The following is a 72,089-nucleotide window of genomic DNA, read 5'->3' as shown; positions in this document are numbered from 1 at the left end:
ACTTTATGAGGTAACCTCCTCCGCGATACCGATCTCCTGCAGAACCTCCGTATGTTGCCACGTCTGTAGTTCCGTCAACTCCTCCATCGTCAGTTCCTCGGAATGTGCGGCAAAAAGCTCTTTGATGACTCGTATTTCAAATTTTGGCTCATAACTCAAGGCAAAAAATCGACCTAGTGATGGCTCGTATCTCAAAAAACTCGTACATTGGGGCATTCGTATCTCAAGGTACCACTGTAGTTTTATTCTGGTTTTATCATTTGATTAATTCTTGGATTTTAAATCACAGACAGACAATGGTTTTATGCATTATTTTTTTAATTTACTTATGGAAGAAGCACCTGCACTTTATTGTGCAGTTTGCAATAAAAGCACTGAAGCACTTTTCACCTCCCTCTTGCTGGCTCATCCTCAGTTACGACTGTGGACCTTTCTGGGTTGAAGCTTCCAGGGACAATGGAGGCAACCCAGAATGTCACAATGCTTTGAAAACATTAAAAATAAAATGGATTCTTAATGCTTAAGACAGATTTAAAACACTCACATGACATTTTGGATGCTTTAGGCAAATAGAATAGACAAGGTTGTTGGGCTGAAACTCCTCATCATTCAAATGAAATTGTTGACCCTTTTAACCACTAGTCACCATCCGCTTCACAACTTTTATTTTCCTCTAGTGAAGTAAGAGCTGCAAATGTGCTAAAGTGAAGTGACGGTGAGGTAAGGGCAGTGCCAGTGCTATGTTACTTTGCGTCCTAGGCCAGGCTTATTAGTCCGCCAACCAATTGTTTTGTAGCAGTCCCGTGTGGCTGGGTTTTCCCCCTCTTAGGTGAATGTCTAATTCACCTTAATGGTGGCACAGGTACTTGGTAAGGGACACAAGAACATAAGGCTGCTGGAAATGTAGCTTCATTTTTTCTTTCAGAAACAGCATGAATGCAATATTGACTATCTATGGATCCTTCTGTTTTTACACCCTAAGTTCCTTATAGGTCTTCTGCCCACAGTATCATCTGTAGCCAAAGAAGTCATGCCAACTCATACCAACATGCAAGTCAGTTCCTGGAATGGCCAACCTGAGAATGTCTCCAATTATGTATGGAAAGTAGACAAGACACAAGTGTTTGGTGTGTGGTGGGAAACTACAGTGCCTGGAGAATATTCAGCTTGGCACAGGGAGAAGAACATTAAAATACCAGAGGACCAGGACTGCAGAGCAGTGACCCACAGCGCTGGCCATCTTCACCATTGCGCTACCCACTGTGTTCATTTTAAAAAGTGACTTGTACTGCCAGATGAGAAGTAACACTCACTTATTTTTACCCCTGTACAACTGTAAAAAAATAAAAATTTTAGACATCATTGAATTTGCCTAAAAACTTGTGTTTTACATTTGTACTACAGTAATAAGTGGAACAGGCCATTAAGCTTACTGTCTTTTTTTTTTTTGCATTTTTATTTTTTCTTTGTGCTTCTTCTCTAACCAGATGTCTGTCTGTCTTTATTTGGTTGTTAAAGTGAGTAAAGAGCGCCGTACGCCACGCACCTCTGCTGTTTCCCGACTGGGGACCACCTTGTTGGTCACGGTAATTTGGACCTCATTTTTCGGTAGCTTGAGATTTAGATTCTTCTTCTTCTAACACCATCTGGTGTGCCTGCACACTTCTTTTGCCATTCTAGCATATGTTTTGTGTCCATGAGTGGATTGATTTGTGTTTATCTCAAGGTTTACAAACTAAATCCAATAGCCAATTTTTAGCTACTGTTTATACTGGGCATAAATAAAAGAAGCAGAATAAACACTGAGCTGTGAAGTGAACAGAAGCTGTCGGCGCCCGAGTCTGGGAGGAGGAACCTTCTGGTTTGAAAGCTAAGGTTGGTGTTTGTGCTGTGAACCTTACAACACTGGCTCATTTTGACAGGGCACACACTTAGAATTTTCCCAGTAGATGCTGCAGGTCTTCAGGTGTCATTTTCTTGTATATTTCAAGCAATGAGTCGATCTATCCATCAGTTTGCTCATTTTATTTGTCCTTTTATCCAGTTCAGGGCCACAGGATGCCAGGGTATCTAGCAGTGGGTGCAAGGCAGGGCCTGTCTTTGCACAGAATGACAGTACATCGCTGGACACATTCGCACACACAATCATGCCAGGTCAGTTTAGACTTGGGCACCTGACTTTGAGAAGTTGAGGAGGACTAAGACACACTAACACAGAGAGCATGTGCAGATCTAGACAGATACTAAGTTGGCATGAAAATCAAAACCCTGGCTTTGGGATTGTGACATCAGGTCAGGTCTGGTCTGGTTGGGGGGCATGCACTGGTACAATGCATTGCCGCACCCACCACATGACGAAACAGCTCGGAATCCTGGTTGACAACCCCCCAGACAAACACATGGTCCAGTCCCACCCTCCGGAAATGACCCTGGTCCAGCCACTCGGGATCTCAACAATGAGGACCCTCTGGGCTGGATCACCCTCGGGGAATCATAACACATGGCCGTAGTGCCATAACTGACACTCCCTCACAATGCAGGTAATGTGCCTCATTCTGGACTATGTGACCAACCGCTTATTTGACACAAAGTCAAATCAGCAGTACCCAAGGAGTCTCCGAAGAGACACAGTACCAAAGGAGTCCAGTCTCCGTCTCAGGTCACTGGATAGCGTCCATGTCTCGCAACCATACAGCAAGATAGGAAGCACCAGGACTCTAAAGTCTTGGACCTTCGTCCTTTTGCAGAGATATCAGGAGTGCCACACACCCCTTTCCAGCGACCTCATGACCCCCCATACACTCCCACTGACTTTATAGGCCACAACCTCAAGAGAGCAAAATTTGTTAAATAGCTCCTTTTACGGAGACTATCATCACCAAGTCCATTGCAAACAACTTAAGAGTACAAAGCAAAAAAATAAAATAAGACTATAGTCAGAATATGAAGTATTAGTATAGCATGTTCAGCTGATATCTTTTGTGAGGGACCAACTGTCGTTCCTGCTGGGATGGATCCTGCTCCCTTGCCTAGCCAATGGGAACGGAAGGTCAGCGGTGGTGCGGCGATGTTCTCCTTCCATGCCAGGACACGGACACAGAAAATTTACTATGGCAGCAGGACTGGTGCACCAGCAACCATGGAGGAACACACTGGTTGGGCATTTGCATCTGGAAGGTCGGGATAGTGGGTGATTGCCAGCTATGGGCAGAGTGTTGTCTTGTACACTGGATACACTGGCAAACCCCAGTATGGGTACACTTGGGGCATCATGGGAATTGTGGTTCCATGGACCTGCTCTGTCAGATTCTGTGGGGGCCTACAGAGGGAGCTGTCAGACACTGACAGCACAAGGACTGGAAGTACTCCTGGGTCTGGAGTTGGGAGAGCAGACGGACAGCATTCGCATGAGTGAAGTGGAATAAAGGACTGAAGAAAGTGTCGTGCTGTACTGTCGACTGTTGGAACCCATTAGGGAGAAACTTGCACAACTTGGGTTTTTAAATCAAAGAACCAGATTTGTAGGCAGGGATGTGTCTGTGGTTGTTGAGTCAGGGATGTGAGATACTGGTACGCCCCCTAGTGGCCACACTTTATGCATGGTGACTCACAAGACTAAAACACAGTACAAATGTTTATCATTTTTTTTAATAGTAGGAGCACAGAGACACTTTAAGTGTCTTCCTCAGGGTCAAACCGTGAGACTGAGGTAGGAACTGAAGGCCACTGCACCACACGGCCTACCAAAGTGTTTAGCTGAATGTTCCCAGGAGGTCGTTGACACTGTGGGCCCCGGCATTGGTAAGGCAAACATAAAAGAGCCTGTTATACAAGATAAAGATGCAGATATTTCAGGTTTAAACTTAAAAAGTGAAAAGGTGAGATTACTGGCAGGATTTGGATATCATGTCAAAAGGGGCCTCGCAGAGAGTCCAGGGGAGAAAAGCTAAATGAATGCTCATAGAAAACTAGAATGGGACTGAAACATGAAACCTGAAATTGTCAGACTACATGGTAACAGAAACGTTAAAGGCTGTTCCTCTTCAACCTTCGAGTATACTGAACACGCCTCGGCCTCCACCCTCATCTACAGAAATGTCAGTGGAAGAGCTTCCCTGATATACACATACAGAAGTGAAGCAGCGCAGTCCTGCCATACATCAGTGCCAGCTTACAGAGGCGGGGCACAACCTTGATTGGCATTTGCATGGGTGGGGAATCTCGGAGATGTTCAATTGGCTTAGGCCTGGAGCCAGGCGCTGACTTCAGAAGGAGGGAGAGCCGCTCACCTAGTAAATGACAGGACAGGTGTGTTATCAGCTTATCAAAAAAAAGACATGGGAGAGGCCGACAAGGCAGCAGCCCACCGTTTATTTATTATAGTGATCCTCACATTATTACATGGCTCAGACTTCTAAGCGCAAAGCTGTAATTCAGAAATCAAAATCCTGCCTACATGTACAGTGCCTGTCGGAAATTTCAGAGATATGTGGGATACAAAATGGCCGAGTGTGCAGACATAGAAGAGGAAAACATAAATGCCAGCCTGAAGTGAATCCTAAAGAAAAGCAAATCCCTGTAGGCTCACAGTGCCGTGCGTAAAAGGAGTGCCAGGGTAAGGGTGCACACCAGAACTGAATAGATGGTCCTGCACTGGCGACTTCACCCCATTTTCTGGAAGCCAATAAATGCGCTGCCTGATGGAGCCGATACTATATGAAGGTTAACAGGAACAGCGAGTTCAGCCACAGCATCGACCCTTTTTCTTTTTTCCACTCTGTTGCACTGCATTAAACACGGGACATCAGACAGACGATCTTTTCCTTCTGTTTGTAATGTCCAAAACCCCTGTGTTCCTTATTGTCATTGCTGATTTACATGCTTTAAACTTCTGGATGTTCACTCATTAGTTGTCAGCACTCATGCACACAGAGTCCGGCCTATGACTAAAGACAAAATCAGACCTGTGAGTCGGAGTAAGTCACGGACTAGTTAGAGAGAGTCACTGGGCATGTCACATTACACGACCGGCCTTCAGTGGAGCGCGTGACGATTGTCTCTGACTTGCTAAGATTCTGTAAAGAAGGCTATGGCTGAAGTCACGTAATGTGACATGGCCTTTAGCAGTGTGTTCAATTCCAGATTAAAAAGCTGAAAGTGTTAATATAGTAAGTGGAGATTAAGAGGTGACATGAGTGACATTTTTTAAATTACCAAAGGAATTAGTTCAAGGGATCGAGACTGTTACTTTAAAGTGAGTTCATCAAGAACACAGGGACACAGTTAAAACTTGTTAAGAGTAAATTTCACACAAACATTTGGAAGTTTTTCTTCACACCGAGAGCCATAGACACTTGGAATAAGCCACCAAGTAGTGTGGTAGAGAGGTGGGCTTTAGCGACTTTCAAAACTCGACTTGATGTTATTTTAGAGGAATTAGGTTTACTAGGTGGAGTGGTCTGCTCTTGTCGAAATGCTCTTAATTGATGTCCCACTTACATCCTCAATAGGCATTTTGGCACAATGTGGGATTACAACTCTGGTTAAAAAGTGAGTTCAAACTTGAGGCACTTGGGCTTATTAGAGTACAGTCGAGAACAAGCACAGCTACTCTGTTCCTGGGGAGCTTCAGTGCTCGCTTTGACTAACAATAAAGCATTAATGTGTCTGAATTATTTTTAGTTCAGGAAAATCATTTCTGAATGGACAGAAATATGCTTTTCAGTCCCCCATGGTGCTGCTGCTCAGAGTCCGTCTATCATCAGGCATAATCATTTGTGAAGCAGGTAACGTGACATAAATCAGCAAACATCATCACAGAGCTCGAGGGTCTGGTTACTTTTGACCGTGTCTGTCCTGTGTTACTGTTTTCTGCCCACCACCAGTCTGATGAGAGGTGGTCTATCTACCAGCTGAAACTCTGAAAGATGTTTGCATTACAAAAAAAATCCTTTAAGATGTCCTTTTTCAGAATGTCACAGTGTCTGGCGGTATTGGCGTAAATGGGATACACACTAACTCTTTAGCAGTTTACACATTGGCCATTAAAGGAAATGGGACAGAATCTGTGTGGACAGCAGAAGAACTCCACAGGGATTGAGACCCGACTGGAAGCTGATCCCACGTTGCTGGAGCTGTGAAGCCGAAGTGCTGGCCACTCTGCCACTTCTGCTTCTTGGAGTAAATCAGTGAGGTGCAGCGGCTAAGACGTTTGACTTTAAATAACAAGTTAGATGGTTCAGTTCCCATCTCTGACTTTCTGTTAACCCTGAGCAAGTCTCTTAATGTTGTGGCGGACGGCTGGGGCTCATGCCCAGTCGGGACGCCTTGAGGATGGAAGAACCAGGAGAGGAGCAGTACCTCCGCTGGAACACGAGAAGGCAGCCGTCCTGGTGGGTGTTGGGGCCACGGGAACACAGCTCAACCTTGTGGGGGACCCATGGCCACCGCCAGGGGGCACCTGTATGGTTCAGAAGCCATGGACTACATCACTTCCACCACACCAGGAAGTGCTGCAGGAAGGTCATCAGGGAGCACATCAGTGCATTATAAAAGGGGCCGCCTCACTCCATTCAGGGCGGGTGGAAGATGACGGAGCTTGCAAGTGGAGGAGTAGAGGTGGCAGAAGATTTGGGAGAAGACAGAAGAAGAGAAGTAAAAAAGGATTGAGCCTTGTGGGTAATTCGTGCACTGTGTGCTGTGTAGAAGAAAAATAATTAAAAGAGTGTGCATTTGAACATTGTGTGTCCTTGGGGTCTGTCTGTCTGTGGCCGGGCTTCTTTTACAATGCACAATGTTTGTATGCAACTGTCGTGGATCCATATACTGTAAATTATCTGAGATAAAAACATAAACTACGCGCAGTGTGCAATACTCAGACTGTGACATGAAGGAGTCGGGGGTAACTCTGTTGCATTCTAAGCTCTAATCTCGGCCTCTTCACCATCCATATGGATTTTGCATGTTCTCTCCATCTCCACATGTTCGGTAAATGCCCTGTGATGGGCTGGCGCCCTCAGGTGGGTTGGTTACCATCTTCTGCTCACTGTTGCTGGGAGAGGCTCCTGCCTCCCTGCCCATTAATGTAATAGTCAGTTTACTCGATTGCTAAATTTAAATTGGATTGGTGTGCATGAGCTCCCCACTGCCATGATTGGTTCTGCCCTGTAATTGAGTTAAATGGGTTCAAACGTTGGATGGATGAATGGAAAATAAGTGGGCCGGTGACATCGAGCATGGCTGGTTGTAAGGCTCATTCATAATAGCAGGAGTTAAAGAACAGCAGTCCTTGCTACGCACCTCTCCTGGCTTGAAGCCCAACAATTGTGAACGAGTCGAGGGGAAAATACAGTGGTGGATTCTCAATGCACTTTAAGGAAAAAGAATCAGACTAAAGATCACGTAAGCGTCCTGTAATCCTTTCAGTCTGACTGACGGCTCGATTGCCAGTCGATGTAACTATCACATTTACGGCTGGGTGTGCTGAGCCCATAAGGAGGACACGGCAAGTCCCCTGTCCGACTCAAAGTGTGCGCACTCCCTCCAAACAGGCATTTTACAAAATAACATCTTGCCTTTTTAATTTTTTTTTAAAAACTTTCAGTTCTAATTTTCATTTTTTTTTTTTGTTTTGTTTTGTTATCGGCTGCCCCTCAATAAAACCTCCATTGAAGGGTCTTGTTTTAGCCGTGCGGCTTTTTCAGCGTTTCACTCAACTGTCTAACACAACTTCTTCCGATTTATTAAATTAACAATTTAAATGGATGGTAGGCAGATCCTTTCTGAAGCCGAACTTTGCATGCTTATTAGAATGTGAGGGTTTTTTTTTTTTTTATTTCTTTGTGAGCCGTTGCTGCATGCTCATTGAAAATATTGATATTCAGATCATTATCTACATTCTACGGGGGTTATTGTATAATTCTGATAAGTCGTATAGCAGACCCATGAAGCATGTAAATGTTTGTAGACAGAGCTTTTGATCTGAGCTGTGGCTGCAGAATTGAGTTAGCTGGGAAAATCCTTCTGTAATCTGATGTAAAACACTGTACACAATAAGCATGTCAGTTGTTTTCACCGGAATCATTTGGTTTTTATGTCTCGGTGATCATTTTTAATGTTCCTTGGAGCATTGCCACATTCTGTATTTTGAGGAATGAAGAAAAAAAGGCACATCAGCTGTTGCGAGTGCCAGGTACCCGTCATTTGACTTAAATATCAGTGGCATTTTGTTACTGTCTGATAAGAAGCTAACAAACATAACCTTGGCAGATGTTTTTGAAAGCGTCTAGAAGTGGCAGCTAATGCAGTCTACATAATAAAGGACATCAGATCATTTGTTAGTTTTTCTCTTTGAAGAGCAGAGAATTTTTTTTATGTATGTCAGAAAGAAAATCGAAATGCAGAGCAGTTTCTGTAATTCAAGAGGCGGCTCCTGGATTGTAAACACTGGTTAATATTTAAACGTGTGATTACTTTGTTTTGAATGTTGCAAGAAAGGCTTACAAAAGGGGCCTCTCAGCCAAAGCATTTCAGATCTTTTTTATTAAGGTTTATGGAGAACTGGAACCTACCAAGACAGTGGGGGGGGAAAGCAGGACCAAACCCGGGGCCAGGTGACAGTCTGTCATGGACATTGCATGTGCTTACAGAGGGCCAGACGCCTCATCTGTAATGGAGTAAGTGCTAAACGCTGCACCACCATGCTGCCCTTTTTTGTTTATGTTTGATTTAGCATGATCTTTTAACATGAATTACATATGAAAATATCCACTTAGTGTCATACACGGATGGGCCTGCCCTCAGTGAAGAGCGCTTTACAAAAATAAATTAAATTGAAGATTAAACTCCAAACTAGAATCTCCAAGTATCCATTGTTGAACACACTTTACCGAGTTTAGAGCCACAGGGCAACAATGGCAGTAGGAACGAATATCTTACTGATTGTCATGATCCTAATACTTGCATTGTTAGACTCAAAACTTCTTCAATACGGTGACATTGCACACAATGGCCTGGTCATTCTGGCCCCACTAATCATCCCCTGTCTCTAATTGACTAGCTATCTCTCACCCCTTAACCACCTAATAGCTAATGTGTGGTGAGCGGACTGCCACAAAATGGCTGCCGTTGCCTCATCCAGGTGGAATGCTGCACATTGGTGGTGGTTGAAGTGGCTCCCCACTCCCTATGTGAAGCGCTTTGAGTAGTGAGAAAAACACTATATAAATGTAATGTCTTCTTCTATGGTGGTGTTACATTGCTAGGTAGCTATGAAAGGCACTGTGTGATAGATAGATAGATAGATAGATAGATAGATAGATAGATAGATAGATAGATAGATAGATAGATAGATAGATAGATAGATAGATAGATAGATAGATAGATAGATAGATAGATAGATAGATAGATAGATAGATAGATACTGAAAGGAACTATAAAATAGATAGACGTAAGGCACTACATGATAGATAGATAGATAGATAGATAGATAGATAGATAGATAGATAGATAGATAGATAGATAGATAGATAGATAGATAGATAGATAGATAGATAGATAGATAGATAGATAGATAGATAGATAGATAGATAGATAATGAAAGAAACTATATAATAGATAGACGTAAGGCACTACATGATAGATACAGAGATAGATAGTGTGGCACGCAGCTGGGGGTGGTACCCAGCCGGGCCCCCCTAGGAGGACTGGAGGAGGGCTTGCACCTCCTCCAGAACATGAGGGGGTGACCACTCTGGTTTCTTTAGGGACTGGGGAGTGCCGGTGGAAGACTACTGGGAAGCACCTGGAGCACATCCGGGTTATTATAAAAGGGGCTGCCTCCCTCCGTTCGTGGGCTAGAGTCGGGAGTGGAGAAGGATGGAACTCAGGAGGAGAGGCAAGGAGGCGGCCTGAAGAAAAAAGGCATTGTGAAAGGGCCTGGACTTTTGGGGTGATTGGTGCTGCGGCACTGGGTTGTGTGTTTCGTCATACTTGTATATAGTTGTAAATAAACGTGTGTTGGGTGACGAAACATGTCTGCCTGTCTGTGTCCGGGCCACGTTCCACAATAGATAGATAGATAGATAGATAGATAGATAGATAGATAGATAGATAGATAGATAGATAGATAGATAGATAGATAGATAGATAGATAGATAGATAGATAGATAGATAGATAGGAAACCACTTTAGAATAGACAGAGATTAATATGAATGGCTATGTATGGCACTGTATGATAGATTGGAAATCCCTCTATAATAGATAGAAGCGAAAGGAACTATATAACTGAAATATATGTAAGACACTATATGATAGGCAGACATGAAAATCAGTGCATAATAGATAGATAGTGTAAAAGAATCAAAGGGTTATGGGCTCTGTTTAATGCCCAGGTGAAATTGTGCACTAAAGAAAATTTGATGTGTGTAGTCAATAAGGCAGATTCCCCCCAACTGATATGAAAAAAGATGCTTTTAAGACGGAGCTCTGTCCTCTTCAAAAGCAAGTGCTTAAATGAATGGTGACTTCCAGGAAGGCAGTGCTTTAAGTACCATGGGACCTTGAAGAGGCGGGGCTTGTGGCATTTGAAGCAGAAGTGATGTCATTCGTCTTCCATTGTTTCCCCCTCCACTCTCAAGGGATCAGAAATCATTTTAGAGGCTGTGCTTCCCCCTCTATCTCCCCCCATTGTTTCCCCCAACTAGTACCCATGATACACTCCCCAGGCTCTCATATATGATAATTGATATGAAAGGCCCTATAAAATAGAAAAATATGTAAGGTTGTACATGATAGATAGATAGATAGATAGATAGATAGATAGATAGATAGATAGATAGATAGATAGATAGATAGATAGATAGATAGATAGTGCCATGCCTGCGCACATAGAGGGCACCTTCAAGGCTCTCAAATCATAAGTAATATCATTTTATTGCACCCTCGCTTGCTTTTTATTTTGTCTTTTTTCTGTCCTTATTCAAAAGGGGTTAACAGCTGGTACCCCAGTTCTCTCACACCTTTCTGTCTGTTTCATTCAACAGATACATAGAAGGAGAGATAGATGTGAAAATTACAATGAAATACATAGAAGTGAAAGAGACCTCAAAATAGAAAAATATGTAAGGCACTATATTATAATGAAATAGACAGTTTATTAAGGGTGCCATTTATGGTAAGTTTTTCTCATAAATGTTAGCAGTTATGTATGTAAAAACAACCACTGTGCCTTGGCTTAAATTTGAATTTTTTCACACAAATGGAAAATTGGAATATTGCTTCCTTTGTGCTTTAAGAATTTTTTGCACTTTCAGGCCTGTATCCGCTGTATTTCCGTTGCTGCTCACTCTCTCGTTGTCTCATAACAATGTTAATCCCCCATTTGCTTCATCTAGACGTTGCCTCATTACCAGTCAAAGTACCTGATGGCTAATGAATAAAGCCTTTGTTGTTCATCTTCTTGGAGGGAAACTTCCCTGCTTTTCTGTCTTAACTCTGAACTTGATTGATGCTCCGCAGTAGAAGGTTTACATGTTTTGTGTTGATGTGAGAGTTGACAGCGTTTTCTAAAGCTAGCTGCACAACAGTGATATTTTACTCAAACAGTAGAAACTGAAATAATAAACTAAAGGAAGAGGCACAGAGCAGGGAGGATTTTGTCTCAACAGAACCGAAGGAAAGAGCCAACTAAGAGCAGACGAGATTGAGTCCCCAGTGAAAGGCAGGATGGGATGTACCTGCAAGCCTTGAACACAAACCCACCTAATTTCAGATTTGTTTGTTGTAATCAATTTATAAAGAAAGCATTTCTGACCCTTATACTGTGGGTGTAACATCAGTACATAGCCCTTAGTATTGACAGATCAAAATGCTGGCAGAAAGTCAGACAAACTAAACTTTCCATAATGTAGTAATAAATCCTTGCTGCTTTCCTTTGTCTTAATGAAGCCTCCTGAATGGTGCCCAGTGATGGCTGCTGCTTGTGCTGACCTCTCTTTCTTTCAGTTCTGACATCTTTTGTTCCACTTTCCACCACCCAGCCCACCTCAAAACACAATGAGTCTCAGCACTTGGTGACCTCTGGTTGGGGTCTCTTCCACGTTTTTATATTCTGTCCTAAAAGGCTCCTGTCTGCCATGTGCACTGCCTCCTGGTGGCCTCAGTTTGCTCTGCACCCCTGCTTTACTGCTTCAGTAAAAAAGGCAGAGGTGACATCTAACATCAAAGTTTGGGGTGTCTAGGGTAGGGTGGTCTGTGCTGGCCATTCTCACCATGAGAAGAGGTCTTTCTGGAGGGTGTTGACTGTGAGGTAACTGTATGTCCTATTAGTACAGTCTGTTGCAGCCATGACCCTTTCTAACTTATACAGTTTGAAAAGGGATGTTTTGCAGCTGCAGAAGGAGCTGATCTGAGGTCCAACATGTAGCACCGCCTGGTGATGAATCTGCTAATATGCATAGAGGTACTGTATCTGGAAAATAAGGTAAACCCCTCAGTAAAACAGGGATATAAAATATTGTTAGCAAGTGCTGGTCCAAAATTGACATCAGTAAATGAGTAACGTGCTACCATGCATTACCTTTAAGGTCCCGCAATAGTAAGCTCATTAAGCTGGTAGCCGTGACTCAAAGAAGTGGTCTCAGTGACATTGAGAGGAGTGAATGTCAGGCTACATAAGCTTCAGTGACAGAGATTATCTCACCATTGCATTGCTGTGGACTCCCACCACGGGCCATCTCAGTTCACAGATTTGCACTGTGCTAACTGCTGGTGGAGAGCTGAGAACTTGCAACATCTGAATTGCAATGGCCTTTAGATATAGTCACTCATCACCCTGAGCTAACGGCAGATTCCTTTTAGTTCACAATGTGAGGAGTCTGCTTCTGAACCAGATGTTGTGGGTTCACGGCTGACCACTGGCAATTCACAGTGGTGCTATTTTGCAAATTGAGATTTTCCGTGGGGTGAGTCCACAGTAATACACCTGGTGTAGTCTGTAGCTACTGCTTTGTGGAGGGGTGGAGTGTAGTGGAGACACAGAAAAGGTGGGGGCTGGCAAAGAGAAAGTTCAGCAGTCTTCATCAGGAAGCAGTCCGCTCACAGTGTTCAAAAGCATAACAGTGCAGCCGATGCAAGGAGTTCTCGTCTTAGCGCACGCTGCAAGGAGATCACTTCAGAGGCAGATGTTGTGGGTTTGCGACTGACCATTGGCAGTTCACCGCTATGTAATCCTTCAAACTAAGATGCTTCGTAATTCACCATGGGTTTCATGATAAATAGATGCTTAGTGGAAATCATTGGCTAGGGAGCTGTGGGTTAAAGAACAAACATGGTGGCCCTGCTGTCCATGCATTAATTCAAGAAAAAAACGCTGGATCATTGGACTTCAGATGACAGTGTAAGCTGAGAGTAAGTCATTTAAAGGAGTTTTCACACCTACTGTAGTTCCTTTGGTGTGTTTTTTGGTGCAATTTCCCCAAATCTTTTTTTAGCTGGATGTGAACATGCCAATCACACTTGAGTGTGGAACAAAACAGCCAGACAGAGACCCTTTAGAAAGGAAGGTCTCAGTGCAGTACCAAGTGAACCCTGGAGTGCTTCGTATGAGGTATGAATGTAAATCAACACAGGACTGATTTGACTATTGGAAATACTGTTCATTATGGGAGAAATTGTGTGTGCTGTGGTGGTCACATTAAATGTCTGCTGTCGGTAATTACAGAAATTAATTTACAACATAATGAGTCGAGAGTTAACATGGAGCATTGAAAACAATGAAAAGATAAAAATAAATATGCATATAAGTATAATCGAATAAAAATAACTCGCACAATTACCAGTCAATCAGAGCAAGCCTAGCACCTCATCAGGCACCTGATACAACAACAACAACAACATTTATTTATATAGCACATTTTCATACAAAAAGTAGCTCAAAGTGCTTTACATAATGAAGAAAAGAAAAATAAAAGACAAAGTAAGAAATTAAAATAAGACAACATTAGTTAACATAGAAAAGGAGTAAGGTCCGATGGCCAGGGTGGACAGAAAAAACAAAAAAAAAACTCCAGAAAGCTGGAGAAAAAAATAAAATCTGTAGGGGTTCCAGGCCACGAGACCACCCAGTCCCCTCTGGGCATTCTACCTAACATAAATGAAATAGTCCTCTTTGTAGTTAGGGTTCTCACGGAGTCACTTGATGCTGATGGTCATACAGACTTCTGGCTTTTAATCCATCCATCATTGTTGGAACATCATGGTGCTTTCGGTAGATGGTGGTGGCGGAAGCCACCACCAACAGGACACCAGAAAAGGAAACAGAAGAGAGAGTAGGGGTTAGTACAGATTTTGAATGAATAGTTATTATAATGAATTGGATATACAGAGTATCAGGATTAAATTACAGTGAAGTTATGAGAAGGCCATGTTAAAATAATGTGTTTTCAGCAGTTTTTTAAAGTGCTCCACTGTATTAGCCTGGCGAATTCCTACTGGCAGGCTATTCCAGATTTTAGGTGCATAACAGCAGAAGGCCGCCTCACCACTTCTTTTAAGTTTTAAGTTTACAGTACATACTGTTCACGCACACGATCATACAAGGGAAATGAAAGATTACAAAAGAGCTGTAAATATACTTGTGATTGGGTCGATCAAAACACAAACAGAGGTGGTGTGTAATGAACAGCAGTGCCCTGTGAAACCAACGGTCAAACCGTTTAATCTTTCATTACGAAAATGACGTGCACAGGTGAGGCGTCCTCTCAATGCGATCGCTTTTTTGGGCGTGATGCAAATAAGGAGGCACACTAACTTTAACATATGTAGTAAATGTTAATCAAACATTCTAAAATGAACATTATTAACAAATAGTTATAGGAGATAAGACGGTAGGCCTGTAACTTAAATTGTGGTTACATTCATATGGTAGCTGCTGGGGCAGCAATACGCAACATCATACAGTGGAGTGAAACTCACCAGACAGGTCCACTGTCATAAAACTGAAACACATCAGCAGAGCCTTCTTTTCTACACTTTTTGTGCCAGGCGTAGTAGCACACACTTTTCAAATATTGTTCCAGTTATTCGATAATAATAGGCATTTTGCTCATAGAGCTGTGTTTGTTCAATAAAACAAATAATTATGGAAACACATGACAGTGCGCAAACACAACTGTTGTCGACCTTCAATGATGTTTTTTTCCTGGTGGGCATTGTTTCTGCCCAATGAAAGAAGTCCATGATGCACCTACAGGATGTTTATTGATATGTTTAGTTGGCTTGGAAGTTTGCAGTGTGAAACCCAACTCCCTGGAAACTGAAACAAAGTAATGAAAGATTCCCTAATTCAGGACAAAGCAAATAGGCTAGGAGTGTGAAAATGGCTCAAGGACAGAACAGAATAGTTGATCACAGAGATGCATATTATTATTATTATTATGTTCATGCAGGGCAGGAATAGAACTGGTAGACGTGTAGATTGTCCTAATTTGGTATGATTTGGGTCCACAAAGGCCGCCAGTGTTCATATCCATCATTCCATCTGTTTCTAGGGTTGCCTGGGGTGTGGCCTCTGAGGTCGATGTCCATGCGTAATCAATGTGACGGGATGAAAGGTGTCAGAGGGAAAACACTTTTGTACAATGGGTGGTTTTCTTTTTCTCTTAGGCAAAAACAGGTAAATACAGTAATAAATGTAAAACTCCAATAGATAAAGGGGCAATAGGCATGATTTGTTAAGACCAGGGTGATAAGTGAAAAGGCAAATCTCCTGAATGATTCTGATTACAGGTTATTGTTGATGTCTGTCTATAGGACGTAGATACAGGTATATACCTGTCTTGCAAAAGAGTCACCTGCCTTGAAGATTAAACTGCTTTGTATCTCATCAACATACAAGATTGTGATAACAGAACTGCCTGATTCCTTGGAAAATGTTTGTATTTATCTGGTTTGGAAATTGACATATTCTGGGGACATTGGTTTCTAATCAGCATGCAGTGGTATATGCAGTTCTTGATAGCTGACAACAATACTCTTTTTTTTTTTTAACCAAAGAAAATATGTTTACATTTTTCATAACGTAAGGAATTTGGTATGCACCATTGTTTAATGGGTCGCCATGTTGATCTAAGCAGAGTCAGAAGCAGTTATATACTTCAGGGCAGAGTCTGGTGCATGGACGGTGCAAAGACAGAGAGCTTGAGCATAAGGGACGGACCAAGTCTAGAAGACAGTGTGAGTGGGCAGATGACATAGTCCACCAAAAAAGCTGTCAAGATCACTTGCACTGAGCGCAGGGACTCATAGGCAGATAAGGGTACATGGCTGACAAGACGCAAGACACACTGATGGGGACACCAGGGAGGAAAAGACAGTTTCACCAGAGAGACGCCGGGTCTAGTTAGAGAGGGGAGACTCACGAGAGGACCAAGCAAAGCCAGTGGACAAGAAGCAAGACTTCTGTTGGGAAACAAGCATTCGGCAAACAGAGTGTTTCAGTGGGACAGTTGGAAGACTAATCGTTGTGTTAACACAGCGTGCAACTTGGACTTCACAGCACCGAAGGTTGTACCCTCAACTCTTATGTTTTAACAGACTTTTAGAGTGTGGACTGTGTGCTCTCCGTTTGAAAGGTTTTCACTCCTGATATTTTTACATTCTTATGTACTTTTATATTCTTGGTAAATTTTATATTGTCCTGATGTAATACAAATTGCTGGTGTGTCTTTCATTGTGTGTTTACTCACCGTCCAATTTAAAGAAATCTGTGTGCTATTATATTTAAAGTTCAAGAGTTCCCAGACTCTTAATAAAGCTGGGTGGTGTAGTCAGATATTTTAACTGTGTTTAGGTTAAATTACCTGTAAGTGTGACCAGACACACCCTTCACAAAAGGACGACTGTGAGCACAAATCCTTATCTGTTCTGTAGATATCAAATCTTTAAAATATTCAAATTTTATGTTTGTGCTCTTTTCCCTCCATGTGTACATTCGGTTTTGACCCTCCCTCAATCAGGATTATTGTCTCTCATATTTAGCTTCAGTTTAGTTTTGCTTTTTTTGTGTTCTGTTTTTTACACGCATCTCCTGATTTTCTCTGATAGAACATAGATACGGTAGTCTGATTACTAGCTAATGAAATAAAACAACATTCAAGGGCCCTGCAATCAATAAATCTACTAATTTTACTTTCAGTAAGCTTGATGAAATTATTAACAGAGTCATCACTTTAAAATTCCAGACACTTGCTTGGGGGCATCGGCAAGTTTTATTGTGTGAGCTGGATGACATCACACACCATGTGACTTTCATTCATGTGTCTAGCAACAAACATCATTGCCATCAACAAAAGTCGACGTGCGTGTACCAAAATGAACAACATGGTGGTGCCACAAAATGGCAACTCTGTAATGTCACAAACATACCAAAAGACGAAATGGTATGTATGACAAAAACATATAATCAGGCAAACAAAACAAAGAATCGAAGTGTTTTTAATAATTATGGTCAAGTTGTGTTGTATAAATCTCTTTATTACACCTAAAAATATAACGTGGTGAAAAGATCAAAAGCTGTGATTTACAGAGCAGTGGAAACAGTCAAGTTGAGCTAAAGTCAAAATTTCCTTATTGTTGTCTCCGGTCTATGATGCACAGGTTCAAATAGTGAAATAAAATTTCATTCCTCTTTAGTCACAGTACATTATAAAATAAATGAACAAGCCAAGTAAACAGGAACAGCATTTTCTAGTCATGGTTAAGGTCCACTGACTCCCTTAAATGGCAAGGTCAGCAGATACAGTGGAATGGAAAAATATAACAAGAGAACACAAGTGAAGTGTTGGGCTCTGTGACAGACCCCCGTTTAATCTAAAGACTTGCAAAAAAAAAAAGAGAATGAATCAAAAAGGCCGAAAGGTAGTAGCAGCAGCAGCTTCCTCAGCCTGGCAGGGATGTAGATGGATCTCACTTGGTTGCTGGCTCACCACTGAACGCTGACTTCATGATGATCTTAAATATGGAAGACATGGGGCTTACGATGAGGTGGTGGATGTGACGTCACAGTTTCTCTTGATTTTTTTTCCTTTGTTCTAAGCGAGCAATGTGATAAACTCTGGTGTCACACTGCTCTAATTACCTGTCACAATTTGGTTGTAGACACTCCCTGGACACGCATGTCTGACATGCAGGTATATAGGATGCGTTAGCAGGCAGAGCAGTAACGGCTAGTACTTTAGGAACCTTTAGGCCTTGACTTTTAATGAAATAAGTGAATGGAGACCGATGAGCTGGTCTGGGCTAAACGACCTGTTCTTGTCAAACCTTTTCTTATGGTCAGGGAATTGTCACTAAATACAAAGAAATTTGGAGCGATCACATTAATCCAAAGGGGAACTATTTCTGTCATAATAGTGTTGGAATCCAAATCCACTGGGCACAAGTGGCTACTGAGTGAAGCGTCCCTGCAATGTAAACCACATACTACCAGCCCTCTCTCATGATCTCAACTCAATGGAGCACGAATGAGAGATGTGTTTTAACTGAAAGCTGCAATTCATTAGGAATGTTGTCATATTCATCCAGTAAAGGACAGAATCTATGCCAAGGGACATTGAAGCCACACCAGTTTATGTCAGGGTTCTTATTGGGGCAGGAGAGGTAAGCATAACAAGGCTGACATGGAGAGAGACCACTGTGAAAAGAAGACAGGCCTGGTTGGTCACTTGAAGGAGGCCAAGTTCTTCTTTAGCTGAATTGGCCACTAATACCGTGCTATGCGCTCTGAATCCAGTGACCAGTGTGTGAGTGCAGAAAATCTGAGTTAGGACATAACGCATTTCTATTCACCCCATATCCTGGTGAATTTCTCACCAGTGTTTCTTGCATGTATTTCAAGGGAATTCCAATATTGGTTCAGTTTCCCAGTAGACCTTGCCATTCTAGCACCTGGCAGGGGCCTACTACCGGATCCAAATTTGAACAGGTAGTCATTGGGGGAAGTAAGACATCCTTGGGTTTGGTCCCAACCCAAAACCCTTCGCTAGGCAAAGTAAGCACACATTTTGTGTGTCTGAGGGAAGTTGACATCACACGGTACACAAGATATTCATCTGGTGATTGACAGTCTTATACAGTACAAAGGCAGACTTTTCGCCTTTCATATCCCTTTTCGGCCTTTTCATTATTCTCTGCTCTGCTTTAGTCTGCCATTCACTTGACGGTTAATATTTAATGTCAAAAGCCCACCCACAGAACGCTTTGGCCTCAGCCAAGCTGCCAGTATCCAGCTGTTCACGTTGAATACTCTGGAACTGTTCTACCTTGATAATGGATGTGCGCTGCAAGAGAGTGTTAGTCGAGTTCACTGCTGGGGTATTACACGCTATGACATAAGGGGACATGAACTTTATTTAAAAGTTTAATGAAGAGCTCAACTGCCTGATGCTTAACCTTTACACTGGCATTGGTGCCACACCTCACTTTCTGGCTTGTGGTGTAAAGCAAGTGTCAGCAATGAGGCCAGGAAAAAAGCCAAAGTCAAATTTGTTGATTGACTGTTTAAACTCTATCTATGGAGCAGTGTTTGTTTAAGCTGACCAGTGCCCTTTTCCTTTGAAATCATCAGTTAGCTACTAAAATAATACATTTAATTTCCTGCATAAAAGCCAAGGCATTGTTTCTTCACAGTGTCTTCATTCAGCACATGGCTGTTCTACCAGAAGTGGACCACTTTTCGCAGTAGCAAAGGTGACTGAAACTCAACAGACTTCTTCACTTGTATGTGTGACACACACCTCTGCACTTGAACACTGGGCTTTGCTTTGGGCTTCTACTTCATTCTCCTTTGATATCATGTTAGTGTACAAGAGAGAGAGGTGTTTGGGACAGTAAAACACAAACGCATCAGTTACCCTGGGTCTGCTGCTTGGCTTTGAGGAAATGTAAGCAAATGTGAACTGTTTTACCAGAGGGACATTCATCCATTTTTACACTCAGCTCTTAGTTGCAAGGCATAGTGACCCTGAATTTAGGATGGCAGCAAATAATGCAAGGCAGAAACCAGCGGAGCGGTCTGCAGCAGGGCACATTCATTTAGTGTTGCTGTGGTATAGCACGGCAGGGGTCTGTGGCACAGAGAGTTTTTAAGTAGAAATGGTGCCACTCAGGCTCCCTGGGTGGGTGTGTGGTAGTGCGGGCCCAGGGTGTTTAATGGGGAGATTGGGGCTAATCGCGCTTGCATGTGACAGCATGATTGGCTCCAATTTCCTCATTGACATTCCACACGTCGTGATAGGACACCACACCAATGTTAGTATAAAAGGAGCCTGAGTAGGTGAGAAGAGAGAGAAATAAAGAGAAGCCAAAGATCAGAAAATGGCAGAATCAGGAGTGTGAGCGGGCACAGTGGCGAGAAGGCTGGCAGTCAGTGGCCCTGTGAGGGACCACAAGGAACGGCACTCCATGGGTGGATCATCCCCTGTTGAGTACTATGGGGGAGCAGGAAGCGATTCGGTGGACTCCTAGGGATCCTGTAGACACTGGGAAGTCTGTAGTGAAGATGGAGGTGTAGCTCTGAGTGTCCCAGTGGATGCTGAAGGATGGTGATCGGGACAAGAGTAGGAGACAGAGACCGCAACTGTCGCCATCTCAAACCTGGTGGGTGAGCTGGGGGGCTAGAGGGAGAAAGACACGCCAGGCTGACAGGAAAGGAAAGAAAAGAAAAGGCTTCCCAATGTCTGCATGGTTTTATACTTGGATTTTAATTTTTTGTGGCAGACAGGTATCAGAAAGAGTGAAAGGGAAGGTCTATAGGACAGTAGTGAGACCAGCTATGTTATATGGGTTGGAGACGGTGGCACTGACCAGAAAGCAGGAGACAGAGCTGGAGGTGGCAGAGTTAAAGATGCTAAGATTTGCACTGGGTGTGACGAGGATGGACAGGGTTAGAAATGAGAACATTAGAGAGTCAGCTCAAGTTGGACGGTTGGGAGGCAAAGTCAGAGAGGCGAGATTGTGTTGGTTTGGACATGTGCAGAGGAGAGATGATGAGTATATTGGGAGAAGGATGCTAAGGATAGAGCTGCCAGGGAAGAGGAAAAGAGGAAGGCCTAAGTGAAGGTTTATGGATGTGGTGAGAGAGGACATGCAGGTGATGGGTGTAACAGAACAAAATGCAGAGGACAGAAAAATATGGAAGAAGATGATCCACAGTGGCAACCCCTAATGGGAGCAGCCAAACGAAGAAGAAGAAGAAGACTCTCTTACTAATTTTACGGAAGCACCACACATTATTTGATTTTGTGACACTGAAATAAAAAGCACTATGCACTGATGTGTACCTCCTGTTTGCCCTAGTCCATCTCAGTCTCATGAGTATCAATGTCCTAGATTCAAAGTGAGTGTGCCAGCTGTGGACAACCCGGGCATCACAGTTGACTGTGTGTCTTTGGTCTGTTGAAGGAAATAAAAGGCTTTAAATAAAGAAGACTTAAGTGTAATTGTTTAGTCTGGACCTCGACATGGTGCAAGTGCTGTGTGTTATGATTTTTATTCATTTATTGTTCCTTTCCTGGAGTGTTTAGAGACACCATGTATATTTTTTCCAACGCTTTCCACCCTGTAGAATATATTTCTAAGGTAATTTTTTTTTATATCCTTTCAATTAAATTTTTTTTTGTTTTGTTATTTGGTGAAGCTGTTCTGCTTTTGCACAGGAGTCGCCATATTGTGAGTCAGATGCTACCTCTTGTTATGACGATTCTCCCATGAGCCTCTTTGACAGCACCACATCTGATGTCATAATGTACGAAGGTCTACCTACAGACTCGCTTTATCCGAGACTGGTTAGACTAAACCCTTTTTTGTGCTATTACCTTTGTTTCTCTGTTTACTGTGTACTTTGATTTTAGATTAGTGACAAACATTGACGTACGATCGGCTAGACTTTTCAGTATTTTGAACCCGCCTTGTTATTCTGACCATGTTGTTATCTCCCAATTCTTTTCATAAAACCCTTTCCTGTCTTGCTGTGAGGTAGGACATGTACAATAGGTTCATAGGGTCAGATATCAGAGGACAGTGAAATTCTTGCTTACATGTGCTAATAAATATGCCATTCCATTAATGCACAAGTCATCAGTGATACCAAGATGTGACTGGCAAACGTTGTGTCTCGGTGGCCGCGATTCATTTATGTTGAGGCAAAGTAGCACTGGAAGATGACTTGCTGTTGGTGCTGTATGGGGTGACTAGCTTGTTGGGAAGACAAATGGTGGAACTCTCCGTGTTTCATATTGTGATATTTGCCCGGACACCATCAGACCGACACCACATCTTTATCAATGATATGCTTTATTTTCTTCTCCACTCAACAACACTACTCAGTCCCACACAACTCACAACGTGCTTCTAGCTCCAGTCTCCCTTCTCCTGGGCCTTCTCTCTCCTTGTCCCTTGGCCACCTGCACTCTCTCTCCAGGAGCTTCGTCCTGCTCCTACTCCCGACTCCAGCTCACTGACAGGAGGGAGGCGGCCCCCTTTATCCTCACCCGGATGAGCTTCAGGTGCTCTACCTGACGTCACGTCCTGGTGTGGCGGAAGCATCAGGAGAGCACCCGGAAGCACTCTGGGTGACCCTGGAAGGATCGTCCTCCATGGGTGTGGCGGAAGTGAATAAGTCCCGGGCTCCATGAGGCTCGGGGCACCCCCTGGCGGTGACTAGAGGCCCTAACGGTCTTGAGCCTCCCTGCCTCCCTTCCGTGGGCCTCTTCTACTCCAGGGCGGTTGCCCCCTCGTGGCCCGGAGGATAAATAAGCCATGACCCAGTCCTTCCAGGCGTCCCGGCCGGGTCTGACCCCCAGCCGCGTATCACAATATGTGCAATGCTATTCATGGTAATGGCAATTATGTATTCACATGTGCCAGGTGATAGTTGTTACCCACTCACGCCAGCACCTTACACCTTTGCCCAACCACCAGAACACAAAGGAGAGGTGCTGTAATGTCGTCCATGCTTTTGCGTGCTCAGTTGTGAAGCATGCCATAGGACTCTTCAAATGTGGGTCTTAATTCTTCAGGTGGGTGGCTGCTCCACCATCCAGTGAAGATCTGCAGCATCGTGATTGCGTATGAATGAGGTTGATTAGCACTGTGCCTTTGTGATTGTTTCAGGGTAGCAAGCAGGCAGGGTTCGGGGTTCATTCACACATTCACATTTCCAAAGTGATTGTGATTTATAAAGGGTAAATTGTATAGAAATGTGCATATGCCAGGCTTTATAAGTGCATACTTTCACACTCGATGCAAATTTTTATAATGAGCACTCATTACAATGAGTGCTTCCTGTATGTCCACCCTGGCATGGAGAAGAACGTTCAGATTTCCAGATTGAACGTTTAATTTTTTTTCTCTAGGCCTTCACAGGCCTTTCTGTTGCCACCCAGACAGCAATCCACAATCCATTGATCTGAAGCAAGTCAAATCCAACTCGTCATGGGATTAGTTTACTTCCAGAGCTTCTGCTTAGACCATATCCAAAGGAGTATATAATTAAAGAAAGCAATGACATCCTATTTTTATGGCAAATGGGTCAGGAATGGGTTTAAAAATGTGTCAGATACAAGGAAGAGACTAAGGAATGAGGCTAAGGAGAAACAGAAGGGCATAGTGAAGACACAGGTGGCTCTAAGTATCGTGCCACCCTGAATTTAGACTCAACAGGCATTTTTATCTGCCTCTGGTATGCTCAACGTGGCTGCTGATTACACAAAAATTCCTTCCTATTACAGGAAACGTGATTTACAAGATGGTTTAGTGACAGTTGTGCACAGAAAAGGACGCTGACAAAATCTGTTTTCTTGCCAAAATCAGTAATGTGACTTGAGACGCTGCCTCTTATTTAAGAACACTTACCCTTTCAAATACCACGTTCAATTTATCCTTCTATTTCTAAACTGCCACTCTCATATTTATATTCTTAATATAATAGATGTCAGGATGTGTCACCAGGAACATCCACTTAAAAGCTGTGTCTCTCCTTTTTAGATTTACAACACAGATTCTCACAGGCTATACATTCACCGTGCTAATGGTGCCATTATAATGACACAACTGTGTCTAAATAGCTTTTCAGTAATGGGGTTTTCACTTATTGTTTTCAGGATAATCCAATTTGAACAGAAATCAGTAAACTGCCATTAAATCTAATCCCGTAAGGTGTACTTAATTGTATCTTTTTTAAAAAGTGGTAAATTATGAGTTAATTCATCGTGTGAAGATGATAAGGTGCTTATATATGGAACTTTGCTCCCCCATTCTTTCAATATTCCAGCGGTCAGAGGTTTTGTTCATTTGAAAATCACACTGGGTCGGTTTGCTAGGAAGGATTTAATTACACAGATTGCACGTACACACGGTCTTCATAAAGTAGGGACCGGCCACTGTCAACAGCAGAAGGATTAGCCCGACGGGAGATGGGGTCACCTCTGTCTGGGGTGTACACCGTGTGATCTTTATTGTTTTAATTACAATACATTTTTGGGCTTGCACACTCATTTAGATGCTTTCGTGTGAATGAAGAACATTGAAAATGTATGTAAAGGAAGAAAAAATAGACCAGTCTCCAGTCATTCTTACACATGCAGGGGAGGCAAAAGGGGGAGCTGATCCTGGCAGCAGCGTAGTCAAGGCAGGAAGCAGGATTGTTAGTCTGTCACCGGGCCCCCTGTCGCCACACCACGTTACAGCAACCGGCAAATCTAACCTGCGCAACTTTAGGATGTGAGGGGACACTGCAGTACCAGGCGGTGGGTCAGGGCAGTGGACGATCCTGAGCTGTCTGAGGAGGGTAACGTGATGATGAATCGCTGTACCACTCTCTCATTCTTTACATGCAGAGAAATGCAAGACACAAGCGTTGGAATCCCTAAAGTCCAGTGAACATCCGGCAACGAAAATCAGTTTATTTCCTCCCGTCTGTAATAAAATGCACCACTTTGAAATTCCAAGAGAACTTGGGTTTTCCAGTGTCTTTCCCATCTTTTTCATAGAGGTTAACTCGCAGTACATCAGGGTGTTTTCAAACCGCGAGTCCACAGACAGCACAGCCTCTTAATAAAAGCAGATTAGCAGCGGTCAGCTATGCATCTAGGCATGCTGGACACAATTACACTAGTGGCTTCCATCATTTCTCTTGTTCTGACCATGACTGTGAACCTGGCTCGGTCACTTACTCTCCAGGGATCTTCAGTGACCGTATAAATTGCTCTTTGTGTGACGTCTACTATGAGGCACTTAAATTTACTGCCTCCATCTGTGCAGCAAAGGTTTCTTTTACACATTTTGTATTGCCATTATTTTAACCACTCTATTTGCTATTACATATATTGCTATCATTAGTTTTATTGCTCTTTTCATGGTGGATGGTTGTTGTTACTACTGCATCATTATTTCTGTCCTTAATGGGCTCAGCCAGGAAGAAAAATGGAAGGACAGAATTTACCAGTAGCATCCTTAATACAGCTTGGAATTTGTGGTTGTCTTTCTTTTGTTCTTCTTTTTGAGTTATTGTTTATTATTTTTATTTTGATAGTTACACATACCCATTGGTCTCTATTAATACTAAACGCAAAGGATCACCCCATGCCGTAGTGACTTGAGAAACAGCCGCCAACATGATCAAGTATTGGCACGGCCATGATACGCCAGTTCAGTGCCACACCTTCACAAACGCCTACTGAATACACCGGAATGTAGGTACAGTGTTTCAGTTTTGTTTACTTCAAAGTTTGCAATTACTTCTAGAGTTGCTGTCCATCTGTTTTTTGGAACTTGGAAGAGCAGAGGCATCAGGTGCAGGGAAGATGGATGGGACGCTGGTCCCCAGCTGAGCACACTCATACAAACAGCCATGTTAGAAACCTGTTGTTGATTATTTGTGTTCGCTAGCCCACTCTGTTGCTGTGAGGCTGTGTCATCTCCACGTGTGTGCTTTCACAAGTGACGCCTTGTTGGCCATCTTACTGAAGTGTGAGATGGCCTTAAGTTAAATGCTTGTCCGCACGTTATTGTCCACAAAAGGAAAGACCTCTCCACTAGGAATTCATTCAACATCCATTAAAATACAGGGTGAGTCAAAATTATGTTAACACTAATGGATTATTTTTATCTCGACCGCACCTTTCCAGATTGATGGACCTTTGCCATGGCCTCCACACTCCCCTGTTTTGACACCCTATGATTTCTGGTTATGGGGTTTGGTGTATAGCAGGAATGTTTGTGATATCAATGACCTGAAGGACAGAATAAGGACTGAGGTATCATCTATTCCCCGCAAAATGTGTGTCCGGGCTTTAAATGGTACTGCTGCTCGTTGGTTTTTGTGTGTTGAACATGATGGCGAACAGGTTGAGACATTCCTGTAAATCCTCTTGCACATATGAAGTATGTTTTGTGGATAAACTGTTTCCACCATTCAAATGTTAACATTATTTTGACTCACCCTGTATATATGAGAATTTCCAGTATTTTGACCTTGGAAAGCTGTAGCAGTGGCTTTGTTACAAAAACTAACGAAATTTGGTGAGACTCCTCTCTGAAGTTTGTTTCATTTTTGTTTTTGGAAACATCTAAACAAATAGAGTGTAAATTAAGCCAATGTGCATATCTTTAAGATGTTAGGGGAAAAAAGAACACGCAATGAAAGTCCATGGAGACATGTCAAAAACGAGTAGATCCATCCGAGGCCAGGAATCCAATCCAGTCTTTCCAAGTGAAGAGCAGCAGTGTTAAATTCAATTAATCGTGTCCATGATGATTGACGAGGCACACAAACTAACTCACAGAATTGTTGTTGTTGTAGTTGTTCATGCCATGCTTATATGTCTAAACTTTGTTCCTGGGCAAATGTAAAATCAGCTGAAAGACAACCTTTTGTCACAACTATAGTCAAAGTCTAGGAGAACATGCAAGGGAAACTTGTAAGTAGAGATGGCCAGGCAGGGAAGCAAGCAAGTGCAGTGACATCAGAAGGCCATATTCTATCTATCTATCTATCTATCTATCTATTCATTTTGGGTGTTGATGCTGACACCTCACCTTACAGCATTGAAATGTATTTGTTGTTACATAAAACATTTATACAGAAATGCTAAGATTACCTTATGCATGGGAGTGTTATGAAAAATAACGCTTCTTCTCTATGTAAAAGTTAACTTCAGTCCACACAAATGGCACAACTAGCAGACGCCTGTGCTCACCTCCGCTAGCTGGGACAATGCAAGTGTTAACTGTTTTTCTTCTTTAATGATTTCCCTAAGTCAACACAGATTAAAAGCTAAAGTATTTGAAATAATTGGATATAAACTACTGATTATAGAATTCAGCATGAACAATCTTATCTGTGTATTCATCACTTTTCTTTTTCAGACAGGGTTTTATTGTCATTTGAGCTGTGTATTTATTTCCTGATAATTTACAGTAAGGTGCCACGTTGAATCATTTAACTTCTACATTGTGAGACTTGCCCAGACACCATCAGACAGACACCGCATCTTTATCCAAAACACACGTTTATTAAGCATTCTTTTCACAGTCCCGCACAATACACTGTGCTTCCCAGCACCAATCACCTTTATTCCGGGCCTTTCTCTCACTGTCCCTGTGCCGCCTTTCCTCTCTCCACGGGAGCTTCGTCCTGCTCCCACTCCCAACTCCAGCTCACTAATTGGAGGGAGGGGGCCCCTTTTATTCTTACCCGGATGAGCTCCAGGTGCTCTTCCTGACGACACTTCCTGGTGTGGCGGAAGTGTCAAGAGAGCACCCAGAAGCACTCCGGGTGTCCCAGGAAGGATCGTTGTCCATGGGTGTGGCGGAAGTAAATGTGTCCCGGGCTCCATGAGGCTCAGGGCGCCCCCTGGCGGTGGGCACGGGCCCCAACGGACTTGAGCCTTACTGCTCCTCTTCCGTGGCCCTCTTCCGATCCAGGGCGGTTGCCCCCTCGTGGCCCGGAGGTATGTTTAAAATGTGAGCCTCCCAAGATGTGCAGTGCAAGCATAGAGTACATGTTGGTTTTCTCTTCCTCTGTCTTTCTGGATGTTTTTACTCGTATCAAACATCACAAACACAATGCGACTCCGCTGCCTTGACTGCACTTTTTTCTTTTGTGGCGAGGAGCTGAGTTTCAGTTTATAAACAGAATTCTTAAATTCATGTAAAAGTGACTACATTAAACTCCACTTTCTCTGCTGTATAATTTTTGCAGATGATAGACTTCATTTTTAACAAATATCCCTTTAAGAAACAGAATAATAACAATTTATTCATAATACAAATATTGTAGAAAATTGATGCTGTATATGCAGATTTGGGATAATAGACTACAAAAAACAAATTTGCGCTGACTTGGCCCCTCTTTCTCCTCTAAAGACGGCACAATCTTATTAATTCCACTTCTCCTGGAGAAACATTCCTTTTGTACTGGCTTTTAAATGATTTTGCAAAAGTCCTGTTTTTTTTAGCAGTTTAAATAGATAAATCTTTCCTTGTTCATGTTTCTCATGAGCACATTCTTACCCTCAGCTCTTATCTGTGGTGCCCCCCGACGGTCTAAAGCACTACGCCAAGCTTGAGGCAGCTGAGGTGAGTTAAATTTTATTGTGTTTAGCTTTCCTTTTAAATGTGGAGTAGGCAAGTTATAAATGCTAACAATTTAACAAGCGCATACACCGTCAGCATGGCACTGCCAGATCTAAATATTAGCGTGGCGAAATGCTTGCGTGTTAGAGTGACTTTAGCTGCAGGTGGAAGTCCCATTTTACTTCTGGTGCCAAGCAGTGTTGCGTTGCAGTGCAGAAGTTTATTAGCCAGCGAAAGTGCTGTGAAGAAGATGTCTGTTGTTACGGTTCTGCCTTTGTCCAGAAATGGCTCCATAAGCTTTATGACGACGGACTCAGAAAGTCTTTGCCCTGAGTTGTAACTCAAAACACAACTCTCAACAAAACGTTGCCAGATGTCCGAGATTGCAGCAAATCTGTCGTTTCTCACACGTTCTGCACGGGTGTCTTTGTTGTCAAAGCTCAAATGCTAGTCTGATAGCGGTCATTGTATCTTTGATTGCCAGTACAACAAATAGTTCTGAGCAGGCATCAGCCACAGTGCTGCTCTTGTGAAAAGAATGGAGATAAACGGCATCAACTCAGAGAGGGAGAGGTAAGTTCATTGTACCACATGAACGTCACTGAGAGAATAAAACTGAATAATAAAAAAACAGGCGCTAACTTTTACAAGTAGCCAAAATTTACACTGGGTTTTTATTGTACTGTAGAGATACTAATAATAATAATATCAGCTCACTACTCGAAACACGGAGCCCCCGGACTCAAACCTGGAAGCGTTTGGTTATAAGGCAGCAGTTCTTACCTGTGCACCATCCAAGAATACGTATCAACATTCTGTCAATTGACATTTGAGCTTGGGTTTGTAACTCATTGACTGCAACATGTAAATTGAACAATTTTTTTTTCTTTGGTTATATTCTTGAATAAAAGCACACGTATTTATTTGATATTTGGACAAAAGTCTTCACACATTATAGAGTTCACATCATTATTAATATAACATAAATACATTTTCTGCTTTAGGTGTGTGTTCAGCAGTTCTTGTCTCGCATTTCCTGTCATCCTATACTTACCCAGATCTTTGTAGACATGGAACACACATGAAATGCATGTGTTCCAAATAACAATATATTATTTACCCTGTACAGCTCTAGGTACCTCACACCATGATAAAGAGAAGTCTGAGGCTAACTTCAGTTCCATCGGATAGGATAGCAGGCTGCTTGCTGCTTGTGCTGATCGACACATATGCAAAACAAAAGACGCTGATGGAGAGGTACGAAGGAATTTAAGGTGGCCCGGGATTGTGACTTTTTTCGTAGGCTTCAGGGATTCTAGTGGTAACAGATATGCAGGTTATTATTGTCTACATAATACCAACAGCCATAAATAATGCAGTAATGGTACTTAGTATTTGTTTGGTTGCTGTTGTCTTTAGAGAGGAAGGCAAAGGTTTGTTCTTAATTCTTCTGAATCCACAGAGTAAACTGACTGACACGTGTGTTGGGGTGTTTATCTCTAGTGCAGTCTTTGTGGTTTCACATGACACGTGAGTTACAGTTAAATTTCATGATAATGAGTCATGTATTGTTTGCAAATTGCGTTGCCACGGCTTCTCAAAGCAATCAACGTTGCTGTGACAAATGTCCAAGATTCCTCAAGGAGGACAAATACCCCCATCCCACCCCACTCTGATGATTGTCCATGATACTCCAAGACCAAAAAGCTGATTGTTCAAGGGGGACCCACTGACGATCATCAGCAATTCTCCAAAATGGACTCCCCCGATCATCTGGCATTCAACAAGAAATACGTCTCAAAGACCCTGTAAAGATCAAGACTGGGTTGCAACAATATCAAATTTAATAAGCCCTGTCCTAGAATGTAGACATGATCTTGTCTTAGTAGCAGCTTACACCCTACCTAGACAATAGGGAGTGTGTCACAGCGAGCAGGAGCTGAGCCTTGGCTTACCTGATGCAGAGACAGATAAAGAGATGGCAGGAAGCCAGGACTGACACAGAACTATAAAGGAAGGAATAGATATTTTGCCATTTGTTTCTTTGAAGCACACAAGTCCAAACTTTTGGTTGATAATTGTTTCATAGATTTGTCCATTGATTTTGGCAAAGGTGAGTTATAATCATTCTCTACACTGTCCGTGGCAATATAACAGTCCAAGACTAGGCACTTCAGTGTCTGGGATGTACCAGCATGAATGCCATTCAATTGATATTGGCACAGCTTTGTCAGATAGAGAGATCCAGATGTGGCATACGGTGGCAAAGGGTCACTCCATGACTTCCTTTAGTTTCCTAAGGAGTTTCAGCTTGTCTGAGCTCAAGGTTTGATCTTAAATGTGCAGTCAGAGTTTGCTGCTCAGGTCTGAGAGCTGTAGTGAAAATGTCACATGTTACGCCAAAGCCCCATGGGTAGTGGTACTATTTATCCACACTGTCCAGTTTCAAATCTTCATCAGTTCTTGCTGCTGCCTTTCAAAGTTGTAAATTTCAACATGTTGGAGTATCTGATGTCATTCATTATCTGGTATAAACCTAGCAGACACCAGGGTTGCCAGCCTTGTTGGTGTCACTCCACTGCTCTGCGCTTGTGATGTCCCCCTCCCTGGCTCTGTCATTTGAGCTCATTCGGTTAGCAAGTACAAAGACTTGCCTTAAAACCGCCATTATCTGTTGTGCTAAAGCTGATATGAGTGTCATTTTTATGATTACTCAGCGTCATCATTCTTTGTAAATTGGACTCATCGAGACTCTTCCAACATTGTGAATTTAAATGTGGCACTTTGTACAAAGCTCAAGAACTGCACCTTATGTCAAGGTAGTCTGTGTAAGGTGCTATATTAAAATAAAAATCAATAATCTCATTCCCTTCTTCCTTGTCTTACTTTTCTTCATTTTCTTAGAATGGATCACTTCCTGTCGATGCTGAAAAGGAAAAACAGGGCGTGCCAGTTAGCAATAAATGTATGGCAAGAAATTCTGCAGTGTTCGTTTAAATATTCAAAGTAAATCCAGTGTAAAGAAACAGGAGTCAGGTTCAAGTATGTCACAGGTATATTCAGATGTTCCTTTACTCGGTCATACAGTACGTCTTAGTGTTTTCTATTCTTTAAGTTATACCCATCTTCTCCTTAGATGTGGCAGCAAAAACTGTACACATGTAATGTGACATTAGGGGCGATTTTAGTCTCGCTTTCGTGTAAGTACTCTTATAGCGCTCAGCATTATGATTTTGGAACCACTCTGTTTTAAATTTGGACAAGCTTTGTGCCTGGCTGTGGCCATAATACAGCTGAGAATACATTAGTGAGGAGGCGGTGGTGTGTGCAGCTGTGTGATACACAGAAGTGTCACGTATGAAATGAAGAAGTAGACTAACAGCACTGAGCCTCTGTGTAAGAAAGGCCAGCGTTACTTCTGCTTTCTGAGGGGGCTGACACCTTAAAGTGTAAGGGTTTTTGTTAAAGAAATTTTGTTTTTTTGTTGTATTAGGTGACAATTTATTAAAGCAACAGGTGAAGCCATCCAATTCAGTATGCTGAAGCTTTGTCTTTGGAGTTAGTCTGAACATTCTGGGGAACATGGTTGAGACAACACTAAATAAACTACTGGCCGTTATGAACAGTGAAGCTCGCCCTATGCACTGATCCGAGTGTGCTGGCCACAGAGAAACAACGGTCTATGAGGTCATTTCTGCCATGAAGTCTGTCCACTGCTGAGGAGGTGATGATCTCGGCCTCTCATTCATAGAAGTATACAGAGTCGAATTGTGATCATGTCCTCATTCTGTTTAGTTGTATTCACCTGGAGATGTGTCTAAAACTTGATTGAAGTCCACCTCTGACACATGGAACTGATTTGACATTGTTTAGAAAGACATTTGCCATTGTATAGAAGGTCCCACAATTCACTATGTATTTCAGGACAAAAACCAAGCCATGAACCTCCACAATCTAATTATGTGGCACAGACCAGGCAAGGGTATAACACCATTTCTAAAGCTCTGAGAGTCCCCTGGAGCACAGCAGCCTCAATGCTTGTGAAATGGAAGAAGTTTGGAAACACCAGGACTCTTCTTAGAGTTGGCTGTCCAGCCAAACAACGGAACCTGTCAAGAAGGACCTCGGTCAGTGAGGTGACCAAGTGCCCAATGGTTATTCTAGCGGAACTTCAGAAGTCCTCCTTCTGAGATGGGAGAACCTGTTGAAAAATTACTATTTCAGCAGAACTCCATCAATCAGGCACTCATGGTAGATTTGATTAAAAAAAACACTATTGAGTAAGACATTTTAAGGACGCAGAGAGCATAATGAGAAAGGTTCCCTGGTCTGATGAGAACTCTGTGGTGAAGCCTGGTGCTGGCTGAATCATGCAGTGTGGGGCTCCTTAGCAGCAGGGCCAGAAAGACTGGTTAGAAGTGAGGGAAGAGTGAACACGGAGAGGTCCTTGAAAAAAACCTGCTTCAGAGCTCATACAACCTCACACTGGTATAGGAATAGATAGTAGAATTTACGTAGTGAGTCCTGCTTAATAACATTTTCCTCTACCACACAGGCTTTCACTGCCTCGCCATGTTCTGCCCACATTTCTCGTTCCTACTGACGTAAGGCCATTCTTTATTCAGCAAATGAAAAGCTGTAACCTTGATCCCTAAACAGTAGTTGCATATCTTAATAAAAAATGCATATATACAAGGTCAAACCCGCTTAATCTATTTCAAGTGTGTGAGTGCCCAGTGTCTGAGGTGTTGGTGAGGCCAACGGGGGATGCCCGATTACCCTTGTGGTCTGTGTGTGGATCCCTGCGTGCCAGTGCAGTGATGGGGACATTCTGCTGTAATAATTGCTGTTGTCCTTCAGATGAAACCTAAAATCAAGGTCCTGAATCTCTGTAGCCATGAAAGATCCCTGGGTGTCTTTCAAAAAATGTATGATGTACCCTGATGTCCTGACTAAATTGCCCATCACAGCCTTCGTCCATTCTGGCCCCCAATCGCCCCTTGTCTCTATTTGGCTTACTGTCTCTCTCACACCCCTACACCACCTAATAGCTTAATGTGTGGTCAGCGTATTGATGCCAGAATGGCTGCTGACACATCATCCAGGTGGAAGCTGCACATTGGTGGTGGCTGAAGTGTACGTAAAGTGCATTGACTTGTGAGAAAACTGCTTTATAAATGTAATTATCTGTCTTGCAAGAATTCGGCACAAGGCAGGAGATGGCCTGCCCTTTTCAGGGCTCACCCATGCATATGCCCACACCTGGTTGGATTCACCACTTAACCCAACGCTCATGTTATTCTGGATGTGGAAGGACAAGTGGAATACCTCCAGGATTACATACACAGACACAAGGAGAACCAGAAAACTACACTGTGTCAGAATCTCGGGGTTTTGGATCCATGAGGCATACGTACTAACCGCTGCAGCTCCAATTCACCCACTACAGCAGAAAACTCAAATAGAGCATTTATCACCAAACAATAATAACGGGTGGATTTTTTGATCCAGGCAGATTACAAAATTTCCCATCAGCCTCTGAGTCTTAGGTCTCAGTGCTGCTTCTTGTCGCTGATATATCCATGTGGGTTACTAGAAGTGAAGAGCACAGCTCACAGAAAAATAAATGGTTGAGTTTGGTGACTCGTTTCTTAGATAAATGAGTATCTCCATTGTTAACGGAACTGTGGCGAACGGCTGGGGATCCTGCCCAGCCGGAACTCCTAGAAGCACCGTGAGAGGGACAATACCTCTCCCGGACCACGAGAGGGCAGCCGCCCTGGTTTGCATTGGGGCCACGGGATCAGAGCTTAGAAGCTCAACCCTGTTGGGGCCTGTGGCCACCGCCAGGGGACGCCCAAAGAACCATGGAGCCTTGGACAGCAGCAGAAGACCATCCGGGACCACCTGGAGCACATCCGGGCGCATTACAAAAGGGGTCACCTCACTTCAGTCGGGTAGCTGGAGTCAGGAGGCAGAGGACAATTCAAGGAGTGAAGGTGGCAGAAGAAAAGAGTCAAAGAAAGAACTGTGAGCTAAATTTATACTGGTGGTTCATGCACTGTGTTGTAAAGAGGAGAGGGAAAAATAAACGTGTGTGTTGTGGGATCACTGGTGTCGTGACTGACAAATAATGAAATGACTGCAGAACAAAAACATTACAGATCATTTATATGAGGTTCATCCATCCGGTTATGCTTTACGTAATCTCACCGAGTCCATTTCAGGGTCAGAGGGGCTGCAAGCAGACAGATGAGCCACATCTCTTGAAGAAAGGGTGTGGTGAAAAGTTACAAGCTTTTTGATTTTCAAATCTTGTTTTATTTTGGCGTGAATATGTGTGTCCCCTTAACGTGGTGGCGTAGCATTGGGGGATTTACTCATCCAAAGTGGGCCCTGCCGCTGTAAAACAAAAAGGGTAAGTAAATGAAGGCAGTTAAGAAGCCTTTTGTGAGATCATGGATGACGGGGGATGCAGGGGGAGAAGGGGATTACTTTGAATCCTCTCAATCAAGTCACTTTCATTAATAACGCTGCCAGTTGAAAGACTTTCCCTCTAATTTCAAGTCCTATGATTCACAAATGAAGCAGCTGAGCATTAATTATGAGCTGTTTAATTGGATTTTGTTCATTTTTCCCGACAAATGTATACTTTAATTTGAAAAAAGATTGTAACACTGTAGAATGTAATGAAGAGGAAAGTCTGAACAACAGCACGCCAGTCTGATATGGCCCGCTGAAACTGTAAAGCGCGCACTTGCGGGGGTGAAGTCTTCATGGTGTAACATATCCAGATGCACTGATCTCCCTCCTTTACGCTGAGCAGTGAAATAGTGACACCGCATAACACCACGCCAGTGAAGCTTTCTTTTCAGACTAAACAATTGTGACTCCGCCAGGAAAACTGCTCAATTCCAGATGCTGCACACCCAGCGCCCCCCACCCCCACCCCCCCACCACCATCCATTTTCCACTTTTGCAGTTCCCTTTAATTGGAGAGGCAGGCACAGGCCCTCTTTCAACAAATGGAATGCACAGGGGAGCCTCCGCTCTTGGCACCGACGCTCCATTAAGGCTCCAAATAAAAGAAAGTCGAGAACTATTTTCAGGTGTTTATTGCTAACTCAGCTGTAGGCAGCTGCTCATTCTAAGCATTGTGAAGAAGACCTGGCACACGCCGGTGGGCGCCTTCCTGCAATGGGTTCACACCTTCAGCTCATCCTGGACCAGGCTTTACTTAATCGTTTTGTTGTGGAGCACGGGCTTTATGAAGCTTTTGGGATTCTAATATAATCATACTTGAGGCACCAAGATGCATTTAAAGAAAGACAAATATTAAAGTGTGCTGCAGAGTCGGTGAGCAGGGCCAGTCTACACACTGGGCAGCACCCTCAGTCGCAAATCCCAGAAAGATCCGTGGGCCCTCATGTGGACACTGGACTCTTCATAATGGTTGATGGATTTGTGCTGTTAGCCAGCTTTCAGTGAAGGCTGCAATATAAAAATAAAGTTACTGTTGCTGTTGTTTATAGTAGTCGTTTGTTATTGAGGACTCTGTCAACTTCTTAACTATTCATTTATTTACTTGTTCAGTCAGGGCCGACTCTTGTAGACTTTATGGGCAAGTTGTCCCCATGTATTCCGGTCCCTGGTAGGTCCCTTCAGTTGTTTCATGCCCATATCAGTGTCACTCTTGACAATGTTGAGCCATCCTGTTCTTTGCCGTCCACTTCTCCTGGTTCCACTGACTGGTCTCGGCATCAGTGACGTCTCTAGTGAGTTGAGTCTCACAACATAACTAAACTATGTCAGTCTTTACCCTCCAGGGATATGCATTTTTATTATAATCTAGGCCGCGGTGGGTTGGCACCCTGCCCAGGATTGGTTCCTGCCTTGTGCCCTGTGTTGGCTGGGATTGGCTCCAGCAGACCCCCGTGACCCTGTGTTCGGATTCAGCGGGTTGGAAAATGGATGGATGGATGGATTATAATCTAGGACTTCACTATTTATGATTTTCTCTGTCTATTGTATTCATAGCAACTTCCTCCAACATCACAGTTTGAACGCGTCGATTACTTTCTGTCTGTTGCTTTCAATGACCATGTTCCGCATCTGTATGTCACTATGGGAAACACAATTGTCTTGACCATTCTGCACTTGGTGGCGATGCTGATGTCTTTGCTCTTCCATATTTTATTTAAAATCAGCAATGCAGAGCAGTCAAGTGCAAGCCTCCAGTTGATCTCAAGCCTCGACTCTCCTATTCTTTCGTTTTTTTGAACCAAAGAAATTGAAATCTTGGACCAGTTCAATCTCTTCATTGCTGATTGTTACTTTAACATTCAAATATCAATGCAGCAACAGGCTAACATGCAACAACTCCTGGGGAATCTTGAAACTAAGATTAAAACTGCCATATTACCAATTAAAACTATAAAATGACATTAAAAAACTCAGAATCAATGTCTCCATGATGGGACAGTTAACTTTGTGAGCTGGAATGTTAAAGGCCTGAATCACGAATTAAAGAGAAAGAAAGTATGCTCTCACCTAACAGGCTTAAACGCTAAAATAGTATTTTTACAGGAGACCCACTTACTAACCAAGGATCAGTTCAGATTACAAAAAGACTGGACTGGCCAAATGTTCCATTCTAGCTTTATAAAGAAAACTAGAGGGGTGGGAATTCTCATACATAGAACAGTTCCATTTGTAGCATCAGAGGTAGTGTCGGACCCTGAAGGGAGATATGTGATGGTCATGGGCAACTTATATAACAGTAAAATGATTTTGATAAATGTTTATGCACCCAATGTTGATGATAAGGAATTCATGCAAAATCTATTTGCATCCATTCCCAGTGTGAACACTCATAAAATTATAATGGCTGGGGACTTTAATTGTGTTTTAAATCCACTCTTAGATAGGACTCCTGTGACAGGGGGGATGACATCTAATACTGCAAAGATAATTACACAGTTTTTAAATGATCACAACTTATCAGACCCCTGGAGGTTTCTTAACCCAAACTCAAGAACATATTCGTTCTACTCACCAGTGCATTATAGCTACTCAAGAATTGATTATTTTTTTATAGATAATAATTTCCTGCCTACAATTAAATCATGCAAATATGACACAATTGTTATCTCTGACCATGCCCCTCTAGTCTTGGAGCTAAAATCAATAAGCCCCTCGTACTCACCTCGCAGATGGCGTCTTAACCCTCTTTTATTGGCAGACGAGAACTGCACAGAATTTATATCCAAACAAATCAGCTTCTTCCTAGAGACAAACACGTCTACAGAGGTTTCTGCAGGAACACTCTGGGAAACTCTAAAGGCCTTCCTAAGAGGCCAGATTATTTCATATCTTTCCCATAGAAATAAATTAGAAACCAAGAAAGTGTCAGAGCTAAGAAATGAAATTACTAGAATAGATGAAGAACAAGCCAGGCGTCCAAGTGAAGCTCTTCACAGGAAAAGGCAGGCCTTGCATACAGAACTTAACATCTTAACAACTAAAGAAACTGAACAACTTATTTATAAGTCTAGACAGCATTACTATGAACACGGAGAAAAAGCTAATAAGCTTTTAGCTCAACAAATTCATAAACAAGAAGTTCACAATGCAATACCAGTAATCACCAACAAGAATGGAGAAGAAATCATCGACCATAATAAAATAATGCACACATTTAGAGATTACTATAAGTCTTTATATTCCACTGAGCCCAAAGAAGACAACACGCAATCTAATGCATTTCTGGATAATTCACAAATACCACAAATAGATGCTTTAAGTGCTGAGGAACTAGATAAACCTCTAACGCTAACAGAATTACTAGACGCTATAAAGTCACTACAAAGCGGGAAATCATCAGGCCCTGATGGTTACCCCGTAGAGTTTTATAAGAAATTCTCCACTCAGCTAGCTCCACTCTTATTGGTAACATTTACAGAAGCTAAAGACCACCAAATACTACCTCAAACATTTCGACAAGCATTAATCACCGTCTTTCCTAAACAAAATAAGGACTTGTTACAATGTGCATCATATAGACCAATTTCACTCCTGAATAATGATGTTAAGATACTCTCAAAAATCCTAGCTAGAAGGATGGAGAAAGTGCTGCCCTCGGTAATATCACAAGATCAAACTGGATTTATTAAAGGCCGACATCTATCTTCAAATCTCCGACGCTTGTTTAATGTTATATATTCACCAGCAAAATCAAACACCCCAGAGATATTACTATCATTAGACGCAGAAAAGGCATTTGACATGATCGAATGGAATTACCTTTTCACTGCATTGGAGAAATTTGGGTTTGGCCCGAATATTTGTGCTTGGATTTAACTACTGTATACCAGTCCAGAAGCTTCAGTTTGTATTAATAAAATTTGCTCAGACTACTTTAAACTAGAACGTGGTACCAGACAAGGATGTCCCTTGTCGCCACTGTTGTTTGCAATCGCTATTGAACCACTGGCGGTTCACTGCCGAAATTCTCATCAGATAAAGGGGATTGTCAGAGAAGGACTGGAACAGAAAATTTCTCTATATGCAGATGATATGGTCTTATATATATCAGACCCAGAAAACACTGTCCCTGCTGTTTTAACAGCACTAACAGAATTTCAAAAGATATCTGGTCTTAGAATTAATCTGAATAAAAGTATACTCTTTCCAGTGAACTCACAAGCATATAATATTAAATTAGACACCCTACCTTTTACCATAGCAGATCAGTTTAAATACCTAGGGGTAAATATCACAAGTAAACATAAAGCTCTTTATCAACAAAATTTTGGCGTCTGTATGGAAAAAAATTAAGCAAGACTTGCATAGATGGTCAACCCTTCATCTCACTCTAGCCGGAAGAATTAACATTGTTAAGATGAATATCCTTCCTAAACTTCTCTTTTTATTTCAAAACATTTCAATATATATCAATAAATCGTTTTTTAAACAGTTAGATTCAATAATAACCTCATTCATTTGGAACTCAAAACACCCACGTATCCGAAGAGCGACCCTACAAAGACCTCAGGCAGAAGGTGGCATGGCTTTACCTAATTTTCAGTTTTATTACTGGGCAGCAAACATACAAGCCATAAAAACCTGGACACAAATAAATGCACATACCCAGGCTTGGTCTGCAATAGAAGTAAAATCCTGTAGTACTTCTTTATATTCCCTGCTCTGCTCTCCAATAAATGAAAGTTATCGCAAATATACTAATAACCCAATTGTGCTTTACTCACTCAGAATATGGAACCAAATTAGGAAGCATTTTAAGATGGAAAATCTTTTATCAGTGGCACCTTTGCAAGGGAACCACCTCTTTCAACCTTCGCAAGTATATCCAGTTTTTAATACCTGGAAAAGTTTTGGGATTAAAATGCTCAGAGATCTTTATATAAACAACATATTTACATCTTTTGAACAATTACGTTCAAAATTTAACCTCCCAGCTACACATTTCTTTTACTATCTTCAAATTAGAAATTTTGTTAAACAGAAATTGCCCGATTTCCCCCACCTTGCACCCTCCACAATGCTGGAAAAAATACTGCTCAATTCCGAGGAAACAAACACTATTTCCGCAATATATAAAATCTTATTAGAGTCCCTACCTTTCAAAGATCCAAGAGGACATTGGGAAGAAGATCTCTTAATCAATATATCAGAAAAGGAGTGGAAGGTAGCAAAGCAGAGAATTCACTCGAGTTCTATATGCGCAAAGCATAGAATTATTCAACTAAAAATTATATATCGAGCTCATCTGTCTCGCTTAAAACTGTCCAAAATGTTTCCAGGCCAGGATCCAACCTGCGAGCGCTGCAACCAAGCTCCTGCCTCACTGGGTCACATGTTCTGGGCCTGCACCAAACTAACATCATTTTGGACAAAAATTTTTAAGTGCCTCTCAGACAGCCTTAGTATCACAATCCCTCCTAACCCACTAACAGCTGTGTTTGGTGTCCTTCCAGATGGACTTGAATTGGAGAAGGACAAACAAACGGTGATTGCATTCACTACACTCTTGGCACGCAGACTTATTTTGTTAAATTGGAAGAATCCTAATTCTCCTCTTATAAGTCAGTGGGAAACTGATGTTTTATATTATTTGAAATTGGAAAAAATCAAATTTTCAGTTAGAGGATCTGTACAAAATTTTTTCAAAACTTGGCAGGATTTAATCAATATTATTTTAGAATAAGAGAATTAACTATTATTGTATTTAACTCCCTTCTCCATCTCTTATTTATATAGATATTTACTTCTCCCCTTCTTTTGTCTAATGTTGCCTTATTAAAAAGCTTAAAGAAATTTTCCTTTAGCTAAGCTCTCCTTCTCAGGGATGGGGTTTGATTTGTTTTCAAATTTGTTGGGTTATAAATGGATCTGTTTGTATGGAATGATTACAATGAAAATTAATAAAATAAAAAAATCAAAAAAACATTCAAATTCTCATCCATAGTCATAATTTAAAAGTTTCTGATATTTAGCTACAAACCAGTCTTTTCGTTTCCAGTTTTCATGGCATCGATAAGTTGTTCTGTGCTGTCTTTGACATCAGCAAGCAAGGTTGTGTCATCTGCGTACCTGAGGTTGGCGGTTTACCTGAGGTTTACTCCAATCCCAGACTCTTCTGGGTTTGTCTTTTTCATGGTTCCTTCTTCATATGTGTTGAACAGGAATGGTGAGAGGACGCAGCCCTGACGCACACACTTGACAATGCCGACCCATTCTTTGTCTTCCTGTATCATCCTGACCGTCACTTCTTAGTCATCGCATATCAATTTTACCAGCTGAATTAGGTGCTGTGGGATGCTCAGTGTCCACACAGCCGTCCTCAGACTGGTGTGGTCAATGCAGTTGAATAATTTTGTGCAACAAACTGTTCTTTTATTAGATAACGAGTTGTGCTACTCGTCTAAGATAGGTTGAAATTTAAGTAATCAATGTAGACCTCAGCATTAATGTTTGCAGTGCACCATTTGTTGGAATGTCTTTTGTAATGCATGTAGCAATAATATGCATTACATTTATCATTCCAACAGATGGAGCATCAGAAACATTTGTAGTAATAAAAGGCATTACAACAAATGTTTCTGATGCGTCTTCTGTTGGAATGACATAGGACATCACAAGCAGATGGACACGCAGATACACAGACACTATTCCCTTTATTCACGTGGATTGATATACACTTTAATAAATATTTTGATATCAGAGCACAAAGGCAGAGTCTCAGAATTTAATAGCCATGAAAAAACTGACCAGATACGTATTATGGATGGTTTTATAAATAATTTTATTATTAAGTGATCCCTTGTAGTCCACTACAGACTCATGAGAATGAAGCTTTTCCAACTAGCATTGTGTTAAGTGTTGTGAACCTACCTTGGACACAAACAACCATAACATCAGCAAATAAGACACAAAAAACAGAAAATTAAAGTTAGTATCACTGATCAAAAGCATTTAGTCGCATCTTGTAGTGCGAGGAAAGAGGCAGGAAGCTAAGGTATCTGTAACCAGCCATAGACAAATGAAGATGTTAAGGGACTTTACGTTGTCATGATGTTTTTATGTTAATCATTCAGATTATTTCTGCTTTAACGTTTGTTTAAAGTAATCATTATAACTCTATGTAAGCACTCTGAGCCAGTGCTCAATAAAAACATTATACAAGAATAAATTAATTTGATTTAGATGTCAGTTTCAGTTTTTATTACCAACAAGCTTTAGACTTTCCCATAACAATGCTGGAGATGGCATAGACGACTACTTTTCTTATTTTAAGATGAGTACAACAGCCAAAACATACACCTATAAGACAGAGGTTACACATTTTATTTAATTATTTTAGTGTTCAGTGAAAAAACTGAATTTGCAGTGAAATTCAGCTTATCTGTTTGAAAAAAAAAATAGTAAATTGTGTTTCACTTCCAGCCAAATTAGTGTCACTGAAACCAGCAGAAAGGCATTTAGTTCCTCCCTGGAAGCGTTTTCAGGCATCAATTCCACGTGCATCTGCCTGTCTTTTAGAATTTAAAAAAGATCTCTTTTGAGGAAAAACAAAATCACTGAAAGTGTGCATAACCTCGGCTAGGATAAGGTGGCTGGGAGGTAGCAGAAATTTGACACTCGTGTCTCTCCGTGGATTGAGTTTTCTGTAGAGAAAACCCAGTAATTTGCAAGATGGGGTGTTTTAGTGTGTCTTCATGTAGAAAATATGCGGCAAGTCACATTTTTAAAAAGCGTACTTTACTTCTTCATGGATGTGTGAATGAGAGTCATTCATAAATAGAATTGATTTTACTGGTGTGGTACGGATTACACGCTTTCCCCAGCTGTAGAAAAGAACACAGGTAAATGTCTTTAAAACCCCTCAAAAATCTTTAATGAGCAGTAAATTTCATGCTTGCAAAATCACCTGGAAAACTAATTTTGACGTCAGTTTAATTAATTCGAACTGAAACTCACTCATCAGTAGTAGTTGCTTTTGCTTGGGTAGGTAGACTGAAGTAACATGAAATTTGAAAGATTTCATATCCTAATAGTGGGATAATAAATATACTTTGTGTTGGCAATGCCCATCCTCAAAGCATCTTCCCATGCCTTTAACCAACTCATCACTCACCTTTAACTGAAACTGGCCATTTCTCCATGACTCACCTGCTCTGGCGGCTTTTCCCCTGTAACCTTTCACTCTTCAGCAGTATCACTCTGAGTCTAAAATGGATTATCACACTTTTCTCTTGCCCATGCCTTTGGTCTTGCCCCCTAATTAGCTTTCAGTTACAGTTTGCCCTCCTATCCACTGGTTCTGCATCAATAATATTTGAAAATAAAAATCCAGAACATTCCTTGAATCTTGAATTTGCTATGTGCCAGGCACTACGCTCAGTACACACGAAGGAAGTGATCTGTAGGCATACCTTGCTATAGCCTCCCACCATAGGATATGAATAAGATGGCTCACAGGGCTAAGCTTACAGTTCCTACATGGTAGCCAATTGCTGTGCCACCCCACTGCTCTTCAGTTGGCTAGCTCTGCCCACATGAAGCACCCTTGGTTTACTCTGTAGATTGTCACTATCTTTATAAAAGGAATGCTCTTTCTTTCTTGCCTATCCTACCTTGGCTTCTGAGCACTACCAGTTACCAAGGTGGGTAATGGTTTCCATCTTTACACTTCCTGCAGTACTTAAATAAAACACAAAAGCTATACACATATTCCAGAAAATAACAACCATCAAACAAAGAACAGTAATCAGTCACTAAGCAAAAAGTTAAACTGAAATCAGACTCTCTTAAACCTTTGCTCCCCCAAAAAGAAAGTGAGTCCATCCAACAGCCCATAGACACCTGGCTGGGGCACCGGCTTCAAACTTAAGTTATGTTATCTGTACACACATGTGTGCAAAAAGCTGTGCAGACTGGGAACGCCTTGGACACACGCAGAATTCCTGGAGGTAATCAATGCATCATACACTAGATACTAAAAGTTCAACCAACAAAACCGTTATTATTGATAGGAACACGTGTGAAAAGCAGTAAGCGCTACCCCTTGTTTCTTTAAACCAAAGCCATTCAGTCCGTAACCAGAACTATAAGGCACTATGAGGACCTTAGCGTCACATTGTGTGCACCCTTTATTTTTGTGATAAAATGGGTCCTAAAAGGCAATTAACTGGTCAAAGCGATCACTCAAAGGCTAGGAATGAGCATAAAGTGCTATCTCTTGACAAGAAAACAAAAAGCCAAGGTCTGTTGAAAACTACCATGTTGCTTGCTGAAGTCATTACCGTATAACAACTATTTACATAGCGTTTACATTGTGTCAGGTATTATAAATAATCTAGAGATGATTTAAAGTATATGGGAGGATGTGCATAGGTTATATGCAAAAACTATGACATTTTATGTTGTAAAAACCAAAAAGAGACAAGGTAAAGGTTTGGGGATCCACCACAGTAATCATAAACGATTACGTCCAAACTTGACTAACTGAGGAAGGGAATACGAGGTGAGACACAAAAATAACCGGATTGATGAATTACAGCATTCTAAACATTGTCACCTTCTTTATACTCCCCCTCCCGATCTCTACACCACTTCATACGTATCTTCCATTGATTGAAACAGTGCTGGAAGTCTTCTTGCTTGAGGCTCTTCAACAGACTTGCTGTTTTTGTCTTTACTTCATCCATTGAAGAAAAATGTGGTCCCTTCAGGTGACTTTTGATTTTCGGGAACAAGTAAAAATCACAGGGAGCTAAATCAGGTTAATAAGGAGGATGATTGAGGACAGGAATGTTTTTGTCAGTCAAAAACTGCTTTACGGAAAAAGCATTGTGCGCGGGAGCGTTGTCTTGTCTTGTCTTGCTGTTTGATTTTTTTCAACCGATATTGTTGTGGCATCTCGTGTACCGATTGTTGTGCAAATGCTGACTGGGCTATTCACAGGATTTACCTAGCGGTTTGAGAGGGCGTGTAGGAGGGGATATAGTTCTATGAATCACGTCCAGCCAACCTCCTGACAGTTTTCCAGGAAAGCCCCAAGCCCAGTCCGGTTATTTTTGTGTCTCACCTCATATGCTGGCTTCATAGGTAGAGAGGATGAAGAGATGTGTCAAAAGGATTAGAGGCGAAAGTGAGGTCAGGATCAGGGTGGGATCTGGAACTGGAAGTAGAGTCTGATTGGAGGTTGTCTTTATGCAAATTTTCCTTCTGGATATCTGTAGAAGACAGAGAACAGATGTTAGTGCACATAGTCAACCCTTGCTCCAGCGTGCCACTTTTAATTAAATCCATTAACTGTCTCCCATGTGTGCGTGTGTGACAAGGCACTTGAGCATCCGCGCATTTTGGAATCCACAGCAGTTCCTGGAAACAATCTGCCATGGATAAATCTCTTCATATTACTTGCAAATCATTTACATGTACTTATTTGGCTGATGCCTTTATATTTATAATGATACAACTGGTTACCTTTCTTTTGGTTTTCCAATTGGAGCAGAGGCAGGCCAAGTGACTTGTTCATTGTCACACAGTCTCAGTAGCGGGATATGAACCCACAGCCTCAGGGTTTGAAGTCCAAAGCCTTAACCACTGAGCCATACTGTCTAGCCTAGATATGGAGGTGCCACCTTACTATAACCCCCTGCATTCAGTTTATCCCAGGCTGTGCCCCTTGTTCCCTTCACATCAGCTCTTCTGACCTTCTCATTTAAGAAAGCTCCTAGTACTACACAGTGTGAAGGGCAGTTGTTGTAAGACACGAAAATGGCCCCTGATTAATAATCAGGCAGGAGCTGTAACTGAACAGACACATAATGAGCATCAAGGGGGTGAAAGTAAACCCAAAGTGCAAGCCAAGGCCTATTTCCTGAAGTTCTTGCTGAAGTTCTGTTGACACTGGACGTCTTTCCCTTTTTATTTCAAATTTAGACAAGAACCGAGAGCAGCCCCCTCCTTATGTAATATGGCACAGGTGGATGTCACGCTGTGGTGCCTGTGCAAACATTCTAGCAGCGGCGCACGTGCTAGGAGACGACCACGACAAGCAGGCAGGTCACTGAAGGTGGTGTTTAAGACGCAAAATTCAAATGTATTTCTCGCTGACCAACCAGTTGAGTACAATAATAAATAGAGAAGAATAATGCTAGATGCGTCCAGAATCTGGCACCTGGGACTGTGTGACTGAGTCAGTTTCTTGAGCTTTACTTTATTTGTATTTCATGTAGCCATGAATTCTGCTCTCAGACCTTTGACTTTCTTCTCTTGCTTGCCGTCTTTTTCCAGATACATCTGTTCAGTCCTGCTGTACCAACTGCTCAGCAGAAGGTGCCTCCTGAGGGGGTGGAGGTGGGTTTGCCTAATTACATGATGGCTGCATGTTTATTTGGTATGAAATATATTTTAATGAGGGTCTTAACCACATATTACACTCCTTCTATCAATGTAATCTCTCAGTCGGCTCTTTTGTACGGCCTGCGTATTGTTTTACATTTTAACTGAGTGTGACAACATTTCACAGTAACATTCTCATGCAAATTCTGAGCCCTGCAATTGGTGGATGTTTGGGGTCAGAGGGCACTCGGTGTTCCAGATTGCACAGGAAGTGGCCCCTTACATTTGAAGTAGCCATAGCAGGTCCCACAATTCGGCCTGCATGGACCACGTCAGTATGCTGATGGTTATTATTTGTGCAAGTTATTCAAAGCAAGGTGTACCCAGTGTCTCTATGGGCAGTTTATTTTCTTTTTTAATTTTACAACTAATTACCTTGGAGTGGGTATTATACTGTACTCTTTATTACTTTTTCATGCACCTTGTGATAGGTTTGATGTTATATTCATAAACAACGATTTACTCTCATTAAGAAAGTTGTGGTGGTGGAGCTGTTAGAACGGCTATTTTCAGCACAGGGTTCAAAATGGTCTGTTCAGTTTGTATGATCTCCTAGGGTTTGTGTGGATTTTCTCAGCTTAGCGTAATTGACAACAGTGTTGCTCCCACATGGGGTACCCAACCCTTTTTTGATCTTCCTGTGTTTATGTTTACACATTCGTAACATACTGTACATGGTAAGGATCTCCATCTTTGTTTTAGCAGCAGTAAACACAGCCAGTGAAGCCATGTCCCCATGCATGTTTTGTTAGTTCTGTTATTTATCTGCATGTGCTGGAGAGGAAACAGTACTGTATATTTATTGATTTTGGAACTGTACAATATGTTATCACCGACTTCTTCAAGTTGGGATGTGTGGAGCAATATTCCATTGTGAGAGCTTGAGTCAGCAGTTGGTGCTAAAGGGGCGCACGAATGGTTCTGTGAGAAATCCATTCAGATTGAGAACCCCTTCAGCTGGTACCCAGATGTTGTCACTGACATCGCAGACCACATGGAGAGAAGTTCTTATTTGTCAAAGCAGCGATTTTCACAACAGACAAGTGTGCCATGAAGGTCATATCAGTGTATTCTCCATGATTTGTGGGCTGCTGAAGACTATGGACCTCTTGTGTTGCGAGTGAGATCTGTTCATGCGGAAGTTCGTAATCTGATTTTGGTCAGAACATGCTTTGAAAACACACATTAATGGGAAATTCCAGTAATGTGTAATGAGACATCTTGCCTGAAGAAGGGGCCTGAGTTGCCTCGAAAGCTATTCTAATCTTTTTAGTTAGCCAATAAAAGGTGTCATTTTGTGTGACTTCTCACTACATTCATAATGGCTAACACGGTACAACACACTAGTACTACAGTAATGTGTAACAAATGAATAATAATTTTATAGATGTACTTTTCAAACTTATTAATACGATGATAGTGAAGCAATATTATTGTACATTAAACCACAAACCCTAAACTGTTCAAGCTGTGAGTTTGAACCAGACGTATGAACTGAATGTCAACCTTATTCTTAAACATGGCACAGTTTTTTCAAAGTAATACAGTAATTCCTGCATAATAATGAAACACAAAACCCACCACTAAGTGATAACTATGAGATGCACCCTGAAGAATTGCGTAGTGTGCTGCCCCCCTCTCTGAGATGGCACAACTAGACGGTGTAGTTAAGACGCTGGGAGTTACTAACTGCTAACACATGACCCAGCTGATGGCATGGCTGTGTGTACAGCTGTGTGCAGAGGGTGCAGACCTATAAATACCTGGGAGTGCAGCTGGATGATAAATTGGACTGGACTGCCAATACTGATGCTCTGTGCAAGAGAGGACAGAACCGATTATACTTCCTTAGAAGACTGGCATCCTTCAACATCTGCAATAAGATGCTGCAGATGTTCAATCAGATGGTTGTGGCGAGCGCCCTCTTCTACGTGGTGGTGTGCTGGGGAGGCAGCATAAAGAAGAGGGACACCTCACACCTGGACAAACTGGTGAGGAAGGCAGGCTCTATTGTAAGCACGGAGCTGGACAGTTTGACATCTGTGGCGGAGCAACGGGCGCTGAGCAGGCTCCTGTCAATCATGGAGAATCCACTGAACAGTACCATCTCCAGACAGAGGAGCAGCTTCAGCGACAAACTGCTGTTAATGTCCTGCTCCACTGACAGACTGAGGAGATTGTCCCTCCCCCACACTATGCGACTCTTCAATTCCACTCGTTGGGGGGGAAACGTTAACATTATACAAAGTTATTGTCTGTTTTACCTGCATTTTTTATCACTCTTTAATTTAATATTGTTTCTTTATCAGTATGCTGCTGCTGGAGTATGTGAATTTCCCCTTGGGATTAATAAAGTATCTATCTATCTATCTATCTATCTATCTATCTATCTATCTATCTATCTATCTATCTATCTATCTATCTATCTATCTATCTATCTATCTATCTATCTATCTATCTATCTATCTATCTATCTATCTATCTATCTATCTATCTATCTATCTATCTATCTATGCATTCTGTGACACAGGACTGAAAATGGGGGGAATGAACATACTGTACTGTGCTTTGCTGTGCCGTGCTGTGTCGGTATCTGTGACGGCTGTCAAATACTCCTTCTCCATAAAACTTATTCTCTTCATTTGTAAATTAAAGAAACAAAAAAATCTTCCATGGCCATTGACAGTGAGAACTTTTGCTTGGAGTTTAGCTTGGAAGTCCATAGGTTTGTGGAGGGGCCAAACTGCTAATCCGGTGTGGTGAGATATTTGGAAAATTCATCTAAAGGTTCACTTTGCTTGACAGAAGAGCAACAGTAATCCTCGATGGTAGCTGATTGTGTCTCTAGCTCAGACCTGCAGCTTTCATCACAGCAATGTGTCCATAAGAACAAGGACCTGGAAAATGTCAAAACAAATAGAAAACCTAAAACAGTAAATTTGAAGGTGATGTGGAGTGGCTTTTTTATTAGGTTCATTAACCTAATAGCATGTTGGTCCACCATTTGTCCTCACGGACAGCCTGAGCTCATTGATCATGGACTGAAGATGGTATCACATGTGCGACATGCAGATGGTAACCCACATACAACACAATACAATACAATACAATTTATTTTTGTATAGCCCCAAATCACACAAGGAGTGCCGCACTGCGCTTTAACAGGCCCTGCCTCTTAACAGCCCCCCAGCCTTGACTCTCTAAGAAGACAAGGAAAAACTCTCAAAAAAACCCTTGTAGGGAAAAAATGGAAGAAACCTTAGGAAAGGCAGTTCAAAGAGAGACCCCTTTCCAGGTAGGTTGGGTATGCAGTGGGTGTTAAAAAAAGGGGGTCAATACAATACAATACACAGAACAGAACACAAGCAATCCTCAATACAGTATAAAAATAAAAAATATTACAAGTACAGAGCAGAATTCAACAGTGGATGATATTACATAATAGGATTTGGATTTGTTTAGAGTCCTGGAGACCTCGGCCATCAAGCTGCCTCCCCCTATTGGCCATTCCACATTCCAGTGTTGGGGCCACCTTTCTGATGAAAGGACCCCTCTACCCAATGATTCCTGCGATCCTCCATCAGAGATGACTTTACCTTAGGCATTGGCACCAAGTGCCACATTTGAGTACCGAGAAGAGAAACAGAATAGGTGAGGGTCAGTAACACATTGTTACTATCATATTACTTATGTTTTAGTGCTAAGGACTAACAACAGAGATGCAGTCTGCACAGTTAATCAGCAGCTCTAGTCAGGGTGTGCTAAACTGAAGTAGTGAGCCTTCAGCCAGGATTTCAAAGCTGAGACAGAAGGGGCATCTCTTATAGTAGCAGGCAGACCATTCCACAGTTTAGGGGCCCTGTAACTAAAAGCTCGACCTCCCACCATTATTTTATTAATCCTTGGAATCATAAGCAGACCAGCATCTTGAGATCTCAATGTGCACTTTTGTTTGTAAGTAATGATAAGTTCAGATAAGTAAGCCAGACCTTGGCCATTTAAGGCTTTATATGTTAAAAGGAGGATTTTGATATCTGCTCTAAACTTAACTGGGAGCCACTGTAAGGATTTAAGACATCACATCAAATCCATACTGGTGGTGGAGCTCTGCTATGAGTTCCTTATTCCATGTCATCCCACAGATACTCAGCAGGAGTGAGATCTGGTGACTGGAGAGTCCAGATTTATTAAGATGAATTCACTGTCATGTTCTCGGAGCCTTGTAGCTTTGTGACTTATCCTTTTTTCTAGATGCGTGCACTGCTGAGAGGCAAAGATGTTCAGATATCCTGTGATCTCTAACTGTTGCCCTGCTGATATCATGGTGCCCTAATTAGTTTCACAAAGCACAGCTCATGCTATTACATTGCCACCACCAGCCTGAATTGTGAACACAATGCCGGATGGATCTATTTTCTCATGGAGACGCTGCAATATACCGTAACCCCCCCCAATCAATGTGAATTAGCATAAAGCAGGACCACAAAGGTACAGTTTGTATGTCCAGTTGTTCCTTCTCAGATGCCTCCTTTGGCACCACTGCTGAACTCCGTTGTTAATTGACTGACAGCCAAGCTGTGTCAGCGTCCATCTTATACCTTTGATCCACCACTATGGCTGGATGTCTTTGGGTGGTGGTGGTCCAGCCTCGATATCATCATGCATGGACACTTTGGCAGACTCCTGATACCCTTATGCCAGCATCTGTGGCCCCCACTACCACATGGCATTTAAAACCACTTCAGACTTACACATTTTGTCACTAAACCTGTTAAAGTGGCCACTCAGCACATGTGCCCTGCTACAGTACCGAAGTGAGGACATGGTCTTAGAAATTGTAGTGAAGCATGTTTAACGTTTAGAAGAAAAATAATAGAAGTCTGTTTATAGAATTCAGACAAGTATGGCCGATAAAATGGTGGTTTACCTTAGAAACTGTGAGAGAGTTGCAAACAACATCCCTTTATTCTTTGAATCCCAGTAACATGATACGACGGATGATTTATGTTTATCTTTGCCATGTTTGTTCTGCTTGTTCTTTGTGTAGTTCATCTCATAGCAGCCTGTCACACTGTTTTCGCTCTGGCCTCACTTTGTATATACAAGAGATATATAATTTTAATTCAGCCATTTGTAAGTAACTGTTGGTTGCCTTCCATTTTTTTTTTTACATTTGTTTTGTCTTGTAACCATTTTATGAATGTATTCATTATCTGAATGTCTCACTGCTCATAAAATAACAATCCATATTAAATAAGGATCGATTGATCACAGGAGTGGATGGCATGGTGACGCAGAGGTTAGCTTCACATTTTGAGCTCCTGGCCTGTACATTTTCCCTGCATCTGGGTGGGATTTCCTCCCAAACACACTCTGGTTTGGTTGTGTGCCCTTCAATGGAGTGGTGCTCAGGTTAGGGTTTGGTTCTGTTCTTGTTTTCAATTTTTGGCCTGTTCTATCATTTTTTTGTGATGGGTAAACTCATTAAATGGTTCTTATAGCTTATTCACTATATAATACTTTCATTAAGGACCATCTGGCAGTGAACACATATTCATCATGAAAGGAGCTATATTAAAAATGAACTTCCTTCAAAATATACATTCCCTTTTGAATTAGATATTTGGTTCACAAGCCACAGAATAAAGGAACGTGTGATGGACAAATGGATCGGGGGCGGAAGCAGCTCTGTACCAGCCAGTTGTGGTGAAGTGGGATCGGAGTCAAAAGATGAAACTCTTGGTTGACCAGTCAGTCTGCTTCCCTGTCCCTATTGGTCATGAGCTGGGGGTCATGACTGAAAGTGGAAGAAATGTATGGAAGATTATTTATGTCAAAATTAAATGCAATCCATTGTGTTAACCAATTTGAAGTGTAATGCATAGTCACGCAGTGCAGTTCATTTTAGCACAGTTTTATCGTGACATAATGAAAAGACAAATCAACCAAACGATCGATTGCTTTTCACTGTGATGCACAATTTTTATGTTAGTTTAAAATGCAATACAAAAGCATAGTGCATGTTCATTTTTACCTGTAGATCGAGTGTCATAACTAAAAGCAAATCAGACATATTGCATTTCAGTTAGCAGCAGCTCAAGTGTGTTGCTTTTCGATTCGAGACCACACTTTAATCGAGCCAAAACGAAATGTAATGAAATGGCCAATCTGTGTCAAAAGGGGGGGGGGCAAGGGGTGTCAATAGTTGAGGTAAGAGACGTTCCAATCACCAGTGTGTTCAACCAGTGCTAAAGAAGGCGAACATGGAGTTGATAAGGCAGGGGATCTGCCGTCTCATTGAATGGGTGGAAGTCGATGATCTAAATGACGATTTCATTTCCTTCCCTGTTGAAAGAAGGGGGAAAAATATATAATATCAATTTATCAGAGAGGATATGAATAAAATGCTACAAAGAAACAAGCTTGGTGATGTATATAGTGCAACATATGTTTCATTATATTCAGAATTAAGTTAAAACTGCCAACAACTCACAACTCAAAAATTTAACTACACAGCTTATTTTAAGATTTATTAGAAGAAACCAACTTTAAACAGCTTAACATAAGAGTAAACATTTTTTCAGTGAGACCTATAATAGTTTTCACCATTACAGTTCATCACTTTACGGTCCACACTAACTAAATGTGTGGCCGCCGCCAGAAGTGGAACGCCCCCAACCCCAACTGAACTTTTTAAAATTAAATTGCAACAAAACTGAACTCCTGCAAATTGGGACTAAAATGCAACTTAATAAAATGAGCTCCTTCCCAGTCCATCTTGGCAGTGATCTCATCAGACCTGCCTCTACTGTAAAGAATCTTGGTGTCATTTTTGATTCCTCCCACTCTTATTCCGCCACCATAAATCACATTAAGAAACTTTCTTACTTTCACCTCCGTAACATATCCCGTGTTCGCTCCTTCCTCTCCTTCTCTAATGCTGAGAAACTTGTCCAAGCTTTTATCACATCCCGCATCGATTATTGTAATTCCCTACTGGCAGGTGCCCCTTCTAATCTTATATCACAGCTCCAGCTTATTCAAAACTCATCTGCAAGAGTCCTTACACGAACCAGCAGCAGTGAGCACATCACACCCATCCTGCTCCGTCTTCACTGGGTCCCCGTGTCTTACAGAATCGAATATAAAATCCTACTAATAACCTACAAAGCCTTAAATAACCTCGCGTCAAACTACATCAGTGACCTTCTCCATCACTATGTGCCTGCCCGTCCACTAAGGTCCTCTGATTCTGGCAATCTTGTTGTGCCCCACACTAATCTACACTCTATGGGTGATAAGGCCTTCAGCTGTATAGCACCAAGACTCTGGAATGACCTACCAAAATTAATCAGGTCAACTGACTCCATGAATTCTTTTAGAAACAACTCAAAACTCATCTGTTCAGGAAGGCTTTTAGCTCTACTTGACTTTATTACCCTTCTCTCAGTTTACTTCTCTCTCAAGATGCTCATGTAACCTGTATGTGTGTGTGCGAGACCATCAATTATGTTGTCTGTTAGGCTTTTTCTCTGAATTCACTGTTGTAATCTGGTTTGTACAATGCTATATACTGTATACCCTGCCATTCTTCTTATATTGTGTAAGTGCCTTGAGCACGGGAAAGGCGCTATATAAATAAAATGTATTATTATTATTAACTTTCAACGCCCCATGACCCCTCTTTTTGATGCTGATTGGTCATTTGATTACAGTAGCCTACTCTCTGTGTTTTCAAGATTAAAGTGTGGACTTGAATCAAAATGCAATACGTTTGCTTTGCTTTTAATTATGAGATACGATTTATGGACTTAAATGAAGATGCAATACACTTTCAGTATTTTTTTAATATATTTTTATTGATTTTAATCTGAAGGAAATAACATTCCATACAGTCAAGTCAAATGTAACAAAGCAAAATTCCCACCCGAGAGAGAGAGAGGAGAGCCAACAACCAGAGCAAACCTTCTTTCAAAGCAGAAAGGAAGGAAGAGTGTCCTTTTCTCCAGTATAGAAGTTTTTTCTAAGATGTTATTGATTAGATCCTGTCATATCTCTCTATTATAAAAGAAAATCTTGGGGAGGGAGACTAGGGAGACGAGATGTGATCTTCTCAGAAGACAATCTGAAGTCCTGTGAGAGACAGTTTAACTTGCTCCCAGCTCTTAACACAATGACAAGCAACAAGCAAAACACGCAGCTCGCCAGCAGTCGAAAGCCAGCAGATGATCCAACCGCTTCTCTTTGCATGCGTTCAGCCACCCTAACCCTCCCCCCCTTCCACAATGTGAGCGGCAGAGACACGAAGTGGCAAAAGGATAGCTGCTGTACAGGCTTTCAAATGATCGGGCAGCAAGACAAGCAGAGCAGGCAGCTCGCCAGCAGATGATCCGACGGCATCTTCTTAGCATGCATTCAGCTGCCCCCCCTTCACAACATGAGCAGCGTTATACATCCTGTGAGAAAGAGATGTAACCGCACCCGGGGCCAGAAATAAAGGATAAGAATTTTTTTTACAAAAGTTTTAAAGTAAATGTGAAAATAATGCACATGTAACAATTCCCATGAAAATAACTATCTCTTTAAATTGTATATCTGGTAAACCAAACCTGGGGGTGGGCGAGCGAAGTGAGCAGGGGACGGAGTGAGAATTAGATTTTTTTCAACTTCAAAAAGTGTATAACATCAGTTTCTCACTAACTTAAAGGTGGTGTGCTGGGATTATTCCATTTGAGAAAGATACGTCTACATGCTAGTAGTGAAGTAAAGGCAATTACAGTTTGTTTGTCCTTCTCCACTTTAAGTCAATCTGGAAGACCACCAAACACAGCTGTTAACACTAGAATCCCTGAAGCCTACAAAAATACTTGTAATCCCGGCCACCTTAAATTCCTTCTCACCTCTCGATCAGTGTCTTTTGTTTTGTAAATGTGTCGATCAGCACAAGCAGCAAGCAGCCTGCTATCTCACCCCCAACCCCCCCCCCCCCCCCCCCCCTCCCCCCGACATCACGGTTAAACTCGAGAAAAAATTTCTCTCAAAACAAGTTTTGTTTAGCTGGGAGTGATGTACCGGGAGCTGTATAGGGTAAATAATATATCGTTATTTGGAACATATACATTTCATGTGTGTTTCATGTCTACAACAATCTGTGTAAGTGTAGGATGACAGGAAATGTGAGGCAAAAAATGTTGAACACATAACTAAAACAGAAACCTTTTTCATGTTATAGTACTAATTACAAAATTTTGACATGAAGTGTATAATGTGTGAAGACTGAAGTCCAAATATCAAATAATCACTTTCACAAAAGGTACAAGTATATCAGAACAAGTGCACTTTTATTCAAGAATATAACAAAAGAAAAAGAAATTGGGTTAGGGTATGACACTGACATGGCCACTTGGATGGTGCAGCGGTAAGAACTGCTGACACATAATCAAGTGGTTGCCGGTTTGATTCCAGGCCCTTCCTAGATTTACCATTTTGAGTAGTAAGCTTCCCTTATTGTTACTATTGAGGAATAAAAACATACATTTGATTTGAGTCTGTAACAGCTGGTGTAAATTTATGGTACTTGTAAAGGTTAGCGTTTTTTTTTTTCTCTTAGTCACATTCACGCTCGCCCCAATCTGCTGTTTTCAAATAAAGACATGCTATAGCAGAGGTGAACTCAGATGAGGATGAGGATGAGGGTTCTACATCAGAGAAAGAGAACAGAAGCCCTCCCAGGAAGAAACGTCCACTCACATATAAGAACAACGCAGCTGCACCATGCGCAAAGGCAAAAGATGGCACCATTTGGATGCAGCAAGACGCCAGTCGTCATCCTGCCAGTGAATGTGCCACACGCATGTCCTTCAGTGAAACAGCACAGCTTACAGAGCTTGCCAACGTATCGTGCAAAGTTCCATTTGTGATTATGTTTTGTGGTGGTCTTTATATAAGTAACATAAATGTTTTTCATATAAAAGCCTCATTGAATGTTATTTATCTATTTACCTTGATTTATTTACTTATCTTCCTACAGCATAAAGTCACAAGTAGACTGCAGAGCTTCTTGTGTTTGATCGACACGGGCATGCTGACAAAGTTCATGTGCAATGCCACTCCTTATTTGGGAAAAGATCAATTATGAAAAGTGAGATGGCAGCTTCCACCTGCAGCTAAAGTCACTTTGGTATGCGAGAAATGGTATCGAGAATGCAGTCAGACTTCTTTTTTTTTGGACATATACACCATCAGCATGGCACTGCCAGATCTAAACACTAACGTGGAGAGTCGTTTGCATACTGAAGTTTCTATAGCTGCAAGTGAAAGCTGCCATCTCACTTTTCGTAACTGATCTTTTAATAAATAAGGAGTGGTATTGCACATGTAATTTGTCAGCATGCCCGTGTCGATCAAACGCAGGAAGCTCTGCAGTCTACTTTGACTTTATGCTGTAGGAAGATAAGCAAATAAATATAGGTAAACAACATTCAATGTGGTGTTTATATAAGTAACATATAAATATTTTTCATATAAAGACCATCACAAAACATATCACAAACCGGACTTTGCACGATATTTCGGCGTGCTCTGTAAGCTGTGCTGTTTCACTGAACGACATGCATGTGGCACATTCACTGGCAGGATGACGCTCGACCTGTTACTGCATCCAAACAGTGCCGCCTTTATGCCTGGTGCAGCTACGTTGTTCTTATATGTGAGTGGACGTTTCTTGTGGGGAGGGCTTCTGTTCTCTTTTTCTGATGTACCACCGTACCCTGGGATCTTTGAAAGGAAGAGACTTTTTATATATTGTACAGTCTTTCATATTGTACTTTAAACTGATAGTGAAAGTATTTGTTTGATATGTTTTTTAATTATGACATGATAAAACTGTGGCAAAGTAAAGTGCACCACATGCTTACGCATTCCATTTTAATTTAGTTAACATGTTGGATTAAGTCTGCATGAATAATCTTTCATAGAAATGAGGTTTCTTTGCAGGGTGGCAGGGCTGATTGTTCATGAGAAGGTGAGAAGCACAGCGATTCAGGAGAGCCTCAGAGTTGGATATGTTGGAAGGATGCTCCTCGTGTGACTCCCCCGAGTACTCCGCTCCACTGGGTGGAGACCCCGTGGCAGACCCAAGACATGCTGTCTCTCAGGTGCCTTGGGAACGCCTGAGAATTCCACACAAAGAGCTGGAATCTGTAGCTGGGGACAGGGAAGTCTGGGCTTTCCTGCTTGGCCTGCTGCCACTGCAACCCTCCAGGAAATGTGGCTTCAGAAAACGGGATGAGATGAGATATACACATTAGAGTAGTGTGTTTTCTAAGCGTATTGCTGGTCACCTCTTGACTTAATGGATATCTTCCAGGATTTTTCGTTGCCCTCCCACAGTTCAAAGCCTTACTAGAGACAGTGGTTGTGTCTCACAATCTGTCCAGGGATGGCACTCCATGTCACTCTAATTAGATAATGGATGGATGCATTGCAAGAATATTAAAAAGTAACACGCTAACATAAGACTTCATTGTCATTGCAGTGGTGTAGTGGCCTGGTCACAAGTGAAAACTTTCTGAGGTGGTGCTGCTGCAGCATAGTAAACAAATGAGTTTGGATATTCAGGCCTGAGGTCACACACATCCAGCTTTCATGCTATCTCTAAGGATTTCATCTTAGAAAAGTTTGTGTATTGAGAAGCCGGATATGCCAGGAGTGAATGGAGGCTAAATGTCAAATGCTGGACTCTCTGTGGAGAGCGTCTGTCGCAGATTATTTTCTGTTAAGAGACAAGCTTCAAATCAGAGCATAATATGTGGACGTTTATGGCCTGGTAATTTATAAGCAAGTCACCAGGGAGCAATTTCACTCCACTTGCCTGCGATATCTGTCTGTAGATGTGCATCAGAGTGGTATTTTACAGGACAAAAAAAAAAAAAAGGAAAACAATCAGACAAGTTTTTAAGAGACCTCGCCAGCCATCGACCAATTTCTACTGGAGGAGTGATTCTATTTGTGGTCCTCTAACGCTTTAAACAGGGCTGACATGTGAGCGAGCCTGTGACTAGTCGCAGACAGGATAAAAATGTAAAATAAGCTAATCTGGAAATTGATTTTAATGTCTCTAACTGTTCTATTTAATTGTGCAGCATAATGTGAAAGGTAAAAAAAGAATAATGATTATCCGTCCATTTTCAGACCTGCTCAAGATATTTCAGAGCCTCCTTGAGCTCAAAGCCAAAACCAAAAATGAATGGGGGGACATTCACACAGGCCCCGTTTAGCCCAGTTGTTACCTTTACTGCTTAGCTTTAGGAGGAAAAACAGAAGCAACTAGCGGAAAACCCACAAACACGGGGAAATGTGAAGATCCACACAGGCGTGGGGTTAGAAACCAGACCCCTCAAAGACCCTCCATTACAGATTATTACATGGCAACATTAAGTGTCTGAGTTGGTGTGTGTGTTCATGCATTGGTGGAAAGTTTATGCAGATTATGAAGATTAGACAAATAATGTATAAGAAATTAAATGTTAGTATAGAATTCTAAAAGTGACAATGTGGCTGAAGATATAACAAACTCATTTTACTTACCATAATACAAAAACTAGGGTTACTATGTGTTCAGTCACATTGTAGTTATGGACTCTTATACATTTCGAACTCATAAAGGGTATTAAAAGTGGAAACATCAGAGCATTCTGAAACACTTGAGCCTGAACAAGTGAAAGTTTAAGCTTACACCTGATTGTAAATACAAGAGAGCAGAACCCATCAACTTGCATACTTCTCAACTAAAAGGAAACTAAAATCTCTAGTTTTATTAAAACAGGAAAATCTAGACGAGCAGATGCCATTCAGCCCAACAAATCTTGCCAGTCGTATCCACCCAATTCTCCTAAAATAACATCAAGTCGAGTTTTGAAAGTCCTGAACGTCCTACAGTCTACCACACTACTTGGTTACTTATTCAAAGTGTCTATGGTTCACTGTGTCAAGAAAAACTCCCTAATGTTTGTGCAGAATTTACATTTAACAAGTTTCCAACTGTGTCCCTGTGTTCTTGTTGAACATTTTTAAAACTAACAGTCTCGATCCACTGTACTAATTTGCTTCATTATTTTAAACACTCCTTGAACCGCTACCTTATCGTGGTGGAGGGGTTTGCGTGTCCCAATGATCCTAGGAGCTTTGTTGTCCGGGGCTTTATGCCCCTGGTAGGGCCACCCAAGGCAAACTGGTCCTAGGTGAGGGATGAGACAAAGTGCGGTTCAACAAACCTCCAATGATGAATCAAAACTTTGGACAATGTTTTCCCTTGCCTGGACACGGGTCACCGGGGCCCCCCTCTGGAGCCAGGCCTGGAGGTGGGGCTCGATAGCGAGCGCCTGGTGGCTGGGCCTGCACCCATGGGACTCGTCCGGGCACAGCCCGAAGAGGTAACGTGGGTGCCCTTCCCATGGGCTCACCACCTATGGGAGGGGCCAAGGAGGTCAGGTGCAGTGTGAGTTGGGTGGTGGCCTAAGGCAGGGACCTTGGCGGTCTGATCCTCGGCTACAGAAGCTGGCTCTTGGGACGTGGAATGTCACCTCTCTGAAGGGGAAGGAGCCTGAGCTAGTGTGTGAGGTCGAGAGGTTCCGGCTAGATATAGTCGGACTCACCTCGACGCACAGCTTGGACTCTGGAACCAATTTCCTTGAGAGGGGCTGGACTCTCTACCACTCTGGAGTTGCCCCCGGTGAGAGGCACCGAGCGGTTGTGGGCATACTTATTGCCCCCCGACTTGGAGCCTATTCATTGGGGTTTATCCTGGTGGACAAGAGGGTAGCCTCCCTCCGCCTTCGGGTGGGGGGACAGGTCCTAACTGTTGTGTGTGTGTATGCGCTGAACAGCAGTTTGGAGTACCCACCCTTTTTATAGTCCCTGGAGGGGGTGCTAGAGGGCATACCTTCTGGGGACTCCCTCGTACTGCTGGGAGACTTCAATGCTCACGTGGGCAATGACAGTGAGACCTGGAAGGGCGTGATTGGGAGGAATGGCCCCCCCGATCTGAACCCGAGTGGTGTTTTGTTATTGGACTTTTGTGCTCGTCACGGATTGTCCATAACGAACACCATGTTCAAGCATAGGGAGTTCATATGTGCACTTGGCACCAGGACACCCTAGGCCTCAGTTTAATGATCGACTTTGTGGTTGTGTCGTCGGACCAGCGGCCACATGTCTTGGACACTCGGGTGAAGAGAGGGGCGGAGCTGTCAACTGATCACCACCTGGTGGTGAGTAGGCTTCGATGGTGGGGGAGGATGCCGGTCAGGCCTGGTAGGCCCAAACGTGTTGTGAGGGTCTGCTGGGAGCGTCTGGCAGAGCCCCCTGTCAGAAGTAACTTCAACTCCCACCTCCGGTAGAACTTCGACCACATCTCGAGGGAGGTGGGGGACATTAAGTCCGAATGGGCCATGTTCCGTGCCTCTATTGTTGAGGCGGCTGACCGGAGCTGTGGCCATAAGGTGGTTGGTGCCTTTCGTGGCGGCAATCCCCGAACCCGTTGGTGGACACCGGTGGTGAAGGATGCCGTCAAGCTGAAGAAGGAGTCCTACAAGACCCTTTTGTCCTGTGGGACTCTGGAGGCAGCTGATAGGTACCGGCAGGCCAAGCGGAATGCGGCTTTGGTGGTTGCTGAGGCAAAAACTCGGGCATGGGAGGAGTTTGGGGAGGCCATGGAGAACGACTTTTGGACGGCTTCAAGGAGATTCTGGTCCACCATCCGGCATCTAAGGAGGGGGAAGCAGTGCAGTGTCAACACTGTATATGGTGGGGATGGTGCATTGCTGACCTCAACTCGGGACGTTGTAGGTCGGTGTGGGGAGTACTTCGAAGACCTCCTCAATCCCACTAACATGCCTTCCAATGAGGAAGCAGAGCCTGGGGACTCGGAGGTGGGCTCCCCCATCTCTGGGACTGAGGTCACCGAGGTGGTCAAAAAACTCCTTGGTGGCAGGGCCCCGGGGGTGGATGAGATATGCCCAGAGTTCCTCAAGGCTCTGGATGTTGTAGGACTGTCTTGGTTGACACGCCTCTGCAACATCGCATGGACATCAGGGACAGTGCCTCTGGATTGGCAGACCGGAGTGGTGGTCCCCCTCTTTAAGAAAGGGGACCGGAGGGTGTGTTCCAACTACAGAGGGATCACACTCCTCAGTCTCCCTGGAAAAGTCTATTCAGGGGTCCTGGAGAGGAGGGTCCTAAGATTCAGGAGGAACAGTGTGGTTTTCGTCCTAGTCGTGGAACAGTGGACCAGCTCTACACCCTTAGCAGGGTCCTGGAGGGTGCATGGGAGTTCGCCCAACCAGTCTATATGTATTTTGTGGACTTGGAAAAGGCGTTCAACCGTGTCCTTCGGGGAATCCTGTGGGGGGTACTCCGAGAGTATGGGGTACCGGACCCCCTGATAAGGGCTGTTCGATCCCTGTACGATCGGTGTCAGAGATTGGTCCACATTGCTGGCAGTAAGTCGAACCCATTTCCAGTGAGAGTTGGACTCTGCCAGGGCTGCCCTTTGTCATCCACTCTGTTCATAACTTTTATGGACAGAATTTCTAGGCGTAGCCAGGACGTTGAGGGGGTCCGGTTTGGTGGACTCAGGGTTGGGTCACTGCTTTTTGCAGATGATGTTGTCCTGTTTGCTTCATCAGGCCGTGATCTTCAGCTCTCTATGGGTCGGTTCGCAGCTGAGTGTGAAGCGGCTGGGATTGGAATCAGCACCTCCAAATCCGAGACCATGGTCCTCAGCCGAAAAAGGGTGGAATGCCCTCTCAGGGTTGAGAGCGAGATCCTGCCCCAAGTGGAGGAGTTCAAGTATCTCGGGTTCTTGTTCACGAGTGAGGGAAGAATGGAGTGTGAGATCGACAGGTGGATCAGTGCGGCATCTGCAGTGATGCGGGCTCTGCATCGGTCTGTCGTGGTGAAAAAGGAGCTGAGCTGCAAGGCAAAGCTCTCAATTTACCGGTCGATCTATGTTCCTACCCTCACCTATGGTCATGAGCTATGGGTAGTGACCGAAAGAACAAGATCGCGAATACAAGCGGCTGAAATGAGTTTCCTCCGCAGGATGTCTGGGCTTTCCCTTAAAGATAGGGTGAGAAGCTCAGTCATCCGGGAGGGGCTCAGAGTAGAGCCTCTGCTCCACCGCATTGAGAGGAGTCAGATGAGGCGGCTTGGGCATCTGATCAGGATGCCTCCTGGACGCCTCCCTGGTGAGGTGTTCTGGGCACGTCTAACCAGGAGGAGGCCCAGGGGAAGACCCAGGACACGCTGGAGGGACTATGTCTCTTGGCTGGCCTGGGAACACCTTGGGATTCTCCCGGAAGAGCTAGAAGAAGTTTGCATGGAGAGGGAAGTCTGGGCATCTCTGCTCAAGCTGCTGCCCCCGCGACCCGATCTCAGATAAGCGTAAGAGGATGGATGGATGGATTTTAAACACTTTGATCATGTAACCTCTTAATCTTCTTTGTCTTATACTGAAAAGGCCAGGCTCTTTTAATCTTTCCTCATAATTCATCCTAGTCGCTCTTCTCTGGACCTTTTCTAGTGCTGCTTTGTCCTTTTTGTAGCCTGGAGACCAAAACTGCACACAGTACTCCAGATGAGGCCTCACCGGTGTGTTATAAAGCTTTAGCAGAACCTCCTTGGACTTGTACTCCACACATCAAGGCGCTATATAACCTGACATTCTGTTAGCCTTCTCAATGGCTTCTGAACACTGTCTGGCACTTAACTCCTAATTCTTCTCATAAGGTGGACTTTCGATTTTCAGACCTCCCATTGTGTATTCAAACTTAACATTTTTACTTCCCACATGTAATACTTTACATTTATTCACATTAATTTTCATCGGCCACAATCTGCCCAACCCTGTATGTTGTCCAGTTCCCTCTCTAATGATTCAATGGATTCAAGATTATCTACCAATCCTCATAACTTGACATTGTTTGCCAACTTAGCCAGCTTATTATTTATACACCTGTGCAAATCAGTTATAAAAGAAGGAAAAGCAAAAAGTAAAGGCAATTTGAAAATTGTGCTGTAACTGCAATGGACAGAAGCTGATATAATACAACACCTTTGCAATGGTTTATGGGTAGTTCAAACATGCATAGTGCAGCACTGTGGCATTAGTCTAGTTGAAGCCGTGGATATTCTGCTGCAGGATTGCGCCATTGTTGAACAATGTGCCGTATTGAGATTTGTTTGGGTAGTGGGACTCAAACCTGCTGAAATTCACTGGAGGATGTTGGATCAATATGAAAATGAAACAGCAGGACTCAATGAAAAGTTTCTGAATGGGTGGAAGAACAAGTGTAACTTACGAAGTTCTGTCTGGTCGACCATCAACACATGAGCCAACGTCGACATGGTGAATGCCTTCCTCAGAGACTGATGGATTATGTTGTCCACTGTCACTGCTCATTTGGATATCAGCCATGGATTTGCACATGTTGCACGATGACTTGAGGTACCATAAAGTTTGTGCAGGACGGATACCCAAACAGCTTACAAGTGAATTTCAGCAGGTTTCATTCTCTCTGCCCAAAGAGATCTCACTCTGGCTAGTTGTTCAGCAATGGTGCAATCCCTCAGTGGACCTTGGCTTCAACTAAACTAATGGCAGAGCTCTATGTTGTGTGTATTCAAACTACCCATAAGCCATTGCGAATGTGTTATATTACATCAGCTTCTATCCATTGTGGTTACTGCGTGATTTTCAAATTGCCTCGTATTTTAAAAACAGCAGCAGCCCTAGAAGTGACCTTAGCTTTCTCATAAGAAGCACATGTTATAATAAGTAAAACGTCACAGCAAGGCACAAACTACCTCCACTTTATTGCAGCAAGCAGATAGCATGGCAGTGTCCTGCTTTACAGACCCAGCATCCTGGGTTCAAATCCCATGCATGTTCTCCCTGTGTCTGTGTGGGTTTCCTACCACGTCCTAAAGATGTCAGCCTGGCCCACCGTGATCCTTACATGGATTAAGAGCGCCATTAATGAGGCTCAAAGTTGTAAAACGCAGAAATGTGTTTAGGCTAACTCCAAAGTGGTCTATTAGGTGAAGTGAAAGACTGGCACCCTGCTCAGGGTGTAACCCGCTTTATGCCCAGTGGCGCCACTTATAGGCACCGCCACCAACAGGACTGAAGTGCAAGTGACAAGAAAGCAGAGCTCTGCCCTACGTACAGTACGTGTGTGCAGATCTTCATCAGCATAGACAGCGAGGCTTGTACTGCATTTCCTTCCCCGCCTTCTCCCAGCTAGTGGACTCTTATCACAGCAGCGTTCTAAGCCAGAGGATGCCTGCTTCCCTGACCTGCAGACCAGACTACAATAGGTGGGGTAAGAAGTGGCAGCTCCCGGAACTCAGGCAATTTGAACCTCCTGCCCTCCATTCTCCCTCACTTACAGATGAGAGTTAAATTTAAAACAGAGGGGGGGGGGGGGGAGAGAGAGAAATGCCAGACTTTTTCAGCAAATTTCTAAACAGGACCTCTAAAACCTGACTCCAAAATAAAGGAAAACATGGAAAGAAAAACAAAAAAGCTACCCAAAAAGGCGGAAATGTTATTTAAAAGGTACCAGACCGCATCATTTTCCAGTGATATTATATACTCCCTGCAGTATCCAAAACATATACGGGCAGCGGGCCAAGAATGTAAAAATAAAATACATAGACTCAACATCTGGGCAGAGGCAGAACAAAACTTCCATTTAATCACAGCTGAATAAAGTATTCTACAGTTTACCTCTGTTTTTTTACTAATTTAGCTTCTTTTCCCAAGGGGGTCTGGTACCTCTGATCTAGAAAGAGATTGAGTTACCACTAAGTTTCCTGAATCAATGACAAAATGCTCATTTTTGTTATGTGTGTTGCCTATATTGTTCAGCGTTCAGGGTGGTAAATTCTGAACTAACAACCCAGAATCCAAGTAGGCTTCCATCCAGTCCTGCGTTAGCGCAAAGCTAAACAAACCGGGTGGATGTTGGCGCGAGCAGGTAGTGTGCCTCGCTCTGTGCCAGGAGGTCATAGGTTCAAATTGCACTCAAGGAAAAGGGAAAAAAAGTTGAAGGCCAAGTCTGGCTGGGGTGGAAATATACTTCAGCTAAACGTACTCTCATAGGGATCATTTGAGAGAGTGGGCACCTCCTAAAAACCCAGCTACAGAAACCTCCATTCATGCTTGGGCTTCTTTTGGTGGACAATTTTTCTTTCTTATTTTCATTCAGATCCATCCCCCCGTTTTTAAATTTAGGTCAGGAGCCAAAGAGTACAGATGAGAAGAGAATTCTCCATGTAGGGTGAGGTCATCAGTGGAGCTCCTCAGGAGTCTGTTATTTTTTCTGATTTATGTTAATGACATAGACATTGGTGCCGTTAGTAAACTTGTGAAAGTCGAAATTAGAAGAGTGGCAAACCCTGAGAAGGCAGCAGAAACGATTGAAGAAGAGCTCGATCAGCTTCAAAACTGGACAAACACTTGGAAAATACAGTGTAGCAGACAAATGCAAAGTGCTACATGCGGACAAAAGGAACATCAATTATAAAAACAAGATGGGAGACACCGTTCTACAGAAAGCAACCTCTGGAAAGGATTTAGGAGTTGATGTTGATATAACATGTTCATCATCTAAGCAGTGCACATAAGCTATTAAAAAGGCAAATAAAATGTTAGATCACATAGTAAAACCTGTTTTACGTAAATCAAGGGGGCATTAGACTAAATAATGCACTGGATAGACCACATCTGAAGTCCTGTGTGCAGTTCTGGCCACCGTGGTACAAGAAAGACATAGCAGCACTTGAAGCTGTGCAGTCAAGAGAACAACCAGGAGCATCCCTGGACTAAAGGGCATGTCCTACTGTGACAGGCTCAGAGACTTAAACCTGATTAAGGGGAGACTGGGTGGGGACCTCATCCAGGTATTTAAAATCCTCAAAGGTCTTGATAAAGTAGATCCATCAGAACTCTTTCAGCTTAAGGCCGAATCTTGCACTCGAGTGGAAATTAAGGGGAATTACATTTAAAACTGAAGCACTTCTTTACACAAAGAGATGTAAGATGCCTTTATTATCACTGTGCAATACAATGAAATATCATTTGGAGCAAGCCTATAGACGCCTTAGATAAAAGTATATAAGAGTAGACATTAAACTAAGTAAACATTAAACTAGGAGAAGCACTGCTACTATTAACAGTTCCAAATATCAACAGAGTAAATGTAAAGTTAAACATGTAAGAATAAATCTTGATATATAATACACTACCGTGGCTGTCCGTTTGTCTGTCCAGGATTTTAAATCAGCTGTTTGAACAATTGACCTGAAATTTGGTACACATATACTACATGATGTCTACTATCCGCTTTCGGGGTGATGACTGACCTCCAAGGTTATTCCTCTTTTTATTTTTATTGTTATTTTATTGTAGAATCAACTCTTGGTAGTGGTTCCGTTCTCATCCCTACCACCTTCACCATCACTTCCCCTACCTCTTAAATCATATTTGGAGTGGAGTGGTGGCTCTGAGGCTAAGGATCTGTGCTGGTATCCAGAAGGTTGCTGGTTCGAATCCCCGTCACTGCCAAAAAGAGATCCTACTCTGCTGGGCCCTTGAGCAAGACCCTTAACCTGTAATTTCTCCAGGGGCGCTGTACAATGGCTGACCCTGCGCTCTGACCCCAAGGGGTATGCGAAAACTAACAAATTCCTAATACAAGAAATTGTATTAGGTGAAATAAAGAATAAAAAAAAAAATCATTCTTGAGGCAGGTTGAAGACTTAAGTGCCAGCTTAAGTGAAAAATTAAGGAAAACGTTCTAAATTATTGCAACACAAACACTGATGTAATCGGTCCATCCATCCAGCCATTATTCAACCTGCTATATCCTAACACAGGGTCACGTGGGGTCTGCTGGAGCCAGTCCCAGCCAACACAGGGCACAAGGCAGGAACAAATCCCGGGCAGGGCATCAACCCACTGCAGGGCACAAACACACACACCAAGCACACATTAGGGACAATTTAGGATCACCAATGCACCTAACCTGCATGTCTTTGGACTGTGGGAGGAAACCCACACAGACACGGGGAGAACATGCAAACTCCACGCAGGGAGGACCTGAGAAGCGAACCCAGGTCTCCTAACTGTGAGGCAGCAGCGCTAACACTGTGCCACCGTGCCGCCCAACTTAACATTAAATGATGCCGATGAAAGAAGAGAAGAAGCGGGCCGCTAGGGTGGAGAAAAGAAGAGCTGCTCAGGAAGCAGCAAGCGTATCAACCTCTGAGCAAACGAATGCTAAAAGTACAGAGAAAGAGGATAAAAACTAGGAATGTTCAAGTCAAGTGTATTCAGTGCACGTTATCATGCAATACGCCATTACTGGTAGATAAATAATAAATGAAATCACAAATAAACGAAGTCACGGTGAAGATTACATGTTTCGTGTATAAGTGTGTGACTGTGTGGTTGATGCAGATGTTCGGTTCAGTCAGTAGTGGTTTCTGTTATAGGGAGTGTACATTTAATATGCTGATCTCTTTGGGGTAAAAGTTGTTCTTCAGCCTGGTAGTGTGGGCCTGCAGGGCTCAGAAGTACCTGCCTGCTATGGCCAGGGTGGGCAGTAGCTTTACAAATATTCTTTGCTTTTCTGCTGCAGCAAGTAGTGAAGATACCCTCTAGTGATGGTAGCTGAGCGCCAGTAATTCTCTCAACTGTTTTGATGATACGCTGGAGGGCCTTCCTGTTCTTACAGGTGCAGCCAGAGTACGACGCTGTAATGTACGTGATGACAGACTCTATGGTGCACCTGTAGAAGATAACCAGTAGCTGTTGTGAGAGTTGGGGTTTCTTCAGGCTCCTCAGAAAGTGAAGCCTCTGAAGTCCTTTCTTGGCCATTGATGTCGTATTTGTAATCCATGACAGGTCCTGGATGATGTGGACTTCCAAGACTCTGAAACTCTGGATTGTCTCCGCCCTCTTGCCGTTAGTGCTTATGGGATGGTGACCACTGCAGTTCAGTCTCCTGAAGTCCAGAATCAGCTCTTTTATTTTCTTAGAATTGAGCGCAGGGTTGTTGTTCTGGCTCTAATTCTCCAGATTCTGCACCTCTTCTCTGTTGGCTTCTTCGTCATTATTAGAGATCAGGCCTATCACAGTGGTGTCATCTGCAGACTTTATTACAATGTTAGTATCATGGGTAGGTTTGCAGTCATTTGTGAAGAGGGAGTAGAGGAGAGGACCCAGTACACAGCCCTGCGGTACCCCAGTGTTCAGTGTTACGGATGAAGAGAAGTCCTTATACATGCGAACGTGTGAAGTCTGTTAGTGAGAAAAGTTATAGGAGTCTTGAACAAACTACCGAGACACTCAAGCAGAAACCTGTCAGGATGAGATGCTGGCACAGCTTAGCTATTAGCTCAACAAGCAAGCCTGATGGCCACTGAATGGTCTCCTCTCATTTGTCAATTTTTTTATGTTCATAAATAGATTCAACAACGGATGGACAGCATGGCGGCACAGTGGTTAGTGTTGTTGCCTCACTTCTCCATTGTACAGGGTTTTATGTGCGTATCTATCTCCACCTGCTTGGTATTTCCTCTTGACCTCTGGTTTTCTTCCCACACCTCGAAGAATGCAGACAACATTAATTGTTAACACTAAACTGGACTTGCCCTGTGATGGACTGGCACCCCACCCAGGGTCAGGTGCTGTGATGTCTGTCACGACTGACTCCGGCCCACTGACTTTGAACTGGATTGGATGGAAGGGCAAAGCCACCATATGTTTTTAAAGAAATGGCTTCACTTAATCAAAATAAATCTTAGTAAAGTAGCCACTAACAGAAAAAAAATCTAAACACGTCTTCCACTTTTTCTTAATAAATTCCTTGTGAATGAAAACATTTTATTTGTAAAGAAAAAAAAAAACATTTTCCATTTAAGGAGATTACTTGCCCTATAAGCAGCTTCTCTTTCAAAAACAGCAAAGCGGGTTTGTCCCATAACAGCAAGCTGATGACATTAAACCCAAGTCCTAATGTTCTTTTAATTTTCAGTTTAACAAGTGATAATCTGCACTAATGCTCCTCACAACTGCAAGATGAGCTTGATTTCCTTTCAGCTGGACAAATAGTCCTGCTCCAGACTAGTGCAAGATGATGAGCTTATTGGCAACTCATGTCACAAGCGAAGGAAAACGGTTTAAATCAGAAACAAAGGGGAGCACCGCCAAATCACGTCACATTCAAATCAAGAAGCAGCCCAACAGGAGGGGGATTTGGGGGGGCGTCCATGACTTTCTGCTTTTTTTAAATTTCCCTGGGCAAATGAGTTGTTGGACTAGCCGCCTCACAGATCCCAGCCTGCCTCTTCAGTGCTTGCCTGTCCTCCATGTGCCTTTCTGTGTTTTCAGGCCAGTTGTGAGTAAGTAGTGATGAACTAAACCGCAGAGTCTCCATTAATAATAATAATAATAATAATTCTTTGCATTTATATAGCACTTTTCTCACTACTCAAAGTGCTCAGCAATTGCAGGTTACGGGCTTTGCTCAAGGGCCTAACAGAGCAGAGTCTCTATTGGCATTTATGGGATTCGAACTGGCAACGTTCTGACCGCCAGAGCAGATCCCTAGCCTCAGAGCCACCACTCCGCCCTTCACATGCAGTTTCATGAAATGGACACTACAATTCGTTTCGCAGGCAGTTTTGCAATTGTGAAACATGAAACTCACTAAAAGGAGTTTCTGGAGGGATTTAAAGTGTTTTTTGGGGGTGGAGAACAAGGAGTGTTGCTCCTTAAAGCCTCATTCACACACACTTCATTCACACACACTTCATTCACACACACTTCCATGTTTACCTGTGGTTTTTTTTTTTTTTTGAAGGTAATCGCCTGTATGCCGTTTTTATCAATTCTACTTATGCCTGTCATTCACATCACTGCAGAGTTGCAGTGCACTTCTAAAAAATATTTTACACAGGAAGACACACCAACACGCACCACCGAGCAGCATTTCTCCACAGGAAAATTCACTACCCAGAAAGCCGCATGCCCCTCTACCAGCCGCCGTTTCCTGTTTCCCACAGATGGCGGTTCTTGCACCTTACACCTTCACGTTTCCTTGCTATCTTCAATGCAACTTTAGGAATGTCATCACCAGGATTGTCTTCATAATCAATAAACTGGGCATCTCCTTACTAGAACAAGCACATGTGACAGGAAATGAGTCCATGGATTTCTTAACGTTAATGCCGTGTCACGGCTCAGGAGACATAACACCTGCACTTCAGGTCATCCACCTGAAGCTAAGTTAGGACTTGAATGGGAGACCATGTAGGTCAGGGGTGGGCAGCGTTGGTCCTGGAGGGCCGCAGTGGCTGCACCAGCCCACTTTCTTAATGAGAAGTCAATTACTGCTGATGAAGCTCTTACTGCTCAAGTGACATTTTGATGCTTCATTTTAGTGGTCTCACTTGTTAAGGCTCCCCACCCTCAATTGCTTATTTCAATCTTAAACCGCTGCATTCACTGTTTTAATGGCTCCTTATTTAGTAATAAGATGTGAACGACAAAGCAGCCAGCAGTTCTCCATCTAACTTGTTTCGATTTACATCTCTGTGTGTTCATCCTTCACTGTTTGATTTAATAAAACATTTAATAGAAAAAATGTGACAGACTAAAAATTATACATTTTAGGCTTCAAATTATTTGGATGATATCCTTGGAAAGGAAAAAAAATCTACGATATAAGAACCTTAAATAGCAAGCCATAAAATTAAATAAAGTCTGAGACTGGTAAAGATTGGTTTCTAATTAAGCACTTGGGTGGGAATGAAAACCTGCAGCCACTGCAGCCCTCCAGTGCCGACATTGCCCACCCCTGATCTAGGTTAAGCATGGGTCACTGCTGGATCAGGTGTGGGTGAGGCTGGCATGAGCCATTTAGCCTGTGGTCGGTGTGTGGACCCCAATGCCCCAGCGCCATGACGGGGACACTGTGCTGTAAAAACGGTGCTCTCATTTAGATGAGATGTAAAACCGAGGTGCTGACTCTCTGTGCTCATTAAGGAATCCTGGGCATCTTTCTTAAAGAGCAGGGTGTATCCCTACATCCAGACTAAATTGCCCTCCATGCCCTGTCATTCTGGCCCCCTAGTCATCTCCTGTCTCTAACTGGCTCTCTCTCTCTGCCCTTCACCATCTAATAGCTAATGTGTGGTGAGCGTACTGGCACAACAATGGCTGCTCCAGGTGGGTGCTGCACATTGGTGGTGGTTGAAGTGGCTCTCCACTCTTTATGTAAAATGTTTTGAGTAGTGGGAAAAGCGCTATATAAATGTAAAAAATGATTCATTATTATTCTTACACAACCTTTCCAGTAATTTTTCAGTCATAGCCTTCATTTACATAATCTCAGGTGCAGTTGACGACACTCTCTCGTGAACTCTGTCGTCATACCCAGTCACTCCCTCCAACTAA

Source organism: Erpetoichthys calabaricus, chromosome 3 (genome assembly GCF_900747795.2).
Source record: "Erpetoichthys calabaricus chromosome 3, fErpCal1.3, whole genome shotgun sequence".
NCBI classification, from domain to species: domain Eukaryota; kingdom Metazoa; phylum Chordata; class Cladistia; order Polypteriformes; family Polypteridae; genus Erpetoichthys; species Erpetoichthys calabaricus.
This window is presented reverse-complemented; position numbering follows the sequence as displayed.